The sequence below is a fragment of the Ipomoea nil genome, unplaced genomic scaffold, assembly GCF_001879475.1.
Source record: "Ipomoea nil cultivar Tokyo-kokei standard unplaced genomic scaffold, Asagao_1.1 scaffold0684, whole genome shotgun sequence".
In the NCBI taxonomy this organism is placed as follows: domain Eukaryota; kingdom Viridiplantae; phylum Streptophyta; class Magnoliopsida; order Solanales; family Convolvulaceae; genus Ipomoea; species Ipomoea nil.
In genome coordinates, this window is record NW_017617112.1 from 615,677 (window position 1) to 676,624 (window position 60,948).

The 60,948-nt window shown below is 38.1% G+C and overlaps 2 protein-coding genes across 2 annotated transcripts; one reads left to right on the forward strand and one right to left on the reverse strand.

Annotated features, from left to right (window-relative positions):
- Positions 1-4,009: 4,009 nt before the first annotated feature.
- LOC109175115 lies at positions 4,010-6,313 on the forward strand. The gene is made up of 3 exons (XM_019324365.1): positions 4,010-5,608; positions 5,675-5,783; positions 5,976-6,313. Exons 1-3 carry the CDS (start codon positions 4,010-4,012, stop codon positions 6,311-6,313), a joined length of 2,046 nt encoding a protein of 681 aa, XP_019179910.1.
- A 48,892-nt stretch (positions 6,314-55,205) lies between these two features.
- LOC109175102 (probable glucan endo-1,3-beta-glucosidase A6) lies at positions 55,206-59,363 on the reverse strand. The gene is made up of 3 exons (XM_019324351.1): positions 59,244-59,363; positions 56,071-57,387; positions 55,206-55,361 (listed from the first exon to the last, which is right to left on the reverse strand). Exons 1-3 carry the CDS (start codon positions 59,311-59,313, stop codon positions 55,324-55,326), a joined length of 1,425 nt encoding a protein of 474 aa, XP_019179896.1. The 5' UTR covers positions 59,314-59,363; the 3' UTR covers positions 55,206-55,323.
- Between the last annotated feature and the right edge of the window lie 1,585 nt (positions 59,364-60,948).

The following is a 60,948-nucleotide window of genomic DNA, read 5'->3' on the forward strand; positions in this document are numbered from 1 at the left end:
CACCCAAATAGGCAATTTCTAATGACAAATCCAAAAAGTATTTAAAAGTATAATAAGCTAATGAAAAATCCTTATTTAATTAGACTATCCACACTCGAGTTTATACCGTGATAAATAGGAACAAGTTTAAGATCTAATCATTCTATATATATATATATATATATATATATATATATATATATATATATATATATATATATATATATATATTTTAAATTATCATTATTTGTGTACTATTTTTTTGGGCACTCATGTCATGCGAATGTGACCGATTATAATAATCTGCCACGCTTTTCAACGTCGTCAGGAGAAGTCCATTATAATAATACAGCAATGCACGTTGTTATTGTACGAAATCTTAGCAAAATTGGTATGGTTTTCTTTTTTTATTGGCACAAATGTTAAATAGATCCATCTATTACTGCGAAGTGTTCAATTTTCACCACGAATTAAATTAAGTATTAAATAAGTTCATCTACGAGTTAAATTTGTTTAGTTGTCTTTTTTTAGAGGTTAATAACAGGTTACCGATTTAATTATTAAAATAAATAAATAAAATAAAAATAAAAATAAAAATAAAAAAAATACAGCCACCGGCTGTCCTCGCCCGACAGCCGGTCGCTGTATTTTTTTTTTTTAATAATAATTTTTAAATTATTTTTTTAATAATTGAATTGGTAACCTGCAAAAAAAAAAGCTAATTGAACAAATTTAGTAGGTAAGTGTTGTTAATTAGCATTTAATTTAGTTTATGGTGGGAATTGAGCACTTGACAATAGTATATGGGCCTATTTGACACGTCTCCCTTTTTTATTTGGGTTGAACTAAAGTGGATTCATGATTTTTTTTTTTTAATTTTTATAGTTAGATGAAGAAATTAATATATTGTATGTTTAAAATGGATAATGAGTGGATAAAAAAGTAAGTCTCAAAGCATATCAATTTGAGTTGAAAAAATGGAGATGAGAAAGCTTAGAATTGAAGAAGCTTTTGCCCTATATTGAAAAAGATGAGTGAGTTTGAATTAGTATAAATACAAATTGCTCTTTAATAGACACTATTGCAAAAATCGCGCCTAGGCGGCGATTAATCGGCGCCTAGGCGCTCTAGGCGCCCGCCTAGGCGCTCTAGGTGCCTAGGCGGTCCCCAAGCGCCTAGAGGGCGCCTAACAATTTTTTCAACATTGTTAATAGAGTTTGAATAGTATAATATAAAGGTTCTCTCTCACTTGCACAGATTGTGGTCAAATTGAGTTATTTTATGAGATTTTCAAAAAAAAAAAAAAAAGAGTTATTTTATGAGAATTAATTACGTAACCGCATGTGTTATTTCCTATTATTGCTGAAAAAATAAAGGCGTGTTTGGTTCATAGGATTAGATACAAGGAATGAGAATGAAAGTCATACACATTAATTGTTTGGTTGACAATTTTTTAAAACACAAACATATATAAGATTTTATTTTTGAAAACCAAACATGTATAACATTTGATTACCCTATAATTATAAAACTCATTACCTAATTTAAATCAGGTATCATTCTAGTAATTCAGCCTTATCCATGATTTCATCGCCTCCTCATTTCCTCCTCTCCTCACTCATCTCTCCTTACTTCATCGACTTCATCATTGCATTGCCTACTCATTTCATCGACACTCTTAAGATCTATTGCATTGATTATTTTTTTTTAGAACATTTATTCTGATGATATATAGAGTAATATATAATCAAACATCAATGTTAGTAATCATTCCGATTCCATCCTACTACCAAACATATAAAATATTATCACCAAAACTCATTCCAATTACCAGATATAAGGTTTAAGCTCAGTCCAATTGTGTCTGTGTATGGCTCAAAGAGCTACGAGCTACCAAGCCATGCATGAGTTCAATGTTAGTAATCCTTTGTTTTGAAAGACTAATTCAAAAAAACATCCTTTGTTTTTTAATCCTTTGTTTTCAAAAAAAATAAAAAATAAAAAACCCTTTGTTTTGAAAGACTAATTCAATGAATGTGACTGCAAATGATTTCGTTTCAGCTGGACAGACCATATCAATTAAAATAATCTTTATTTCATTTGTACTCTAGATTGATTGGGATTTGAATACCTGCAACAGATTGCAATATCATAATAAAATATTGCGCACGTTAAAATAGAATAATATTGGGATATGCTTTTTAGATTGTCTCTGCAAATTATTTTGTAGCATTGGAACAGTCTGTTGAATAAATAATGTATAAGTTAAATATTGACAAAGTATTCAAAGACTAAATAATTTAAATATATATTGATCACGTTTATGTATTCTCAGTTTCTCCCCATACTTTAACAAAAATAAATAAATAAATAAAATTGTACGTAATCCCTACATAATTTTCTTAGGATCCAATTAGAAATACGTACGGATATATTTTTTAAAAAATAATTCTTAGAAAAATGAATTATTTTTTAAAAAATATTTTTATTTTTCTGATTTTTTGACAAAAAAAAAATATTTTTATTTTTCTGATTTTTTGACAAAAAAAAAATAAAACAAAAAATAATCTTTTTCTATTTAGTTAAAAGTTAAAAATTTATATTTTCATTTAATGTTTGATTCATTTAAAAAACGGACTATAGTTGTTTTTAATCTATAGTTGTTTTTGTTAAGAAATAATCCTATGAAAGAGATTATTTCTGGAAAATAACAAGCACAAGAATATGAAAGGATTGAAAGGGTTAGGTTGTTAGCTTGAGTCGTGTGATACCCACACTATTCTTAAAACCTTATTTGCTACCTTCATTTAGTGCTAGGAGCGTTGTAGTCTAGGTTTTCCAAGATAAAACAAGCTACGGTTCTAAGTTTGAGAACTGTACTCAAACAATAGAACCTAGCGAACGAGAACAAGGGATGAACACAGTTGGTTGAGAAGGAGGAAGAGCAGAGTTTTGCAGGCTAAAAATGTAGGAGCAGATGTGTATAAAATCTGCTGACGACCATTATTTACGAAAAGGAGCAACTTAGCTGCAAGGCCAGCCATTTTTGCGTGCGAGAGAAAACCACTATACTATACAATCCAATATGCCTTAAAAAGCTACTTTAAAGCATTTTCACCGTTTCGTTATAGGTTTTGATTGTTGTTAGCGGGTTTGTTCCCATTTTTTGAAACATGGTTTGGTCCAGTCTCTTTTCCTTGTTCTTGCTTCTTTGGTTCAATAATACTCTTGGGTTTCGTTTAAAAAATAATAATAATAATAATAAAGCCTTTCCACCTTCATTTTCCAACTCAAATGAGTCTACTTTGAAAATTAATTTTCTCATTCACCAATTATTATCCGTTTTGAGCGTACAATATATCAATCTCCAACGAAGAACTCGAATCCACTTTGACTCGGCCTAAATTAGAAGTGGACCTACATATATTTATACCACAAAATAACCACTTATTATTATGCCATTTTCGTGCTATTTTTCCAACCGTTTTCAATCTATGTGCTTATTGATTCAACATATTTGGTTACAATTGGTATCAGCGCAATAATGTTTACATTGTGTGTAGTCAATTTGTTGGATATTATAATGGCAATAATGGATTGACTTGAGAAGATATTATGTTGCTTTATTTTCCCAAGATTCAAAACAACTTCATGAAATTATTTTATTATTCACCTATTGTCCACCATCTATTAATTATTAAAATCACTAAAAATAAAGAAAATTAGTTGAAAGGTTTTTCAAACTAGAACCAATGACCCTCAGGTAGAAAGAAGAATTTAAAACTCAGAATTCTTTGGTTTCTCTTCAAATAATTTGCTATTAAATATATATATGTAAGTAAATAATAGAGGATGACAAATCTTGAAGGGTATAATAGGCTTTGCACCTCTCCAATCTGTTATAACCGTCTACTGCTCTTCTTTCTTTTCTCTGTTCATATGTATAAATATGCTTTCTTTCCTTTCTGCTGTAAGTTGACTCACATAATAATACAATCCATCTTCTTTCACATGTACTGCTCCGTCCATCATGGTATCAGAGCCATTCCGGCGTAACACTTACGCTGCCGTCGTCACGGGTGAGATGAGACAATATCAGCGTGCAGCTTCGCCGATCACTCAATCGCCGGTGCAAGATCACGATCCGACCGTTCCACAGACAGGAACACCTCCAAGTCAGAGAACTCATTCGCTACAGAGAACTCCTCCACAACAGAGAGCTTCGATCAGACAGCTAAGGAGTCTCACCATGGAAGATCTAGATAATCCGCTGTTTCTCAACGCGAATGATAACCCCTGCGCCATTCTCGTTAATCCACCGCTGCAAGGCAGCGCGAACTATGGATCCTGGAGTATTTCAATGCAAATTGCATTGGAAGTAAAAAATAAGTGGTGCATCATTGATGGAAGTATCTCAGCACCTAGCAGGGAAGACAGCAAGTACACAGCGTGGAGACCATGCAATCTCATCATCTGTTCCTGGATATTCAAGTCAGTGCATGCCTCCATCGCTCAAAGCATAATGCACTTGGATAATGCCAGAGAGGTATGGGAAGATTTGAAGCGCAGGTTCTCACAATGTGATGCGCAGAAGATCTCGACGTTGCAGAGCGAGATCTACAATCTGAAGCAAGGAACTCTTACTGTGAACGATTATTACACGAGATGCAGAATCCTATGGGAAGAGATGAATGCGTTGAGACCGCTTCCCATCTGCAAGTGCGATCTGAAGTGTTCCTGTGGATTAGTCAATCCGAAGTGTTCCTGTGGATTAATCAATCAAATCAGGCAAGAACGAGATGTAGATCAGGTTATACACTTCCTTCAAGGCCTTAATGATGATTATAGCAGTTTGAAGTCTAACGTTCTTGTTCTTGATCCACTTCCTGAGGTTTACAAGGTGTTTGTTATGGCTGAAAAGCTAGAAAGACAAATTGCGTTGGCAAATTTGAACTTAGGCAACCTTGAGTTTAGTCAAGCTCATGCAGTACAGTCTGAACAAGGAAACATGAATGAAGTTGTTGCTGCTATGAACTCATATAGTAATCAATATAATGGGAGACGAAATGGAAATTCAAACAAGGGAGCAAAATGTACATACTGTGGAATGAGTGGACACACGGTTGATAAGTGTTTCAAGAAACACGGTTATCCTCCGGGGTGGATCCCGGGATATAAGTCCAAGGGAAAACAAGCAGCAGCTGTGAACTTACAATCTGGAAGTCTGGATTCTCTTCCTGCTGTGGCCACTGCAGATCAAATGGAGAAATTAATTTCTCTGCTTCAAACTCAGATAGGGCAATCCTCAAATACAAAAACTTCTGCTGCTGTCACTATGGTCCCAAATTTCAACCAAGGAGAAAATTCAAATGAAGGCAAGTCTTCTGTTAATCATATCAACTCCATTTTGTTATCCTCTTCTACTTGGATTATTGTTTCCGGGGCCTCTGATCATATAATCTGTGATTTAAATCTCTTTGATAATTATCATGTTGCTTGTGGCACTGAAGTGAACCTCCCTACTGGAAAGACCATTGCAGTTACTCACACGGGAAATGTTAGACTTAACAGAGATTTGTGGTTGAAAGATGCTCTCTATATTCCATCTTTCAAATTCAACTTAATATCTGTTAGCAAGCTCTTACAAAGTTCATGTTATAAACTGACTTTTACACTTTAACAATGCATGATTCAGGATCCCCTTGGGAAGATAGTTGGTTTGGCCAGACAAACAAATGGCTTATACCTGCTGACGAAGCCTCCAAGTACACAGAATATAGATCATAAAAGTGTTATTGCACAATGTAATAGCGTTGAGATTTGGCACCAAAGATTAGGGCATTTCCCTATGAATAAACTCAGTGTTTTGAATGAAATAAAAGGCTATGTTCCTAAAGATTTTCCTTGTGATGTTTGCCACTTTTCCAAACACAAACGGTCTCCCTTTCCCCTTAGTACTACTCTTTCAAATGCATGTTTTGATCTGATTCATGCAGATATTTGGGGGCCATTCCATGTTGCTGCGTTAAGAGGGGAGCGTTACTTCTTGACTCTAGTGGATGACTACTCTAGGTTCACTTGGTTGCACTTGATGAAGAACAAGTCTGAAGTCAGGGAACATCTGAAACGGTTCCATGCCATGGCATTCACACAGTTTGGGGCTCTAATCAAGACAATCTGGACTGATAATGGGACCGAATTTAACATGGCAGATTTTCTCGCAGACAAGGGAATTAACCATCAAAAATCCTGTGTGTATACTCCACAGCAAAACGCGGTTGTTGAAAGAAAACACCAACACATACTCAATGTTGCAAGGGCTCTCAAGTATTAAGCTTCTCTACCCCTTGAATTTTGGGGACAATGTGTCTTACATGCCACATTTCTTATCAATAGGCTGCCTTCACCAGTGTTAAAAATGGCAACTCCTTACAGCAGGCTATACGGGAAAGAACCGGATCTGAGCAGTTTGAAAGTATTGGGATGCTTATGTTATGCGTCGAACCTGTCACCTTCGAGACATAAAATGGCTCAGCGTAGCAAGAAGTGTATTTTCATAGGTATTCCTGCTCACATCAAGGGCTACATGCTATATGACTTGCATGATAAAAGCATATTTGTATCAAGGGATGTAAGTTTTTATGAGACTTATTTTCCTTTCTCTGAAGAAGAATACATCACGGACAAACCTCCACTGTAATCTACTGAACCTTGTCTTCCCTTGATTCCAATCTCTACTTTGATGCATCTTGAGCTCCATGAGGCTAATGCTGGGACTCCTCTGCCCAGTCCAGTGCGTCACGAACACCATGAAGCTGACGTCTCTGAAGATAGCCTTTTCCATGACAATATGAGCAGCCAATCAACTTCGCAAGAGGCAATGCAGCAGCAGCCACAACAACTTGATATATGCATCCCACAAAATGATGCCATTGTTGAGCAGCCGAGAAGATATGAAAGGCCCCGGCGTGCTCCAAACTGACTTCAAGACTATTACTGTGAAGCAGTGATCACTAAAGGCACTTCTCCTCATCACTTGTCGAGAGTCATGTCCTTTGATGCCTTAACCCCGGCACACAAAGCTTTCTCTTTGGCTGTCATAGCGGTTAATGAACCAAAGACATACAGCCAAGCCATAACAGATGACAATTGGAAGAAAGCAATGACTGCAGATATACAAGCTTTACAGGATAATCATACCTGGGAATTAACCGAGTTGCCTGCGGGAAAAACACCCATAGGGTGTAAGTGGGTGTACAAACTCAAGTTGAAGTCGGATGGCTCCATAGAAAGGTACAAAGCCCATCTTGTTGCAAAGGGATACACTCAACAATTGGGCATTGATTATTTAGAAACCTTCTCTCCAGTCGCGAGGATCACTACAATTCGGACGTTCCTAGCAGTTGCTGCTGCCCGAGCCTGGCATGTTCATCAGTTAGACGTGAATAACGCCTTCCTTCATGGTGATCTAACAGAGGAGGTATACATGACTTTGCCCCCTGGTTTTAACACGGATAAGCCAAACCAGGTTTGCCGATTACTTCGCTCCCTCTATGGCCTTAAACAGGCCAGTCGTCAATGGAATGAGAAGCTCTGTACTGCCTTGTTCAGCATTGGTTTTGTTCAATCAAAATCGAATCCTTCTCTGTTCACAAAAGGGAAAGATGACAATTTCATAGCTGCTCTCGTATATGTGGATGATATATTAATCACAAGTCCTAACATCTCCCGAATCACAGACATCAAAACATTCCTGGATACAACTTTCAGTGTAAAGGATTTGGGAAATCTCGGGTACTTCCTAGGCATTGAAGCAGTGATGAACAGCTCAGGCTTGCATCTTTGTCAAAGAAAGTATGCTCTAGATATCTTAGATGTGGAAGGCTTTCTTGAATGCAAGCCCGTTCATACTCCCATGGTACCTGGTCACCAACTGCAACACAATGATGGTGCTCCTCTAACAGATGCTAGTAAGTACAGAAGACTTGTTGGCCGATTGCTATACCTAACTGCTACCAGACCAGACATAGCCTATATAGTTCAACAATTAAGTCAGTTCATTGATGCTCCCACTAACAATCACTTAAATGCAGCTCATAGAGTTCTCATATATATTAAGAGCTCTCTTGGCCAAGGCTTGTTCTATCCTAAGGGTGTTGAATTGCAGCTAAATGTCTTCTCTGACTCTGATTGGGCTTCATGTGTGGATACAAGGAAATCCATTACTGGATATTGCATTTTTCTGGGGACTGCTCTCATCTCATGGAAATCTAAGAAGCAGGCAACCGTGTCAAGATCTTCATCCGAAGTGGAGTATAGAGCTCTTGCCACCACTGTTTGCGAAGTACAGTGGATTACATACAGTCTTGCAGATTTGCATGCTACTTTAAAGAGGCCTGCTGCCATGTTTTGTGACAATAAATCCGCCGTGGCGATAGTCGAGAATCATGTGTTTCACGAAAGAACCAAGCATATTGAAATAGATTGCCACTTGGTCCGGGAAAAGGTGTCACATGGGCTGATCAAACTGCTATCGGTTTCCTCTTTGAATCAAATCGCTGACGGTTTCACCAAGCCTCTCCCTGCTGCTCCTTTCAAGGTTTTCGTGTCTAAGCTAGGCATGCGAAACTTGCATGATCCAGCTTACGGGGGGGGTAATAGAGGATGACAAATCTTGAAGGGTATAATAGGCTTTGCACCTCCCCAATCTGTTATAACCGTCTACTGCTCTTCTTTCTTTTCTCTATTCATATGTATAAATATGCTTTCTTTCCTTTCTGCTATAAGTTGACTCACATAATAATACAATCCATCTTCTTTCACATGCACTGCTCTGTCCATCAGTAAAGATTTTTGTCTTATAAAATTTTCAAATGTGTAGTGCAAGTAAAACAAGAAAATCAGTCAATAAAATGAGGTGATTTTTCAGTGTTTCATCATCATAATGCGCTCCCTGCATGCATGAACTTATAAATACAAGACAACTGGTTTTCAAAAAAAAAATACAATGTTGGAGGTTGAAGATGGATGAAGTCACAAGGGCAACAAGGGCTTTCATGTCTTTACTCCTCAAGGGGCATTCTTGTCTTTACACAACAAAATCTGTTATAACCGTTTTTTGAACTCTTCCATCCTTTTATTCCTTTTGCTGTTGTAATGAGGGTTTCATACTGAAAATAATACAATGTTCTCTTTTCTTCCTTCCTTCTGTTTAGCTCCCATTCATCACTCTGTGCATCTTCCATAATCCAACATGGTATCAGAGCGTCGCCGTAGCTATGCCGTCGCCATCGTCATGGATCCCGGAGTGGGTGAAGGAACGTCAACAGAAGACGCCACAGCTCCTCCTCCAGTTAGCCAAACCGCTGCAAGTCGCAGTCATCTATATCGAGAAGAGGACTTCAATGACCCTCTGTATCTCTACATCACGAAGAATCCCAATCTAACACTAGTATCTCCTCCTCTTTCCGAAAGCAACTATGCATCCTGGAGCCGATCTATAAAAATTGCTTTAGGTGTGAAGAACAAGTTCGGATTCGTGGATGGAACTATTGCGTGTCCAGGTGAAGCTGATCCGAGGTATGCAATCTGGAAAAGATGTAATGACATCGTCTGCTCTTGGATTTTGAAGTCTCTCAATCCAACCATAACGGAAAGTGTGTTGTATTTTGAAATAGCAGAAGAGATCTGGACAACTCTGAGAAAAAGATACTCACAAGCTGATCCACACAGAATAGCAGAAGTTCAGAATGAGATCTATACGAATGTGCAAGGCAGTATGTCTATCAATGAATATTTCACAAAGTGCAATGCCCTATGAGAACAATTAAACGCAATGAGACCTATGTATGTATGTGAATGTGTGCCTAGGTGTTCTTGTACACTCATGAGCAAGATACGGAAAGATAGAGAGGATGATCAGGTGATAGGGTTTCTGGAAGGCTTAAGTGATGATTTTGAAACCATAAAGTCAGGAGTCTTAGTAATGGATCATGTGCCAAACATGGAAAATGTTTTGAATATGGAATTGAAGCTGGAAAGAAAGCTCAATAGCTCTGGTAGTCACAAGAGCAATGAAATTATCCAATCTAATGCAGTTCAATATCAGAATGTAGATGAACAAGGGCTTGTGGCAGTCTCAACATCATATGGAAAGAAAAAGTTCAACAACACTGGAGGAAAGTGATAAGTTTATTTTTGTCTATATTTTTACCCCTTCTTGAACCCATTTTATTTGTGAATTGCTTAAAAACTTGTGTGAATTGTGACTAAGTTATGTTGGTTTTATTTCAAGGTGCAATCATTCACAACAAGTGAGAAATTCAATGATTTTTGGAAAGTTCCTAACAATTCTTGGATCAAGAGATCAATCAAAGAGTTTGGAATGCATTTAGGAATTTTCAGGAGCCTCGTACCCCCTTGCGTATGCCCATCCCTCATCCCATCCTAGATCTGAAAAAGGAAGCAGGTGGCGTACGCCCTGCCGTACGCCCGTACGCCCATTCCAGTGAACACTACAATAAATGGTATTGCCTGCCGTACGCCCATCCCTGAGGGCGTCCCTCTGTGCTCTGTTCACTATTTAGGCGCGGATTCACTCATTTCTCTACGGTTTTGACCCATGGTTGAGCCCTAGCTTTTCTCTTTCACTTCCTTTCATATTGTAATGTTAGATTAGGTTTAGATTTAGGTTTCTTAACATATTTCAAGCTTGTAATCAAGGATTCAACACTTGGATTCCAAGATTTACCATCCATTTCTTAGTGAAGTTTTCTTCTCCCTTTTATCTCTTTATCTTGCAATGTTTATGCTTTACATTTATGTTTTTGTGTTCTTTATGTTATTGAATCATGAGTAGTTAGTTTATGGACTTGAGTTAGGGTTGTATTATCTATTTTGATGCTTGATTTGTGATTATTGCAAAAAGGGGAAGAACTCCAACCTAGGGTTCATGTGTTTGTGATGGTTTTGTATTTGTATCTTGTTAATGTTTGATGTACACATTCATTAGCTTGTTTTTGGAGGATTCATTGCCTCAACAAGAGTTGGGTGATGAATCCAATCCACCCCTTGCATAGACCTGATTTCTTCCTACGAAAATAGGGGAAATTGGGGGCTTTAGATGCTTTGTGTGCTTGATGGACTTGGAATTGATTCACCACGAAAGTGGGGCAATTCTTTGTTCTAATCCTTGTTTATTAATCACGAGAATGGTTCATAGACTAGGATACCTACGTGCATTCCCGCTTGTTTCATTGGTTACTTGTTCTCCCTAATCCCTTAGGTTGTTAAAGCATCTAGATGATAATACTCCCTAGCTTGAGTCTTATTTCTTTATTTTGTGTTTATCTTTGTGTATATGTGTTAGTCTTATCATATCCTTAAACTTGTAGTTTGCTTAGCTTCTTGTTGATTTCCTTATGCTAGTGCCTAGTTTATTGTGATTGCATATTGCGTGCCATATCCCCCAATCCCCTGAGGACGATATTTCACACCCGAGCTCACATCTTATTTTTGCTACATCAGAAAGAATGTTCCAAAATGCACATATTGCAACATGCTTGGTCACACTGTGGAAAAATGCTATAAAAAGCATGACTACCCCCATGGTTGGGTAGCTGGATGCAAATCCAAGAACAGACAAAACAATGACAATCAGCAGACTCAGAATGCTTCAGTAAATCAAGTTGGAGACATATGTCTATCTGCTGATCAATTCCAGAGATTAGTGTCATTATTGCAGAACCAAAATCAAGGTAGTCAAGCATCTACTAGTGCTGCAGTCACAGTGGCAAAACCTGGAATTAGAACAGACATCAAAAATAACTCAGAAGAACTTAAGGAAGGCAGGTTCATTCCTAACTTTCATGTTAATTCCATTTTGAATTGTCCTGCAATTTGGATTCTAGACTCAGGAGCCACAAACCATATTACATGCTCTTTAGAATACTTTGAGAACTGCCATAAGGTTCAGGACATATCTGTTAGATTACCTAATGGAGGGACAGTAGAAGTTGCCAATGTGGGGGATATCAGACTTTATCCAAATTTGGTATTGAAGAATGTGCTTCACATTCCAAGTTTTACTTTCAATATTATTTCTGCTAGTAAATTGGCAAAGCAGGGTAATTGCAAACTTATTATGAATGATATATCATGCAATATTCAGGATCCTTATGGGATAATACATGATTTTGCTGAAGAAAAAGGTGGATTGTACTTGATTAAGCATCCACCTGCTAAGAAGAAAGATGATCAGTCTGATAGAGCTGGTAGCAATCAGTGCAATGCTATGACATTACAATTGTGGCACAATAGATTAGGACACTATCCTATGGACAAGATCCAATGTTTTGTATGGAATAAAACCTGTTCAGTTTAATAAAACTCATGACACTGCTTGTGACATTTGCCATTTTGCAAAACAGAAAAAGTCCTCGTTCCCTGTGAGTACTTCTAGAGCTGAAAAGTGTTTTGATTTAGTTCATATGGATGTATGGGGACCATTTGCAGTTGCATCTCAGAAAGGGGAGCATTATTTCTTGACAATAGTAGATGATCATAGCAGATTCACCTGGATTCATCTAATGAGAAATAAATCAGAGGTTAGAGCTTTGTTTCAGGCTTTCTATCAATATGTTGATACACAGTTTTCAGCAAGAATAAAAATTGTGAGGACAGATAATGGAAGTGAGTTCTTTATGAATGCCTTTTTTAGTGAAAAAGGTATTGTGCATCAAAAGTCCTGTGTGAACACCCCCCAGCAAAATGGAGTGGCTGAAAGAAAACACCAACACTTACTGAATGTGGCAAGAGCCCTAAGGTTCCAGTTTGGCCTGCCAATGGAATTTTGGAGCCAGTGTATTCTGCATGCTTCTTATTTGATCAATAGGCTACCCACTCCCATAATTGATGGAAAGTCACCTTATGAATTTTTATTCAAGAGCAAGGTGGACTATAATCAGTTTAGAACCTTTGGTTGTCTATGTTATGCTGCTACTGCCTCACAAGGAAGGAATAAGCTGATGCCAAGAGCCAAGAAATGTATCTTCTTGGGATTTCCTACAAATGTAAAGGGGTACATAGTTCATGATCTCACAAACAATTGTGATTTTATTTCCAGGGATGTGCAGTTCTATGAAGACATCTATCCCTTGAAGGACAATGGTTCAAAAACTGACACTGAATCTCAATTGTTCAATCCTTCATTGCCTTTAATTCCTGTTTCAGCTGATGCATATATCATAAGAAGATACACTGCCTCACCACATTCTATTGAAATTGACCAGGCATCACCAGATATTGAGCCACATTCTGTTGAAATTGGCCAGGCACCACCAGATATTGAGCCACATTCTGTTGAAATTGGCCAGGCACCACCAGATACTGAGCCACATTCTGATGAAGCTGATCAACCACCAATAAATATTGAGCTTGACTTCACCACTGGAGTGTATGCTGAAACAGGCACTGATGAAAGTCCACAAGAAGATACTCTCAGTCAGACATAGCCTAGAAGGTCTGGGAGGATCAGAAACATTCCCACTAAATTGCAGGACTATTATTGTCAGCTCATGATAAAGGACAAAGCAATGTGATGACATCCCCACACTCACTAGATAAAGTTATATCTTATGATCAGCTTCCCCTTGATCATAAAATATGTGCTTTATCCATTTCCACCACTCATGAACCTCAGTCTTATAAGGAAGCTGTTCAACATGAACCATGGAGAAGGTCAATGCAGACTGAAATAGATGCATTGATTGCCAATAACACATGGACCCTAACAGATCTTCCAGTAGGGAAATCCCCTATTGGTTGTAAATGGGTATACAAAGTGAAGCATAGGGCAGATGGCTCTATAGAGAGATATAAGGCTAGGTTGGTTGAAAAAGGATATACTCAACAATTGGGGGTTGATTATACTGAAACATTTTCACCTGTGGCCAGAATGACTACCATAAGGACATTCTTGGCTGTAGCAGTTGCAAGAAATTGGGACATTCAACAGTTAGACATCAATAATGCCTTTCTACATGGAGATCTAAAGGATGAAGTTTACATGGGTCCACCTCCTGGTTTTCAGATTGATACTCCTAAGCAGGTTTGCAGACTTCTAAGATCCTTGTATGGATTGAAACAAGCTAGCAGGCAATGGAATGCTAAATTGACACAGGCTTTAATGATGATTGGTTTTCATCAATCCACAGCAGACCCTGCTTTATTCACTAAGACCTCAGGAAGGACTTTCACTTCTTTACTCATTTATGTGGATGACATATTGGTGGCTGGGAATGACTCATCACAGATCAATGACCTAAAAAGATTTCTGGATAAGGCCTTCAAAATAAAGGATCTTGGCCATCTGAATTACTTCTTGGGGATTGAAGCTTTAAGGACTTTTGATGGCATTAATCTCTGCCAAAGGAAGTACACCTTGGAAATTTTGAAAGACAATGGTTTTTTGGAGGCTAAACCTGCTAAAACTCCTGCAGTGACAGGACAAAAGTTGAATAGCCAAGAAGGAGTCCCACTCATTGATCCAGAGGTATACAGAAAGCTGGTTGGCAAGCTCCTATATCTAACCAACACAAAACCAGATATCTCACATTCTGTTCAGCAATTGAGTTAATTTGTTGACAAACCTACAAATGTTCACTTGACAGCTGCTCATAGGGTCCTTAGGTACCTAAAAGGATCTCCAGGAAAGGGCCTATTCTATCCCTCAAACACTAATATGAAGCTACAAGGCTTTTCTGATTCAGACTGAGCTACTTGTTCAGAAACCAGAAAATCTGTGATTGGCTACTGTGTCTACATTGGGAAAGCTTTAATCTCTTGGAGAACTAAAAAGCAAGCTACTGTTTCAAGATCGTCATCTGAAGCTGAATACAGGGCTTTGGCTTCTACTGTGTGTGAAATACAATGGTTGCACTATCTACTGGCAGATTTGGATGTGCTGTGTGATAGTCCAACTTCTCTCTTAAGGGGGGGGGGGGGGGGGGTGTTGGAGGTTGAAGATGGATGAAGTCACAAAGGCAACAAGGGCTTTCCTGTCTTTACTCCTCAAGGGGCATTCTTGTCTTTACACAACAAAATCTGTTATAACCGTTTTTTGAACTCTTTCTTCCTTTTATTCCTTTTGCTGCTGTAATGAGGGTTTCATACTGAAAATAATACAATGTTCTCTTTTCTTCCTTCCTTCTGTTTAGCTCCCATTCATCACTCTGTGCATCTTCCATAATCCAACATACAAGACAACTATATACAAGGTTGAATTGAAGTTTTATTTCCAACCTCCAACCGATAAAATATTTTAAATTACAAATTGAAAAGATAATTTTAGAAAATAATTTACCAAAAAAATTGAGCAGAAAAGTAATTGAATTCAGACTGAAAAAGTTCACAAGAATCTAACAAAGACATAACTATGGCGAGACCTATAATCCCAATTTGTTCTCATTAATATCATATGAAATTACATCAAGAAGGTAAGACAGAGGGACTGTAAGCTAAGCTCAATAAACAACATTTTTTAAAGGAAATAATGCTTGATCATATCATTAATATCATATGAAATTACATCAAGAAGGTAAGAGGAAGGTACTGTAGGATAAGCTCTCGAGACAACATTTTTTAAAAGGAAATTAGGTTTAATCATTAATCTCACCTGTGGCATTCATCTCACCAAAACCTAAGCATATATATATATATATATATATATATATATATATATATATATATATATATATATAACGAAAAGGGTTTTATAATTTTTAATATAAACCCAACAAACAAGAAAGGAGAAGAAGGAGAAATTCAAGTTGTATGTAACACACATTTTCCTTAAAACCAATCCGCAACCTCCCCAAAGTGTTAGAGGCATTGTACCGTCAGTCTTCCAGGATAAAATGGATTACAGCTTAAAGTTTGAGCACTCAAAACAAAAAGCTAGGCAAACAAGAATACCATGCCAACACTCCGTACAATTTACGGAATTGTTGGCAAAATTTTTGAAGAAAAAGGTTTTGAGAGAGAGCATGAGGAAAACAACAGATTTTTGATACTTAACCAACTAGCAAAAAGTTTTCAAAAAAAAAAAAACACAACTAGCAAAAAACCTGTCAACAACAAGGCTTTTTATAGCATTAGGCCATGGCATTAACACTGGTTTAAAACCAGTCTGTAACCTTCAACACATTAATCTGGAATTTAATTCTAAATTTTTTGATTTTTTACTTTTGGGCACGAGTATAAAAATATAGGAAAAATATAGAGAGAATAAATATTTTGTATTGATGAATATTGCCTGTGAATAGTAAAAATTGCTTTCCTACTCCTTGGGGGGGGGGGGGGGGGGGGGGGGTCTATTTATACGTATTTTGAGCCTGAAGCCCTACAAGGAATAAAAATCCTACACTGCCTCATCTTGGGTGTCATTGTTACATTAGGAATAATAAGCCCTAGTCCTACTGCATTAGAAATAATGAGCCCAATCCTTATTACATTATGAATACCAAGTTCAATCCTTGTTAAACTCCTAATTAGTTGCTCCGTACTGCGTATCCTTCTTGAGTTTCCTTGATCCAGTTACTTTCTTGGGCTGATCCATGTAGCCCAGGCCCAGTATACCATCAGAGCAATCGTTATGTTGTGCATCCGTATGCACCATGCCGCATACGGATGCAAAAACGACGTCGTTTTGATGTTTAACTTAAAAATAATAATAATTCAGAATTGCATAACTATACATCCAGAATTACATAACTACACATCCAGAATTGCATAACTACAAATCCATAACTTTATAACTATACATCCAAAATTGCATAACTACACATCCATAACTTCATAACTATAAATCCAGAATTGCATAACTACACATCCATAACTTCATAACTACACATCCAGAATTGCATAACCATAAATCCAGAATTGCATACCTATACATCCATAATTTCATAACTAAAAATCCAGAATGAATGAATAAAAAAAATGAACAACATATTGTTGTTACTGGAAATTGAAACTGATTTTTTTTTTAAAAGTAGGACGTGCGTTTTGATGCAAAACGACGTCGTTTTTGCATCCGTATGCACCATGCATGGTGCATACGGATGCACAGCATAATTTGCCACCATCAGAGCGCTTTAGCCAACCACATAGCCTGGCAATCGTTATGCCATGGAACCGTGTTCACCATCCATGGTGAACACGGTCCTAACGGTAACGATGCACCGTTATCTTTTTTTTTTTTTTTTTCTCTCTTAATTAACCGCGCGACTTTTCTTCTTCATTTTCACATTTCGCAGTTTACTTTCTCTTCTCGCAAGTTTCTTCAACATTCATAAATTATGAATGTGCAGGAATGGATTTATGAATTGCAGTTATGACATTATGAATTTTCTTTTATGAGATTATGAATTTTCTGTTATGAAATTATTAATTTTTTGTTATAAGATTATGAATTTTCTGGTATGCGATTATGAATTTTCTATTATGAAATTATGAATTTTCTGTTATGAGATTATGAATTTATAGAAAATTCATAATTACATAACTGTAAATTCATAATCTCATAACAGAAAATTCATAATTTAATAAATGTTTTTCTTTTATGCAATTATGAATTTACAGTACATTCATAATCTCATAACAGAAAATTCATAATCTGAAAAAACGCGCGCCGTTAACAGCACATTAACTAATTTTTTTTTCCCGTAAAAACGATGTTGTTTGGACCCGTGTTCACCATGAATGGTGAACACGTTTCCATGGCATAATTTGCGATAGCCTGGTCCCTAAGTCAAAGGTTGAGTATAGGGGGCCAAATTACGTTGGTTGCCTTGTTAAAAACCTTAGACTAAGAAAAACCACAAATTATGCCGTGCAACTGTGTGCACCAGTTGCAAAAACGACGTCGTTTTGACTAAAAACCCGCGTCCTATTTTAAAAAAAAAATAAGGTTCGATATCCGACAATAACATTTTTTTGTGCATAATTTGAATTATATATCCACAAATTCATAACTATATATCCACAAGTTCATAACTATATATCCACAAATTCATAACTATATATCCACAGTGAATGAATAACACATAATCCAGAATGAATGAACTAAATATCCACAATGAATTAATTAAATATCCACAATGAATGAACTAAATATCCATAAATTCATAACTATATATCCACAATAATGCTGTTGAGGAGAATCGAAACTGATTTTTTTTTTAAATGGGACGCGCGTTTTTAGTCAAAACGACGTGCACACGGTTGCACAACATAACTATTGTTGACACAGTAGGAAAAAACTTTGCTATTGGAAAAAAGAGTACAACCACAAGCGCAATATTCAGCACTTCCTTATGAGCTTTAATATTTGGAAACAATAGAAGTAGAATGTGAGTCCTCTGAGCGTGTTAGCCAACCACCTAGCATTTCAACATCTTACAAAATTTAGGACACCAATTAAGTGAAAAGCATCTTCATGAGATGCACCCCACTAAGTGGGTATGGTCCGGACTTAGGGATGACAAGGGGCGGGGGCGGGGAGCATACTCCCCGTCCCCGGCGGGGATTTGAAAAAATTCTCCATCCCCGTCCCCGCGGGAAATTTGGCGGGGACAGGGAATCCCCGTCCCCGGTCAACCCATAATCGAAGTGTAAAATTAATACAATTTTTAAAATTAAAAAAGGAAAAAATTGAAATCAATAAATCCTAATAGGTTTTTTTAAAAACTATAGTTCTTCAACAATTAACATTCAACTATTTTTAATAACATTCGAATTACCCAAGTTCAAATTTCAATCCAAAATAACAAATGCAAACTAAAAATAGTCTAAATGTTCAATGTTCAAAAGTAAATCCAAATATCTCATCAACACAATTAGAATTTACAACCAAAAAATACAAAATAGCAATACAATATGTATTAGGGACTAAGGGTTACAGGAATACATGTTACTATCTTTACTCTTTACACTATAGACTTTAGTCAATTTAGTGAGTTTACTGTCTTCACTCTTCAAAATTAAAATAATATAAATATATAATATTATATATTTTTATTATTTTTTTAATTAGTCGGGGACGGGGCGGGGCGGGGAGGGGTATCCCTGTCCCCTGTCCCCGTCCCCATCGCAGGGGACGGGGATCCCCGACGGAGACGGGACACATTGCCATCCCTTAGTTTGCCTATCCAAAGTTAGTTGATGACTCCTAGTAAAAGTAATAAAACTAGTTAAAAATCATCATCTTACTTCATATGCCCTAACATGCAAATATTCAAAGAAAAAGAGTAAAAATCAACCACCACTCTATACTCCGATTAACCATTCAATACTCATCTATGCCGATTTTTTTCCGAGAATGTTTGTAGTTCTCAAATTAACCATCCAATACTCATTTCTGTCAAAATTTTTTAAGAACGTTTTAGTTCTCAAATCATCCATTCAATACTTTGAAATATCCGTCCCGTGCTCCAATTTGGATAATAATAATAATAATAATAATAATAATAATAATAATAATCCTTCCAATACTCCAAATTATCGGTCCAGTACTCTAAATTATTCATCCAATACTCCTCTCCGATCACGAAAAATTTGAGAACGTTTAAATTCTTGAATTAACCATCCCATACTCCAAATCCATCCAATACTCCAAATCTATCCAATACTCCTCTGCAATCACCAAAAATTTTGAGAACGTTCAAGTTATCAAATTAACAATACTCCAATTATCCATTTGATATGCCTCTTATCGATTCCATCATTCCGATCGCCAAAATTCGAATTCAAATTTTTTTTTTGTCTTTTCTATTTTCTTTCCTGGTTTCTTCCTTTTTTTTTTTAAAGATAAATTTAGAAAGTGAATTAAACATTGGTAATATATATATATATATATATATATATATATATATATATATATATATATATATATACTGTTACCGGAGCGTCACCGTCTATAAAAATTTTGACATCAAATGCGCTGAGAATCTTTCCGAGTACATCAACGGTAACATTCACATTTCGGAGCCTCTAACGGCTAGTTGTTAAAAAGAAAAGTATTCCAATCCCATCACAGCCGCCCGATCAAACCCAATCCAACGGCTAACTTCCAGAGAGTGAAAAATATGACCGCTTAAGAAGAGCCGCTTCGCCGCAATTTAAATCCCAAACAGCGAATTCTCCAAACCCTCTCCTCCATAACCAGATTTCACTCCAATCCAATCCGCTCTGCAAATTTAAGATTCTAGAGAAGAAAGCGAATCGGAAGGAGAAGAAGAAGGAATCTTTAGAGAGGATATAAATTGTGGCGACTGAAAACAACGCAGAAGGAGCGACGCACAACAGTCGTCTCCATTCATTCATTTCGTGGATTTTTGGTCGGAATAGCGCAGAGGAAGAAGAAGAAGGTCCATCCATGGCTTCTAGAGCCGTTCTCCGTGACCAACCACCCAGAGGTAACCCAATATAGATTCAATTTTTTCTCATCAAATTCTGGGTATGGTATGGTGTTGAATATCTGTCCTGTTGGGTCTGTGTTTTAATTTCTTTCGGAATTTCTTCATGTCTTCATGGTTTCTGGGTTCTTCAATAAGATTTGGTGGTGTTTATGTTATCTTCTTGAATACATATAAAATGTTAGGCCACGCAAAAGTACAATTTTGTGTGATTGTGTGATATGGGAAGGAATGAAGCAGAAGAATGTTGCAGCAGATCGTAGAAACAGAAAGGTTCTCAGAGACATTGGGAATCTGAGAAATGCTCCACTTGATCAGATTGACCGCCTCATCACTAGAGGATTTTGTGCTCTAGAAACACGTGTGGCTTTCGACATTGCTCAGTGGCGGATCCAGAAAATTATATGAGTGAAGAATTATTAATGTCAAAATATCAAACACCTATAAATACGGTTCAAATATACATTATAAATTATAATAAAATATTTATGATAGACTATATGATAGCTAGAGACGGAGTCAAAACTATACTTGACTAGGGTGAAATTTTAAAACACTTTAAAATTTTATAAAAAAATATTTTTAGCAAAATATTGTGGACTACTTTAACTAAATGATTCACAAAAAGGGTGGGTAGAACTACAATAAAAATATTTATAGCAAAATATTGTGGACTACATTAACTAAATGATTCCCAGACTATGTGGTCTAATGGTACCCGGGTTGGACTTCCATTTGGAAGATTATGAAGATTATGAGTTCGAGCCTCAGTGGAGGCGTTATTGGTTCTTTGTGTTTCAGTAGGTTGAGAAAGTATATGAACAGATACTACAATGTAATAGAACCAGTAACTTTCAAAAAAAAAAAAAAAAAAAAACATTAACTAAATGATTCACAAAATATAGAAAAGAAGCTAAAATATAACAAAGTGAATATTTTCTCTCTCTATTTAAACTCTGTTTTTCCCCTATTTAAACTCTATAAATCTATCTAAATTCAATAAAATTATTTCCTTCTTCAATATCCTATATTTTCCTCATACCTAAACTCTACCAATTTTCTCTCTCCTAAACTTTAGAATTTTCATCTAAAAATTCAAAATAATATTATTTTTACTACATTATTACTTGTTTATATTGATTTTTATTTTTTTCTATGAATTTTTTATCCCTAACTTTCTCTAAATACATGAACAAAACAAATTTTTCATTGTCAAATTTTAGTAAATGTTTCATAATATTCATATATTTTTATTCTTTTTATATTTATATTCGTAAAATATATTTTTCCTTCTTTTTAACAGCAGATTATTACGAATAGCGAATTACTGTTCGCAACAACAATTTGAATATATCAAGTATAATTATATATATATTATTAATTATTAATATTGGATTTTTATTTTTTTATTTTATGCAACTTGTAATTATATTTTTAAATATTTTATTTTATCAAGTCTTTTATTATAAATTTTATTGTTTAATATTGTTATGAATTTTTAATGAAATATTTTTTTTGTTGATGTTTATTAATAATATATATAAGTAATTAGCATATAAACCTCAATATACTATGGATAAAAATATTATGGATAAAAATAATAATGTTAATAATGATGATGTGGGTGAAGAACTATATAATAAGAAGAATTTTATTACAACGGAGTATATATTATAAATGTTTTGTAAGAAAATTGTAAATGATAAGAATCAAAATCATTAAAAGTTTGTAAGGATGTATTCAATTTAGAATTCAATGACTTTTGTAGACTTTTTAAAATAAAAAGTTGATAAAAAAGTCTATGAATATTTTTTATATAGACTTTTATAGAGTCTTATAAAGTTTTAAAAAGTTTTGAACGACTCTATGAAAGTCAATTAAAGTTTATTAAAATCTATCATTTTAAAAGTCATTAAAACTCTACAAAAGTCATGATTGAATACACCCCCTTTAGTCATCCTAACATATAAATATATATTAAGGAATTGTGGACATCCTAACATATAAAACACTTTAAAATTTTATAAAAAATATTTTTAGCAAAATATTGTGGATTACTTTAACTAAATGATTCACAAAAAGGGTGGGTATAGAACTAAAATAAAAATATTTATAGCAAAATATTGTGGACTACATTAACTAAATGATTAACAAAATATAGAAAAGAAGCTAAAACATAACAAAGTGCTATAGGTGGGATTTGAACCCATGTCATTTCATATCATATCATAACCAAGGTTCAACCAACCAAACTACTAAATTACTTAGTCATCCTAACATATAAATATATATTAAGGAATTGGGGAGGGCTGAGTGGGGGTAACTGCCTCCATTGTGGCTCCGCCATTGCATGTGTCCCTCGCTTTCTTATAAAATATCGCAATAAATTCACCGCTGGCCTGTTTAGACCAGGTTGGGTTCGGTGGAGAGATTAGTTGTGAAATCTAGCCCGAGAAGGGGTGTTTTTTATCGTATCCAGCCGCTAGTGTGGAAACGACTATGGGTGCAAGCAGAAGGAAAAATGTTAGTAGACCATGCGTCCGATCCCCATCGTTAGAGGGGCGAGGTTGAAGGAGAACTCAAGCTAGGCTCCCAAGTGGAATTTTAGACCAAGTTCGACATGAATTCGACTGGTAGAAGTGGGTGCAAATGCCCCGTTAGTCTGAAGTTGGCACACCGTTGCAGACAACGTTGTTTACAGTAGAAATAATGCAATAGTCATGCCTGATGTGTACCCAGGAACAAAAATTATAGCAGCAAAACCGACCCCAAGTAGCACATCAACTCGTACTATGGCAACATATTGATGATGGGGTGTCCGATGCGGTCATTTTCTGAGTTTTTTCTCCACTTTATTCGAAATGGCGGCTGAGTGGTTTAAATCCCTGGAGTCGGGTCCGTAGGAAGCTTCTCCAAGTTGGCTCGATTGTTTGTTCAGAAATTTGCCCAATTTGCCATCTCGAAGACGGTCAGGCGGCATTTCACTCATTTAAATGGCATTCGACAAGGAGAGGACGAGTATTAACCACGTGCTTAGCTCAATGGAAATGGAGATCAGAGAGGTAGAACCAATGGATGATCTGACTGCAATTTCAGTCCGCACTCCGATCCAAAAGTTTATACGAGGATTTTATCTTGCGACTGCCCCAGATTTTATCCATTGACAGGGCAAACGCAATGGAGGCCAATATGGCCAAGCGTAGAGAAGAATGATGATCGGGTAGGAAAGACCGACGCCCCAACCAAAAACAAGGTGTCTCGGCGACGAGGGGGTGGGGGAAGGGGGAGACAAAATCGCTGCGTACAATTCGCTTTAAAAAAAATAATAAAATTGACCGGCCGTAAAGGTCCTTAATTATGCTAAAACATGCAATCTGGTTCAAATATAAAAATCGGCTCGGGACAGGGAAGACAAGTCTAAGTTTTGTGACTACCACAAGAACCGGGGACATGACATCGAGGAGTGTCATTCCTTGAGAAAGGTGATTGAAAAGCTATTACGCTCGGGCAAATTGACCCAATTTGTGAAAAAAGAAAAGGATAAGAAGTCTTGAAAAAATATCTTCATGCAATTTGACAAGGATGGGAAACAAAAGGACCATGAGCCCGATAGTGAGTCCCGACCTCAAGAGGGCCCTATGCCGGTCATCCACATAATCTTTCGGGGGCCGGAAGGGGGAGACATTTTGTAGACTGGCGACAGTTGTCATGGGAGCTACAAGTCGGGTTGATTGAATCTGAACCTAGAAAAAAAGAAGAAGAAAAGTTGAACCAATTATACCAATGACGATCTCCCGTCCAACCCCGACCATAACGTTGAAGCCCTGGTCTTCACCACAGACATTATGGGATACAATATGGAAAGGGAAGGTGGACACTAATAGCAGTGTGAACATCTTATTAACTCCTTGATCTCGATCAAGTGATGTTAACTCATGCTCGGTCCCCGCTATCTGGATACACCAGGGATCTGGTGAATAATTGATTGAGAGGATCACTTCTAACACGTCATATTGTTATAATGAAAGAAGTGACCCACCCAAGAAAGAGAAAATCGTCATATTGTTATAATGAAAGAAGTGACCCACCCAAGAAAGAGAAAATCGTCGGGATGTTTGAGGTTGAAGAAAAGATGGCAAGCTCAATTGGATTCAATCCAACACATGCTTAAAAATATGATAAGCTCCAAGGCAAAATGTGCAAGCGGTGACTCAAACTCCACCTCAAGTACCTTACATGTATACTCTTTATTTCTTGCCACAAGCTACTTACAATTCTTCCGGTTCTCAAAGTATGGGAATGGTAGCTTGTTGTGCAATATGTGGTGCAATAAGTGGTGGAGCTCATGCTACTCAAGCTTGTCAATTGTTGGACCTTAGTGGCCAAGGTTCTTCATTAAATATGGAGCAAGTGGTACGATTAGGTATTCTAGACCTCAAAATCACGGGCAAGGATATGGAAATTATGGTCAACAAGGAAGAAATCAATTTGACTTTTCTTGGAACAATTAAAGTATGCAAGGATGGAATCCACCCCTGGGTTTTCAAGGAAATCAAGCAAATAGAGATGGAAATCAATCTAATCAAAAATGGAGAGAAAATCAAGGACAAGGGCAACACAATCTTCCAATCTTTTCAAGGACATGGGAATAATCAAAATCAACAAGGATCTTTCCAATCTTCTCAAGATGTGGACATGAAGACACATTTATGAATATGATGATGTCTCAAATGAGCAAGTTGCAATCTCAAATGGAGAGTCTACAAGCACAAAATCAAGGGGGAGGGATCTACACAAGCCTGATCTTCTAGTGGTAGGCTTCCGGTTCGCACCGAGAATTCTAAAAATCATGTCAATGCCATCACCACTAGAAGTAAAAAATCGTTGAAGGATCCACATTTTCCTTCTAATGGTCTTACACTTAAAGAAGATGTTGAGAAAGACGAAGATGAACAAGGGCCAATTGAAGAGGAATTTGAGAAAATTCTTGAGAGTGAAATTGAAGGTGAGCCTCTAATCCAAAGAAACAACTCAAAAAGGAATGGGGCCGAACTTGGTGTATAAAAGAAACAAACTAGAAGTCTACTAAGGTAAAGTATTTATTAAACTAAAAAGCATGCTAAAAATTAAAAGTAAATAAAGGCTGAAAAATAGAGTCTGAAAATAAAAATAGCAAAAAATGAAGTCTTAAACTCAATCCCATAACCAAACAAAGAACCATCTCCAGAAAATCAACATCATATCCCATAGTAGCGCTGGTCATAGGGCATGTTAAGACCCCCGGGCGGGTGATAGTATGCATGAAGGTTGTTGACATAGTTATACAATGAATCCAAGCGGTTATCAAAATGCACCCGTTGTTCCGGCTGCTCAAGTTGCATAGTAGCATCCATACGGGCAAGCATTTGAGTTTTGAATGGTGTCATACTTGCTGAGGATGCTCCCTCTCTGGCTCCCACGGGTTCTCCTTCTGATTCACTCTCTTCCTCTTCCTCTTCCTCATCTTCAACTTCACTAAGTCGAGGCCTCTTCTCTTTCTTCTTGGATGGCGGGGATGGGAACACCTTCTTTAAAATGCCATCAGTGATAACGATAACTTCTCCAAAGACCGGTTCTATAATCTGAACCTTCTTTAAAATGCCATCAGTGATAACGATAACTTCTCCAAAGACCGGTTCTATAATCTGAACCTTGTTGAATTCTTGATGAGACGGGTGATGTACGAACCTAGAAAAATTGAGTCTCCTTTCTTGGGGTATTGATTTTGGAATAAACATCCTAGAATCGTACCCCATGTAGACACTCTTCTTTTGATAGTCCAAAATAAACACAGTAGGTCCGTGTTAGTTACCTTTCTACTGGATTTTTTTCTCCCACAGATAGAGCAAGTATATTGTAGAAATTTGTGCTCCCTCTTGGTGAACTCAGTGGAATTGCTCTTTGAGCCTGTGAATGATGTCTTTCCACTGGTTAATTCCCTCCAAAAGCTTGAGGATCCGGGACGTCCACCAATCTGTTTCTCTTATCTGCTTCGAAAAGGTCTTGTATTTCATCAAACCCCATGGCCTCACTCAAGTCATCCAAATTATAATGAAATGCCTTCTTGCCCACCGAGAAATGGATGCATTTTGTAGATGAATGAGCAAAACTTTCCGGTACTTGGAGAGTTGCCATCACTTCAAGGAGCAAATCTGCATGGATTTCTTCCCTAAAATGCACAAGTAAGAATCTCCATTCAGGTGCCTCCATTAATGCCTCAACCTCATCATGTATATCATACATAGCCCTTGAACACCTCCATGTCGAAGACATAAGGCTCGAAAATCTTTTTGATGGCAAAGCGTTCATAATGAGCCTTCGCATCTTTGGATTGAAAAGTTAAATTCTCATTCCCGTGACAGGACGAAATTTGTGGGGTGCTCTTTTTGGCCACTGTCTTCTTCTTTGGCATCTGGAAATACAGCAAACTTGTGCTCCAATTAATAAGATGCAACAGTTAAGATTGGAACCAAATTCTTATGCAACAAGGGAAGTACAAATAAGTTAGATGAGAGATTGAGAATTTATGCAACTACCTTCTTCTTTGGCATCTGGAAATACAGCAAACTTGTGCTCCAATTAATAAGATGCGCAATAGTTAAGATTGGAACCAAATTCTTATGCAACAAGGGAAGTACAAATAAGTGAGATGAGAGATTGAGGATTTATGCACAAAATGGTGTATTTTCAGATGCCAAAGAAGAAGACAATGGCAAAAAAGAGCACCCCACAAATTTCGTCCAGTCATGGGAGTGGGAATTTAACTTTTCAATCCAAAGATGCAAAGACTCGTTATGAATGCTACGCAATCAAAAAGATTTTCGAGCCTTATGTCATCGACATGGAGGTGCTGAAGGGCTATGGCACACATGATGAGGTTTAGGCATTAATGGAGGCACCTCCATTCTTACTTGTGGATTTTATGGATGAAATCCATGCAGATTTGCTCCTTGAAGTGATGACAACTTTCTAAGTACTGGAAAGTTTTGCACATTTATCTACAAAATGCATCCATTTCTTGGTGGGCAAGAAGGAATTTCATTATAGTTTGGATGACTTGAGTGAAGCCATGGGGTTTAATGAAATACAAGATCTTTTCGAAGCAGATAAGAGAAACACATTGGTGGACGTCCTGGATCCTCAAGCTTTTGGAGGGAATTGACCAGTGGAAAGACATTATTCACAAGCTCAATGAGCAATTCCACTGAGTTCACGGGAGTACAAATTTCTATAATACATCCTTGCTCGCTCTATCTGTGGGAGAAAAAATCTAGTGGAAAGGTAACTAACACGGACCTACTGTGTTTATTTGGGGATTATCAAGAGAGAGAGTGTCCACATGGGGTACGTTCAAGGATGTTTATTCCAAAATCAATACCCCATGAAAGGAGACTTAATTTTTCTAGGTTCGTACGTCACCCGCCTCATCAAGAAATCCAACAAGGTGCATATTGTAGAACCGATCTTTGGAGAAGTTACCGTTTTCAATGATGGCATTTTAAAGAAGGTGTTTCCATCCCCGCCATCCAAGAAGAAAGAGAAGAGGCCTCAACTTAGTGAAGTTGAGAAAGAGGAACAGAGTGAATCAGAAGGAGAACCCGTGGGAGCCGAAGAGGGAGCATCCTCCGCAAGTATGACACCATTCGAAACTCAAATGCTTGCAACTTGAGCAGCGGGAACAACAGATGCATTTTGACACCCATTTGGATGCATTGTATAACTTTGTCAACAACCATCATGCATAATATCACCAGTCCGGAGGTCCTGACATGCCCTATTACCCGCGCTACCATGGGATATAATTTTGATTTCTGAAGATGGTTCTTTGTTTGGTTATGTGATTGAGTTTAAGACTTCATTTTTTGCTACTTTTATTTTCAGACTTTATTTTTCAGCCTTTATTTACTTTTAATTTTGAGCATGCTTTTTAGTTTAAATACTTTGCCTTACTTCTAGTTTGTTTCTTTTATGCCCCCAAGTTTGGCCCCATTCCCTTTTGAGTTGTTTCTTTGGGTTAGAGGCTCATCTTCATTTTCACTATATTATCTCAACTTCCTCTCCAATTGGCCCTTGTTAATCTTCATCTTTCTCAACATCTTCTTCAAGTGTAAGATCATTATAAGGAAAATGTGGATCCTTCAAAGATTTTCCACTTCTAGTGGTGATGTCATTGACATGATTTTTAGGATTCTCGGTTCTAGCCGGAAGTCTACCACCAGAAGATGAGGCTTGTGTAGATCCTTGAGCGCCTCCCCCTTGATTTTGTGTTTTTAAACTCTCCATTTGAGATTGCAACTTGCTCATTTTAGACATCATCATATTCATAAATGTCTTCATGTCCACATCTTGAGAAGATCGGGAAGATCCTTGTTGATTTTGATTGTTCCCATGTCCTTGATTGTATTGCCCTTGCGCTTGATTTCCTCTCCATTTTTATTCCATTGATTTCCACCTCTATTTCCTTGATTTCCTTGAAAACCCGGAGGTGGATTCCTTCCTTGCATACTTTAATTGTTCCAAGAAGAGCCAAATTGATTTCTTCCTTGTTGACCATAATTTTCATATCCTTGCCCTTGATTTTGAGGTCTAGAATACCCAATCATACCACTTGCTCCATATTTAATGAAGAACCTTGGCCACTAGGGTCTAACAATTGACAATAGCATGAGCTCCACCACATATTGCACCACATATGGCACAACAAGCTACCATTGCCATACTTTGAGAACCGGGAGAATTGTAAGCAGCTTTTGGCAAGGAATAAGGAGTAGACATGTAAGGTACTTGAGGTGGAATTTGAGTTACCGCTTACACATTTTGCTTTGGAGCTTATCATATTTTTAAGCATGTGTTGGATTGAATCTAATTGAGCTTGCCGCCATCTTTTCTTTAACCTCAAACATCCTAGCGGTTTTCTCTTTACCAATATGCCGTGTTGGAAGTGATCCTCTCAGTCAATTGTTCATCATACTCCGAACCCATATCAATAAAAATGCCTCCAAATGAAGATGTGTCAAGAATGGGTTTTGAGCTATCACTCATAAAAGGATGAGATGAAATCCCCCGGAGTTTAGCAAATTTTTTGGACATTGTCTCCTCAACTCCTTATATCTTTTTCAAGCTTCATACAAATTCTCATTTCCAAATTGTTGGAAATTTTGAATTTGTTTCTTCAATTTGGCGGCATTAGAAGGAGGGCAATTCTCTTGCATGAAAGCCTTGTAAAGTTGTTCCCACGTTGTGAAGTGGTTGCCCGGAAAGGAATTGAGCCAACTCAATGCTTGGTCTCTCAATGAAAAAGGGAATAGCCTCAACTTGATTGCGTCACTAGGAATCCCAATCATCTTGATTGTTTGGCAAATCTGATCAAAGTGGACAACATGAGCCTTAGGATCCTCAACCCTAGAACCTCCAAATTGGTTGTCTTGAACCATTTGGATAAGAGAAGTCTTGAGTTCAAAATTATTGGCATCCACCCCCAGATAAACTATGCAATCCGCTTCTTCAAACTCCAGAGCTAGATGGGCCGCCATGGGTTGCCTTTGTTGAACACCTTGATACAAAATGGGAGGAACTCCTTGTGGAAAATTTTAAGGCATGTTGAACATTAGCAAAGTTTGGGGTTCATTTGGTGAAGAAGATTTTGTACCCTTGGCTTTATTGTTGTTGGGGGTTGTCTGTACCCTTGAGGAATGCTCATTTGATTCATGTTGGGATAGAAAGGGTATTGAGCTTGTGGATACCCCATTTCTCCTCTAAGATAATGATTGACATTAGGATTTGCCATGAAGTTTTGTGCCGGTATTTGAACGTGAGCAATGAGCACTTGAGAGACATTAGCATGATCTTCATTATTCCCCTTGTCTCGGGCTATGTTGGGTGTTTGTATCATTTGGAGAGATTGGACCGGGGTTGCTAGTGTTGCTAGTCTCCATGTTTATCTCCAATGATTCAAACTCCTACAACCAACTGAGCAAGTTTCTTCTTTGTCTCCTTAGCTCCCTTGAGAGTTCTTGGTTGAAAGGATGAAGGTCTTGGCTCTCTTTAGACCTAGTTTGCATGCACCTAGAGGATTATCTACAACCAAAACTCAAGTAAGACAACTTTGGAAGCACTTAGTCACAATTCAAAACAAATGAACAAAAGAAAATAAAAGTTTGATCTCCTCAGAGTTCACTAACTCTAATGCTAGAAAGAAAAAGCAATCACACAATACAACCAACTGAGCAAGTTTCTTCTTTGTCTCCTTAGCTCTCTTGAGAGTTCTTGGTTGAAAGGATGAAGGTCTTGGCTCTCTTTAGACCTAGTTTGCATGCACCTAGAGGATTATCTACAACCAAAACTCAAGTAAGACAACTTTGGAAGCACTTAGTCACAATTCAAAACAAATGAACAAAAGAAAATAAAAGTTTGATCTCCTCAGAGTTCACTAACTCTAATGCTAGAAAGAAAAAGCAATCACACAATACAACCAAATAAACCAATCCCCGGCAACGGCGCTAAAAAGTTGATATACGGGAGAGAGGTAGTGAGAATACGGGTGTAAAATTATCATTCCGGTAGGGATTGGGACTATGACACGTATTTGAGTGACAACTAAAGTTCTAGGCACTAAAGTGTTGGAACCCACAAGAGTCCAACCGAGTTCAAATTCATGGTTGAGTAATAATGTCAAACAATTAGAGGCTAAAAATCTAATTTAAGATAACACAATTTAAACACAAGTAAACACAATAATTAGAGATGAGCTCAAATTAGAGGATTGCATTCTAGATGCCTTAGGGGAGAACAACAACCAAGGGAACATAAAGGCAATGCACATAAAAATTCTAGCTTAAAGCCATTTTCATAAGCTGATGAACAAGGATTAGAGCAAGGATTGCCCACTTTTGTGGTGTATCAACTTCTAGCTCTTAAAGCACATAAGCATTTTAGGCCCCCAATTCATCCCTATTTTCATAGAAAGAAAATGGGGTTTGAGAAAGGAGAGGCTTAAGTTCTTCACCGAGCTCTCATTGTAGAGAAAAGCTATCCAAAAGCAAGTTAATAAGAGTTGCGTACCAAAAATTAACAAGATTCAACATAAATCATTCACAAACAAATGAACCCTAGGTTAGAGTTCTTCCCCCTTATGCAATAATCATACATTTAGCATCTAGGTTGGCAATATCACCCTAATCTGAGCCCAAAAATGAACTACTCACAGTTCATAAATGACGGAGTGTAGTTTTATGGTGGATGGAAAGAAGGTTAGGAATGAAGTTTATCGGGATGTCGTTCTCAAAGGATGGACACTTGGAATTGAATATTGCATTAGCGAACACAAGCACACAAGTGCACAAGGAAATAGGGGGAAGCATTCTACGTAAGGATGCAAGGGAAAGAACACAACAAAGGGAACAATAAAACAAGGAATTTAAAGTGGGGAGTTGGATTGAATCTAGACATTATGCATGCTTTGGACTACGGTGGATTTGGTGCAACGCAATTATGGCTCAGTTTTGGGAGTGTGACTAATGAATTTTATCAAATACCTAGCCTACGCCTCCTCCTGGGCCTTGCCCTCACGGATCGAAGGACGGGAATGCCATTATGTAGGACTCCGTAGAATTGCAATTTCTTGCCAATGATATTCTCCTAAACGCCTCACTCATCCCGGCCGGTAATGAGGAGAGGATCAACACAAGACAGTATTCACAACAAAAGCATTCAAGACATAATTTCATCATCAAATCTCTAACCAATTACGGATCAAGCACACACAAGATCTAGATCATCAAATCCAACACCTAGGTTACCTAGCCACACATCATATAATTGAAATCACACATGTAGAAAATCATATCTAGCAACTATAAGAGATGGAATGGAGAAATTAAAGCATGAATTAAAGAGATGAAAATCTACAAGTGCAAAATCTTCTTTGAAATTAGAAAGTGAGTGTGGCTATCTAACCCTATTCTAGAGAGAAGGTAGAGAGAATTATAAGCTAAATGACAGATGAAAAGATGATAATGAATTAGATTTGAAAATTTTGCCTAAAAATCTCGCCAACAGCTTTCTGGCTCCGATTTACGCTGCTCTCACGCGAGTGATGCGGGCGTAAATGGGTTCTACCTATTTACTCTGCTGTTACTCGCGTGACGCCAGCATAAATGGGGATCCTGATGCGTTTATCATAGGAAATGACTGGTTAGATGTCTGAATTTGCCTTTGTGGTCTTCATGAAAGTTGTAGCCCTTTGAATTTCCGTTCCAATACCACTTGAATCACCTTATTTGGACGTCGCTTGCTCCAGATATGCTCAAATTACCAAAATGTCGCCGAAATGTCCTAGAAATGCCAATATTTTGCTGTTTTCTACACATGTAACCACAATTAGTCCTTGTGTCTAAGCATATAATATGCTCAAAGGACTCCAATTAAAGCAAAATCTGACTCCTAAATACCTCATAAAAGTGACACATTTTAACACTTATCAAAAGTTTTCACACTTTAGCTTTGCTTGTCCTCAAGCAAGACATTAGTCCATTCAAAACATAAGTGTTAAAATGTTGCTCACAAGATTCATAACACTGGAATTGTAAATTAATGTGAGGGTATAAGAATTAAACTCATGGCATTCTTCATATTATAGAGCAAACAAATGTGTCAAACAAAATGTGACAAAGCCAATTTGAGAGATGTTTGAGAAAACAAAAGACCCCTAAGACGGTTTATAAATTAATCCACTCAAAACATAAGTGTTAAAATGTGGCTCACAAGATTCATAACACTTAAACTGTAAATTAATGTGAGGGTAGACAGAAGAATTAAACGCATGGCATTCTTCATATTATAGAGCAAATGTGACAAACAAAATGTGACAAAGCCAATTTGAGAGATGTTTGAGAAAACAAAAGACCTCTAAGACAGTTTAGAAAATAAACCCAAATGGGACATACCTCTCACACATATCAAGCATGCATTCCAAATTTGGATTCACCTTCGAGTTTGCAAAGACCTTAAGCCGAGCCCACTAGTGGGAACGATGTGCACAAACCAACCCCTTTTCCATTCTTATACGCCAAGACCCAACATAAAGTAAAGGTGAAGGTGTGACATGGACCTCTTTCCACCAATTCACTTAGGCTGGCACTCTTTTTTCTCATCCCCCTAGAATCCTTATCGGGCGACCTGACTTCACATGGAGCTCCATGCTTTTTCGAAGGTTGGTGTTATGGATGCCCAGTTTCTAGCGGGGTGGCTTCCATTCTCTCTCTCTTCTCGTCTCCTAAGACATCGCCGCTAGGACAACCGACTTCACGTAGAGCTCTACGCTTTTTTGAAGATAGTGCAATGGATTTGCCCCAAGCCCTAGCGAGACGGCTCACCTCGTTTCTTATCTCAAGGAGTGGCCATTATTTTTTGTCTTTGACTTTTTCTCTTTCTTCATTTCACTTCAATCCCTCATGCCTTTTTCTCTGGATTCGTGATGTACTCTCTATGCTCACCAAAGGCTCACCTTTTGCCCCATGCCATATCAAGATTTGTTCAATTCCGGTTTCGCTACCTTATATTTCTAGGTTGGGATGTACACACTCCCACTTCGAGAGATCTTTGACTAAGGTCCGAACAAAATAAAAGGTGAATATCACGCAAGCATGCAAAAGATAAACCTATTTGGTTTCTATTCACGCGTCATAAGGTGTAAAGAGGCAATTTTCAAAAACATCTCAAAGATTCAAAATGTCACATATCATTTGAGCACATTTTCAGATAATATGAACAATGACATACATCTTTTTTTTTAAAGCAACAATGACATAAATCTCATCATCAGTCACCATTCAAGAATTCAGACAAATAAAGCACGAAGTGCGTCCTTTCCACACTTTAAAACGAACATCGTCCTCGATGTTCACTTATGTGGACGCGGGGGTGAGTTATTCATAGTTCCCCTTTCCACACTTTAGAAGTGTGATGTGGGGTGTGGTGGGAATACGGGGTACAAAGAATACAGTTATCAAACATACATGCAATCGGCATAAAATAAATGATGAAACCAAGCCCTTTCCACACTTTAGAAGTGCGAATAGGGTGCTGTTTCCACACTTTAGAAATTAACAATACGGGAAACAATCAATAAATCAAGATTAGAGTGAAGGTAAAAGGAACTCCCCTTTTTGAAGCACAATTTCCCTCTTTTTGCTAATCGAGCACCTTTGCCCTCACTGATCACATCAACCCCTATTCAAGTATTTTCAACAAATGATACCCACAAAGCTTTCAAGATCTAAAAGAAACTAAAAAGATAAGGGCAATTCATAGATAACGACCATTAAGCACGCAATCAAAAGATAATAGAAGGTTGGCAAAATTCAAGATCTAAAAGAAACTAAAAATAAAAATAACGATGCAAAGTACAAAATGAAAAACCAAAATCGAAGCAAAAAGAAATGTAAAATACGTCTAGGATGATAGGTCAAGTCACCAGTAACCAAGTTGTCCATCAATGCCGCTGAACCAACTACTTCGGCGGTGGATGTGGGAAAAAGCTCACAACGTATTGCTGGAGTTCTTCTATCTGTCATCTTGGTGCCTCCGTTGCTTCCTCATGAAGTCTCTGTTGGTTGGCCAAAGCTCCCTGGTGAAGCTGATAGTGAAAAGTTTGCATAGTGTTCCAGTTGGTGACTATCGCATAATGCGGTGGCACTGGTGGTGGGAATACGGGCATAGGCAGTGGTGGCGGATCCATCTCAATCTCCTCGGGCAGGGGAGGAATCTCTAAAGCAATGACATCTTCCTTGGTCAAAGGTTTCATCTCGCACTCCCGCATACGGATCCCTCGGTTTAAAAGTGCATCGAGATGGAACCCATGGCATAGCCAGCTAACTAGTGGCCCGACAAAGATGTTTTTCACTTTAGCCTTACATTGCGACACTAGCTAATTCTTACAGAACATCCCCATATTGATGGGGTTCCTGGTATCCATGCTCCAAAGAGCCAAGAGATCGGTGCGGTAGACCTTGCTGAAATTGGTCCTCCTACCGCCCCAAGATTATCCCAATATGCGTTTTACCACCTTTAAGTCATTCATCGTCATATCATGCCCATGTACTCGGGATCCTTGCCATCGAATTCCAGGTCGCGAAATATTCGCCTAGTAAGTACTCACGATTTGCTCCCCTTCAAAGTCACATGACAAGTCCTTATACCAGTCATCTTCTTGCTCCTTCTAGGTGTAAAAGCCCAATAATCGCCCAAGCTTATTGACCGAGATGTGGTAGTCTTTGTTGAACAACCTGAACCTTATATCGGGACTTGTGAGATCATTATGTCCCTTTGTAACCTTAAGACTAGCTATGAACTCATACACTACTGGATATGGCTTGTAACTATCATCTCTCCATGTAAATATTGTCCTCCAGTAGGGTTGGTCCATGAGCCTTTCTACCTCATCCCGGCATCCAAATGAACCTAGGAGAGGTCATTCAAATTTCATGCTATCACCAGCTTTGTCTTGAAATGCTCAATCCTAGCTAGCATTTCCCCAAACATATCCATACACCTCAAAGCCACATCTTCTTGGGTCATGTCCATTTCTTCTTTAACATTTCTCTCTTCTCCTTGTCTACTTGACTCCCCTTCTTCCCTTCTTCTTTTAGATGTGAAGCTCCTCGTTCCTCTCATTTTCTATAGGATCAAGAATTTCAAGCATAATACAATGTAGCTGTAACACCCCAGATTTTCAAGACTTTTTAAAACTTATAATAAAGGTAGAATCTCATTAAATCCCAAGAAATAATTACAAGCGTACGGGGTGCTATGCCACACCTGGGCCAGAGAACCCAAGTGCACAGGCTAACTAACTAACATCCTCAAAGTGTAATTACGTAAATGTGGCACGCAGGCCAAAAAGGAAAACTATCTACTTCTATACTCCAAGTTCTAGCGCGCTCCAGTGACTTAATCTTCTGTGCCTGAAAGCCAAATATATCTGTTCAGCGAGAGATGCTGGTAACCCACTTCAACGCGTTGAAATACAATACATATAGAGATATATATAGATATACGAAAACCATTTTGAGCATGAAGATATATCCTACGAACTCTAGCTTTAAAACCGGGAATGACTCGACAGATAAGGCCAGACACTAGCACAATTATAACGAGCATATGCAGTTCACAATAGATAAGGCAGATAAGGCAAGGCATAAACAATAATCATAACCCATCATAAACAATCCCCAATATAAATCCCATAGTCACATCCCCCAAGACACTCATGATCACAACTCATCCATATCACAGCACATAACACACTTTGTTGGCGCCACAGGACCAATCGCATGCCCATACATGAGGGTCAGCGCATATAGCTCTGACACGGCCCCGCAGCACCCTACCCCGTATCGCAACACGGAGGGGTCGATCGCAACCGACCGATGAACCGCAGCTCATCATAATGTTTGATCGCAACCAAACTGTGGACCGCAGCCCAAGAGAGTGTGTCATCTGACTGTAGCCAGGAATTTCCATCTGACTACAGCCAGCCTCTGAACCGCAGCTCAGGGAAATGTCATCTGATCGTAGCCAGGAATTCCCATCTGACTACGACCAGCTTCTGGACCGCAGCCCAGGATGCCGTCACCCGACTACAGCCAGGAATTCCCATCTGACTGTAGCCGGCTTCTGAACCGCAGCTCAGGATAACCAATCCGATCGCAACCGAATTGGGGTAGCACACACACATAACACGTAGCAAGCACATGCAACCCACATTACACATTGGGAAGGGGATAAAGCGTATAACAAACCTATGCGTGATCCATCACATACTAAAAATAATCCTAAGGGGTTCATACTTCTTTCACCTAGGTCAACGGGATACCAATTCAACTAGCATGCGATATAATAGACTCATAACCCTACGAACGGTACCCGAAACATCAAACTAGACATAGGCACGACAAACGGGGTCCGTTGGGACACCACGGGGATCGGGGAAACATCAAACGGGGAAGCCGGGGTCCCGGGTTGGGGAAATTTCCAGCGGGTAGCCGGTGGGTGGGGGCCACCCGCCGGCTGCCCGCCGGATTCTACTGTTCCGGGCAGCGGGTCGCCGGCGGGCAGCTGCCCGCCCGCTGCCGGGAACACTGTTCCGGCAGTGGGTAGGTGGCGGGTCCCCTACCCCCCCACCTACCCCCCACTGACTCTTTTCATCACTTTTCGCCCCGGGAACCAAAGTGGAACCCGAAACCATGCTTAGACACTTTACAACGCAATTAATGATACACGTAGATAATTTACGGAACAAGTACGAGAAACGAACGGCACATAACTTATCATGCTTTTCTAAACATAATCAACACCCAAACATGCGATTTCCCCACCCGATAATCCAAGAATAATATCATACGATACAACCTAGGGTTCTAATCACTTTTATATCAACAATAATACGATTCGTCTTCTAATTGCAAGATTCGGTAAGAATAACACATAAGCATCAAGAACATCACGCAATTATCAAGGACAACACATAATCATCAAGAACTCCACATAATTATCAAGAACTCCATAATTATCAAGAATCTCCCAATATCAAGATTATCAAGATTCCTCATTATATCGACACCAATAATAATCACAATACTCGCCATTCACAATAATATGGGGAAACCCTAAGGGGAAAACCATAGCTATGAAAATAGGTTTTGTTGAGACATGGGTTACCTCTTAGCCTTAATTAATTCCTTGGCTATGAAGGATCTTTCTTTAAGCTTTCTTGATTTCTTGATTTCTTCTAAGGGAATTCTTGGAGCTCTCCTGGGGTGGTGGGGCGTGTAGACGTGTGGGGGGGTTCTAGGTGCTCCCTAAGTTCCCTATTTATATACTTAGGAGTCCTAATTAGGAACTAATATTATAGGCTCGCTAATTCTATTCCTTTTGGAACTAAGGATTGGGTTTCATGGTCCATAGTGGACCATATTAATTAATTAAAGAGAATCCTAATCATAATCTGAATAGTAAAAGACCTACTTCCTTTATTCCTAATAGATAACTAGGTCTAGGATTCCTAATCAGAATATGAATAGTAAAAGGTTTACTTTCTTTATTCCTAATGGGCTTAAGGCTCTAATTTAGGCAAGGGCCCATGGTTCATGGTGGGCCTTATTAATTAATTAAAGGGAAACCTAACCGAATTAAATCGTATTTAATTATTATTAACGGGATTAATTAAATAATTAATCCGGGATTGAAGGCCGTAACACGGGGTGTTACACTCTCCCCCCCTTTACGAGAAGCTTCGTCCCCGAAGCTTGGAAATCATTGCAGGGTTAACGAGTCAAGAGAAGAACCGTGGTCCTATAGGGAAGGCATTCCACGGGGAAATTGTATACTTGCACGCCTATGTGTGTTGGGTTTTTTTGGGAACGATTAGGTTTACAGGGCTAAGAGAGTGGGTTTCAAACTTGAGGACACGGTGAATTCAGGAATTAGGGTCGAGTTTTCGAGGTTGCAACTTAGGTTGTGAGGTTGCCACTTGTATGGAATCGTTAAAACATGGGATTGAGAATGGGGTCTGAAGGGTAGAAAGGGTTTTGAAATAAGGAAGGGGCCGATTTTCCGAGGGAGGGAAAGGAATTCGGCTAGGATGGGTTAAGGTTTCTCGATCCCGAGTGAATAATCTGGTTAGATGCTTTGATCACGATGCGCCGACGAGCTGATGATCCTCCTTCCTTGGTGTTGGTGCTTGCTTGACTTTAAGATCCTTGTTAGACCTTGCTTCCCAGGCTAAGGTTTCACCCTTCTATTCTTTCTTGAGGGAATTTCCCGTGGTGATTCAACACTTACGTCTTTAATGCGCCCAAGGTCTTGACCGAGTTGGGTCAACCAAGTCAATCTCTTAGGGCGCACTTCCCAAATTCTTCCCAAAGTCTCTTGGGAGTCGATGGACTTTGGGTTGAATTTCTCTTCTTATTGAATTCCATCTCCTCTTTAGTGGATGAAATTCTTAGTAAGACTTCATGTCTTACCCGAGGTTCGGCATTGTTGTGCCCTGTTTGTGTTATTTTTAATGATGAAGGTGTCCTTGCGTGCCCTTTTTCTTTTAAAGCGCGGTCGGTTACCAAATCTCGTTGTGGGATGACTCGGCGATTTTACGAGTCACCTCATTTCCTTGTGGGTCCTTAATGACCCTTGAAGTCTTGGCGCGAATGTGTCCTTCACCCATTTGCTTAGCACCATGGGCTACGTAGTTCTTGATTCCATACATCTTGTAAGGAGTCCTCTGATTTGCTCGAACGATGTCCATGGTTTGGAGAAGTTCCGGTCCCTTCTTAGCATTTTGACTCTTAAGGTTTTCGTGGGTTCTTAGTACGAGTTCCCAACTCGCCTCCTTGGTTTGCGCAATCCTTTACGCCAAACATCCCTAGTTGGCTGTATCGTAGGATCCGATTTCAATTACTCGTGCAATGTAATTGATTGTGATTTCCCGATGGTGTCTCGTGCGTCAAGGTCTTTTACGTAGGACACTATGTTTGGGTGGTCCATGGTTCCTTCCCCGAGACTCACATTCCTCAATCGAGGCACACAAGTGCGCCACAAATCAATAAAATGAGGGGTTAAGAAATCAGCACATTGTACCAGTGGGCGCGCGGTGGGCGGTCGTCCGCCTGCCAAGCTCCTGCCAAGGACCCGCCAAGGTCCCGTCAAGGACCCGTTGGGGACCCGCGGGAAGGTGACTAGGAATAGTCAATTCCTTCGGGAAAGACCCCAAAAATGCACAGATTCATGTCCTGACAAGTCCCATGCCCTTGTGCACACTAAAAGGGACTTGGATACATAGGATGGCCCATCGTACAATGTTCATTGATCCTTAAGCACGAGTTCTAGAGGTAGATATACATACACATATATATTTATGTTTTCTTGGTCTGGGTTTAAAGGGGTGTAAGAAGTGCAAGGGCTAGGTTTCAAAGTCGAGGGGCGGATAGGGTCGATGTCTCAAGGTCGTAATACAGGAAGGAAGGTTGCCACCTTGTACGGGTTTGTCTGTAATGAGGGATCAAGAGCGAGGTTTGGAGTGATAGGACGGATTCTTTAACAAAATGGTACTTGATTGGCAAGGGGAGGGAAAGGGGCTAAGGACTCTTGGCTTCGAGTGATTGTGCCTGTTTGGGGCTTGGTTGTGGCGTGCAGTCGAACTGGTGATCCCTTTTCCTTGGCTTTGTTTGATTCTAAGATTTTCGTTTGATCTTCTCTTCCCGTGTTGAAGTCCCCTTTGTCTCTATGGCTTCCAGGGAAATTCTCGTGATGGTTTCCGTGCACGTTCCCCTCGGATGTCCAGAAGTCTGGACCCAGTCGGTTTAGTGGGTCAAGCCCCTAGGTCTTGACTCTTAATCCTTGCCGAGGGTTCTTAAGGGTAAGGGGGGTTTCGGGTTAGTCTTTCTTGTTCTATTGGGTTTCATCCCTTCCTTGGTGGATGAAATTATTAGCAAGGCTTTATGTCCTCCTTGAGGTTCGGCCTGTTGCACCTATTTGACGATGTTTTCTGTAGCGAGGGCCCCTGACACATTGAACGTATTTGTTTGCCCGCTCTTGTCAACGCATGGCGTTCTTCGGTGGCGTACGTACAGGCTATGGTTTCTCGTGAAGCCTTCACGGTTTTCGTGCAAGAGTGGGGTGATACGTATTCGTAACCTCCACCTACTTCGCCGATTCCTATCTAACAACTTATCTTAATATTGGATCAATGAATGTCGGCTCTTCACGCCCCTGGGCAGGGTAAGGGCCTTATGCTGCTCTACGGTTTTTAACAAGGTTTCCAAACGGAGTGGGGATATGAACTTAGATTAAGGGCAATAACAATTTAGGGTTTCCGAGGGTTTGGGTTAAGCGCAACAAAGGGTGAGCAATGTCATGACGGTTGCGAATTTGCTCTTAAGGTAATTAAGGATTCGGGGTGGGAGTTTTCAACAAATAGGGGTGTCAAGATGCTGGGGTTTCAGGGCGGATGATATTTTAAATTGGGGTGGTGGGGTCGCAAGGTGTCGCGATATACTTACCTTGCACCCAAGGGTTCGACTAATGGTGTCGTTCCTTCGCTACTTTAATAGGTGTCCTAGTTCTCCTTCCTGTTTGTTGTAGCCGCAACCCGGGTTTGCCGATATAAGGCAACTTGTCGGAAGGTGCATGTCATTTTTCTGACTCGGGGGTTATCGTGGTTACCCTGGGTTGGTGCGTATTGCAGTCCGTCTCTTTTAGCAGTCCTGACTGTAACGCCTCTTCTTAGTAGTCATCCAAATCTTCCTTTTTCTTTGGTCAGGGTCCTTGTCAAGTCTTTTGACGGGAGTTAGGACGAGGCGATTTATCGGGTAAGTGTACGTGACCCAGTTGTCGAAGTAAACTTATCCATTCGCACCCTTACCTGGTGTGGTAAGCGTAGGGGAAGGTTCCTTAAATTAGTGAGGGATAAAGTGAGGGGAGGTTATGTGTAGGTTTCACAATCTCACCGCGCGTCCTAAGATTCCTGAGTCCTATGTTCCTAAATACCTAGAGTTCAAGCTTAATGTCTTAAAGTCCGGTCTTAAGAGTTTTATCCTAGGGACAAACGTAGGCTCTGATACCAACTGTAACACCCCAGATTTTCAAGACTTTTTAAAACTTATAATAAAGGTAGAATCTCATTAAATCCCAAGAAATAATTACAAGCGTACGGGGTGCTATGCCACACCTGGGCCAGAGAACCCAAGTGCACAGGCTAACTAACTAACATCCTCAAAGTGTAATTACGTAAATGTGGCACGCAGGCCAAAAAGGAAAACTATCTACTTCTATACTCCAAGTTCTAGCGCGCTCCAGTGACTTAATCTTCTGTGCCTGAAAGCCAAATATATCTGTTCAGCGAGAGATGCTGGTAACCCACTTCAACGCGTTGAAATACAATACATATAGAGATATATATAGATATACGAAAACCATTTTGAGCATGAAGATATATCCTACGAACTCTAGCTTTAAAACCGGGAATGACTCGACAGATAAGGCCAGACACTAGCACAATTATAACGAGCATATGCAGTTCACAATAGATAAGGCAGATAAGGCAAGGCATAAACAATAATCATAACCCATCATAAACAATCCCCAATATAAATCCCATAGTCACATCCCCCAAGACACTCATGATCACAACTCATCCATATCACAGCACATAACACACTTTGTTGGCGCCACAGGACCAATCGCATGCCCATACATGAGGGTCAGCGCATATAGCTCTGACACGGCCCCGCAGCACCCTACCCCGTATCGCAACACGGAGGGGTCGATCGCAACCGACCGATGAACCGCAGCTCATCATAATGTTTGATCGCAACCAAACTGTGGACCGCAGCCCAAGAGAGTGTGTCATCTGACTGTAGCCAGGAATTTCCATCTGACTACAGCCAGCCTCTGAACCGCAGCTCAGGGAAATGTCATCTGATCGTAGCCAGGAATTCCCATCTGACTACGACCAGCTTCTGGACCGCAGCCCAGGATGCCGTCACCCGACTACAGCCAGGAATTCCCATCTGACTGTAGCCGGCTTCTGAACCGCAGCTCAGGATAACCAATCCGATCGCAACCGAATTGGGGTAGCACACACACATAACACGTAGCAAGCACATGCAACCCACATTACACATTGGGAAGGGGATAAAGCGTATAACAAACCTATGCGTGATCCATCACATACTAAAAATAATCCTAAGGGGTTCATACTTCTTTCACCTAGGTCAACGGGATACCAATTCAACTAGCATGCGATATAATAGACTCATAACCCTACGAACGGTACCCGAAACATCAAACTAGACATAGGCACGACAAACGGGGTCCGTTGGGACACCACGGGGATCGGGGAAACATCAAACGGGGAAGCCGGGGTCCCGGGTTGGGGAAATTTCCAGCGGGTAGCCGGTGGGTGGGGGCCACCCGCCGGCTGCCCGCCGGATTCTACTGTTCCGGGCAGCGGGTCGCCGGCGGGCAGCTGCCCGCCCGCTGCCGGGAACACTGTTCCGGCAGTGGGTAGGTGGCGGGTCCCCTACCCCCCCACCTACCCCCCACTGACTCTTTTCATCACTTTTCGCCCCGGGAACCAAAGTGGAACCCGAAACCATGCTTAGACACTTTACAACGCAATTAATGATACACGTAGATAATTTACGGAACAAGTACGAGAAACGAACGGCACATAACTTATCATGCTTTTCTAAACATAATCAACACCCAAACATGCGATTTCCCCACCCGATAATCCAAGAATAATATCATACGATACAACCTAGGGTTCTAATCACTTTTATATCAACAATAATACGATTCGTCTTCTAATTGCAAGATTCGGTAAGAATAACACATAAGCATCAAGAACATCACGCAATTATCAAGGACAACACATAATCATCAAGAACTCCACATAATTATCAAGAACTCCATAATTATCAAGAATCTCCCAATATCAAGATTATCAAGATTCCTCATTATATCGACACCAATAATAATCACAATACTCGCCATTCACAATAATATGGGGAAACCCTAAGGGGAAAACCATAGCTATGAAAATAGGTTTTGTTGAGACATGGGTTACCTCTTAGCCTTAATTAATTCCTTGGCTATGAAGGATCTTTCTTTAAGCTTTCTTGATTTCTTGATTTCTTCTAAGGGAATTCTTGGAGCTCTCCTGGGGTGGTGGGGCGTGTAGACGTGTGGGGGGGTTCTAGGTGCTCCCTAAGTTCCCTATTTATATACTTAGGAGTCCTAATTAGGAACTAATATTATAGGCTCGCTAATTCTATTCCTTTTGGAACTAAGGATTGGGTTTCATGGTCCATAGTGGACCATATTAATTAATTAAAGAGAATCCTAATCATAATCTGAATAGTAAAAGACCTACTTCCTTTATTCCTAATAGATAACTAGGTCTAGGATTCCTAATCAGAATATGAATAGTAAAAGGTTTACTTTCTTTATTCCTAATGGGCTTAAGGCTCTAATTTAGGCAAGGGCCCATGGTTCATGGTGGGTCTTATTAATTAATTAAAGGGAAACCTAACCGAATTAAATCGTATTTAATTATTATTAACGGGATTAATTAAATAATTAATCCGGGATTGAAGGCCGTAACACGGGGTGTTACAGTAGCACTCAAGGATCCACACAAAAATTAGTCAAGGAATCAAGTAATTTGCATTTCATCACCAAGTAACAAGAGAGTATAGAGTAATGACATTTCAATTCAAGGACATGATTATCACTCCCTTCCAATACGAGAGGCAAGTAGCCACATATTCCAATTAATTCTACCAATATGGACACTAGCAAATATTCAATAAATTGCAATCAACTTCACAAAAATATTTCTTTCTCAAATTCAATATTCAAAGAATATGGCACTCAAGTTCAATTTTTTCAAAATAGTTATGAACAAAAGAGACAAAAGATTTTCATGCATGAACAAGTCCAAACTCAACAAATTCAATTTGCAAAAGGATATAGCAAACAATTCAATTTCAAAAATGATATGGTCAATAAATTCCAACATTTATTCGCACAGTCAAAATTCCCAAGTTGCATGCTTTTGAATTTCAAATTTGAGCAAAATAGACATGTTAAACTCAAATTGATTACACAGAATACTCACATTATCATGCAATTTCATTTTTCCTTTATCAATTTCATCATGTATTGCTACATTTACAAAACCCATATACAAAATCATCAAACAAAAATAGGGTTCTTACTCAAATTCTAAGATCAAAGCTACCACTCATTATAATCAAATCTCTTCCATAGAAGTGTTCTTTACACTCTACGTAAGCATTTCAAACCATTACAAGAGAGAAGTATCTAGCAAATATATTATACCATTGTAGATGTTGTAGAGAGATAAAGCTTTCATAGAAGGCAACAATGGAGGGTGAAAGATGGTTACCTTGTTGATATAGGAACCTTAGTGGGCATCCAAGCAAATAAACAAGCTTTGAAGAAAATGGAGTGGAGGGAATGAACCTTGCGTGAGAGAGAATTTCTTTGTGTGAATGGGACATAGAGGGGAGAAAGAAGACTTAGTCTTCTAAAGAGAAGAAGATTTCTGTGTGACTGGGCATTAGAATGCTTCGGCCTCCCATTTACGCCGACGTCACGCTGTGACAGTCGTGTAAATGGGTTGCTGAACCATTTACCACATTGTTACGTGCATGTCACGCGCGTAAATCGGACCCAATGAGGTCCCTTTCGCCTTTCTTCCTTTTTGTCCCGAACTCCTTCCAAACATTTCTTCCGTGAAATTATGCTCCCACTTTGATCAGTTTAGACTTCTCGGTGGCTCTCCCTACAATTGTTAGCTAAAGAAAGAAAAATAATGCAAACTAGCAAAACGAATGCATGAACGAAATAAAAACTAAACCTAATTTCCTTGGGTTGCCTCCCAAGCAGCGCTACGTTTTACGTCTGTAGCCCGACGCCTCATACCGTTATGCATCGAAGCATATGAGGATTGGGACCGCACCATGCATCCCATCTACCTTAGTTTTGAGAAATGCCCTTAAGTGTCGGGAATTCTCAAACTCTCTCAGAGCGAGATGATGCGCATACCCTTCTATGGGCTTATCCAATGTTGGCTCAAGAGATATGACATCTATTTTCTTTCTCCTCTCTTCAGTTGTGCATCTCCCTTCCTCTTTCTAAAATTTCTATCCTTATTCCTCCCTCATTGTCTATACTAGCTTTCTCAACTCCACCATTTTCACTATCAGTGCTACTCCCCACAACATAAGTGTTGTTGCCAAAAGTGACAACATCAAACATTCCTAATCCAATTTTATCAATACCACCCACCATTTCCGCATTACTATCAAGAGTAAAATTCCCACAAGACTCAAGGTAAAATCATTAAGAGATTGAGCATAAGTATTTTCGAATGTAAATGCATGAGGATCAAGAAGTTTACCATCCGTAGAGACAATTATACCATCATTTGGCTCTTCGTCCTCCCAAACTACTTCAACTTCTTCATCACTCTCCTCTACATTTTCTACCCCTTTTTGACTTTCTAATTCGTGAATCAGAATCTCTTCAAGCACGGGGGTTTCATCTAGCATGGCCTATTTGGTTTCGGAAGTGTATCGACACTCTTCAAAGCGCGTTAGCTTAGGCCCCCATCTCCATGTTCATGATGAGCTCCTTCATCAAGAGGCTAAGACTTTCCCCCAACTTTTTCAAGGGTTTCAAGGTTTCCTCCATTTCTTCTCTTATAGCTCCCTTGAGAGTGTTCGTGTCTTCTTTGGTCGTTTCTTTGGTGGAGGGTGTGTTCTGAGTGTAAGATTGTGGAGAGTAGGCTTGACTTGGATAAGAGGTATAGGTTAAGAGTAATTTTGGCCTCTTTGTGGGAAGTAGTCATTATTTGTTCATAATGGTTAGAAGAATGGGAATGAAAATGGTAGGCTTCATGAGAATTGTACCCTCTATCTTCCAGGTACATATTAGAATAGCCTCCTTGATCTTGATATTTCTCCTCACAATCATCCCGGTAATACCTTGATGTTTGGTATCCACCCAAATAATCATGAGCGATTTCTCTTTGTAGTGGTTGGGCCCAATTGCATGAATGCTCAAAATAAAAATCATAGGATGGCTCTTTGTAGATTTTCGAGAGATCATTGTAGGGGTGTCTTTGTTGAGGTGGTGGTGGAGTGTAATGGTAGAGTGTATTTTTTATGGGAATAATAAGGTCGGACAAGGATAGGTTCATCATACCAATCAAAGGATGGAGAATACATCTTTCAAAGATCACTTATAAAGCACAAGAGGAAAACAAGGTCCTTGCAACTTAGGGCATTTTTTGAGGATGATATATACTCCAATCTTTCAACAAAAAAAAAAAGTAGTTGCTTGTGAGCAAATAGGATATACAACATGTTGATGCTCACTTACGAATCAATTACGAGTATATGATGTGTATAAAAATGAAATCACAAGATAACACAATGGAATATTCACAAGGAAATTTAAAAAAAAAAAAAAAAAAAAAAAAAAAAAAAAAAAAAAAACAAGCAAAAGAAAGAAAACTAGACTTCCTAAGAAAATATGCAACTCATGCTAACAACACAACATCCAATACCGTTGCCTTCCCCGACAACGGTGCCATTTTGACGGAGTGTAGTTTTAGCGGTGGATGGAAAGAAGGTTGGGAATGAAGATTCCCGGAATGTCGTTTTCAAAGGATGGACACTTGAAATTGAATATTACATTAGCGAACACAAGCACACAAGCGCACAATGAAGCTAGGGGGAAGCATTGTACATAAGGATCCAAGGGAAAGAACATAACAAAGGGAACAACAAAACAAGGAAAATAAAGTTGGGAGTTGGATTGAATCACTAGACATTAAGCATGCTTTGGACTACAGTGGATTTGGTGCAATGCAATTATGGCTCACTTTTGGGAGTGTGACTAAGGCATTTTATCAAACACCTAGCCTACGCCTCCTCCGGGGCTTTTCCCTCTCGAATCGAAGGACGGGGAACGCCATTATGTAGGACTCCGTAGAATTGCAATCTCTTACCAATTCTACTCTCCTAAACGCATTACTCATCCCGGCCGGTATGAGGAGAGGATCAACACAAGACAATATTCGCAACAAAAGCATTCAAGGCATAATTTCATCATCAAATCTCTAACCAATTACGGATCAAGCACACACAAGATCTAGATCATCAAATCCAACACCTAGGTTACCTAGCCACACATCATATAATTGAAATCACACATGTAGAAAATCATATCTAGCAACTATAAGAGATGGAATGGAGAAATTAAAGTATGAATTAAAGAGATGAAGGAAGATAGTTACCAAATTGAATCTACAAGTGCAAAGTCATCTTTGAAATTACAGAGAGAGTGTGGCTATCCAACCCTATTCTAGAGATAAGGTAGAGAGAATTCTAAGCTAAATGAAAGATGAAAAGATGATAATGAATTAGATCTGAAAATTTCGCCAACAGCTTTCTAGCCACGATTTGCACCACTCTCACGCGAGTGACGCAGGCGTAAATGGGTTCGACATATTTACTCTGTTGTTACTCGCATGACGACAGCGTAAACAGGGATCCTGACGAGTTCATTGCCAGAAATGACTGCCTAGATTTTCGAATCAGCCTTTGTGGTTTTCATGAAAGTTGTAGCCCATTGAATTTCCGTTCCAATGCCACTTGAATAACTTCATTTGGACATCCCCAACTCCAGATATGCTCAAATTACCAAAATATTGCGGAAATGTCCTAGAAATGCCAATATTTTGTTATTTTCTACAAATGTAACCACAATTAGTCATTGCTTTAATCAAAATAAGCTATTCTAAGCATATAATAAGCTGAAAGGACTCCGATTAAAGTAAAATCTGACTCCTAAATACTCCATAAAAGTGACACATTTTAACACTTATCACTTGTGTGTGTGAAGTGAATCAACCTAGGAGTGCAACTAGTGGTGCATAGCCTATGTGAGATGATTTCTAATACCGTTCACCTCTCGATTTACTAGGCATTTTCTTTGAATGGAGCACCTTTAAGTGACCATGGTCCTAAGGAGCATTTCATCAAACAGCTTGTCTACATCTCATTCCCAACTTAAGCCTCTCGGATCTTAAAGAAGGGAAATGCAAGGAGGAGCTTAGGATTAATCCTCATCAAACCTACATTTATGTGGTGCACTCACATACAATGAGTCCATACAAGGTCCTCTTACAGCAAGGCATTCAACATATAAGCAAAAATCTATAGATCAATACACATTCAACACAAGATAATAGGATCCAGTTCACAAGAGATTCTAGCCAAGCATAGCTAAGTAATTCAACATTGCAATATGAAATCAATCAACAATTAAAGAATGAAAGCTATAAGAAAATACCAAATTAGATTGCAATAGTTGATTACTTCTACAATTGCTTCTTGAATTGATAGTTCTCAATCTTCTTCTCCAAGAATCTTCAACAATGAGAGAGGCTAGAGATGACCTAGAATCTAGAGAGAGAAAGTCTAATATATAAAACTCAAAAATGGAAGAATTAAATGAAAGATAGATGATGGAATATATGATGGACAATCCCCCCCACATGCCCTTGCTTAAATCCTGAAATTTCCTTTAAGTGCACCATCCACTAAGTCCCAATTTAGTGCGAAATTCGCATGGAACTTTCTGTTCCCGATCCATGCACGTGGGACCTTGAGTGGGACAGAACAATCTTCATGAAAGTTGTATCCCTTGAAAATGTCATTCCAATTCTACTGGAATCACCTCATTTGGACACTTCTAGCTCAAGATATGCTCAAATTATCGAACTGTCGCCGAAATGCCTTTCTTTAACCTTAAAACCTTCAAAACACTAAAGTGTGCATACTTATTTTGCATTTGCAATTCATTAGAACATTTTCTATCATTTGCATCATAAATCATCCACAAAGTACTTAAATTAAGCACAACACAACCCTTAATGACCCCTAAAGGGTGGTGTCTTTAGCACTTATCACAATTTCCACACGTTATTCTTGCTCATCCTCAAGCAAGTTATCAATTCGATTCAAACATGATAAGTGATAAAGATACTTTCAATATAGCTCAATGATAGCTCAATCAATCCAATGGTCAATCAAGGTTGAGTATATAGCCAAGGACCCCCTAGCGTAAAGATCAACCCGATCTAGATGAGCCTTGGTGAGAAATTGCAACCGATGGTTTGAGTAATAAGAAGGGATCGGGAGGAGGAGGAGGAGTCATAACCAGTCCAGAGGGCTTCAAGCTCTAATAGCGCTCATCTTTGGTTTTTCAGCAACCAACAATGAAGCTAGCCGAGTACGAAATGTTCACATCCAGTTTAGGTTTTGCAAAAAAAACTAGGAGAAAGATGCGTGAAAGTGCAAACTGATTTAGCCCTTATGGTATCGCATATTCCCCGGTTGGAGAATGTTGATGCTGATCCATGCTCGTCCATGAGGCCCCCGAGCACATCTCAAGGATTCACAAAGTAGTGGACATTCCGACCGCCAGCATAGACCTGCTACTACTCGTACCGATGGGGGTAGATGATGAGAATGGGATAATAGATCTACTCGAGTATCTTGAGAGCGGAAGGCTGCCAAATGATGAAGAATATGCTTGGAAGGTGAAGCCCCGGGCTCTAAAATTCCAAGTCGTGGATGGTAAGTTGTATCGCCGATCTTAAGGTGAACCCTTTATGAGGTGTCTATCGAATTTTGAAGCTAACCTAGTTGTATTCGGGGATTTGCTCATCACACCAAGGTGGAAGATCGTTGGCAAGATAAATTATGCTGATCGGGTATTACTGGCCTTCTATTCAATTATATTGTACAGAACTAGCCCAAACATGTGAAACATGCTAGCTTTTTGCCAAGATGCCCGACCGACCTTCAACATTTTTCCAATCGGTAAGCATAGCAATACCTTTTTCTGGGTGGGGGTTGGACATCATAGGGCCTTTTCCCAAGTTGTTCGGTCGGAGAAAATTTATAAGGAAAAAGTGTCAAATTGGCCCCCTAAGTCGACCGGATAGTGCAATTGGGTCTCCTAAAAAAAACAAAAATAAACAAAAAAAAAAACAAAAAAAAAACTCCATTTAAATCCCCTAAACCTGTAAAATTGTTCAATTAAGTCCAAAGTGACTTGTTTAACAGGATAAGTCTTTAAATGGTCGACGTGTGTCTTTTTAAAATATTTTTTATTTTTGATGTTTTATAAATTTTATTTATTAAAATATATATTATATATATAAACTATTTAAAAAAAAAAAAAAAAAAAAAAAAAAAAAAAAAAAAACACTGCCACAGGTTGTGGCTACCTAGCACCGGAGTCTACGTCGTCGCCCGTAGGGAGGAGGAGCTCCTGTGCACCGTCAATCCAACAGATCGAGCTAGCTGCGTAGTCACTCCACCGCCTGAAGTGCTTGCTGCCTTGCCGTCGGAAGCTCAAAACTCAGTTGTTGGCTTCGTCGCAGATCCAGACAAGAGTGAGAGACCGGCAGTCTTCCCCTCTTAAAGCAAAGGCGCCATTTATGCATCTGAAGCAATAGTAATTTAAAGAAAAGGCAAATCGGAGGCATGGGCGATGATGCGAAGAAGGCAAGCAAGGTTCTTCAATTCTCGCTGTTTCAGAGCTTGGTAGATGTGGGTTTCTGGCATAGATTCTCTTCTGACAAAATTCTGGTTTTTTTTTTTTTGTTTATGCTTTTTAATTGTAAAATTTAATGGACAATAATTTAGAGTTGAATGGAAATTTTCTAGTTATTGGGAGGTGAAATTATGCCCCTTCTGTATAATTCATAGCATTTATTCCTAAAGAACAACTACGGAACTAAAATTGAGTTTACCCATTTTTTGAGAGCTAAAGGTTAGGCTCACTTTGTCTGATTTAGTCTTCATGATCTGTTGGATTTACGGCGCAAAGGAGCTTCTCTTCCCTGCGGGCGACGACGCAGACTCCGGTGCTAGGCAGCCACCGGTGGCTGTGTTTTTTTTTATATATATATATATATAATAATATATATTTTAATAAATAAATAAATAAAATTTAAAAAAAAAACAAAAAATATTTTAAAAACACACGTGCCAACCATTTAAAGACTTTAACCTATTAAACAAGTCACTTTGGACATAATTGAACAATTTTACAGGTTTACGGGGTCTAAATGGAGCTTTTTTAGTTAGGGGACCCAATTGCACTATCCGGTCGACTTAGGGGGCCAATTTGACACTTTTTCCAATTTATAATTGTGGCCATTGATTATTTCTCAAAGTGGATCAACGTCGAACCTTAGCCACTATCACCTCTCAACAGTGCGAAAGGTTCATCTGGAAAAATGTGGTTTCCCGATTTGGTGTCATCGATAATGACCGACAGTTTGAAAGCTGATCGTTTCAAAATTTCTTGGCTACCATCTGAACGAAGTTTGTCCAAGCATCAATAGCTTATCCTCAAGCAAACGGCCAGGTTGAGAATGCGATCAAAACGATCTTAGAAGGTTTAAAGAAGAAGCTATATAATGTGAATTTTGGTTTTGAATAAAGGCAATATAGATATCTAGTTATAAATTAATTAAATGCATATGTATTATTTTTTGTTGTAGCTGCTAATTTATTTAATTTAATAAGAGTAATAATTAATAAAGTAGGGTATTTGTTGCTACAAGTGTAGAGAATAATACTAAATGATTTAAAATATATGGTTACAATAGATATTGCTATAATGATATATAGTAAAAATTAACATGCAAATTTCTTCATAAGTTTTCACTTTTCATGCATTGAAAAAATTTTGAGAATGATGTGTAAAATTGTTGAATTAGAGCCAGTAAGATGTCAATATTGTCAATTCTTTGAAAAATGGTCATACCGTTTTAGAGTGCATGTATAGTTGTATTTCTGATCAACAACTTTGTAGTTAGGTCGCGCAAGTATGACAATGATGGAAGAACAATTTTGTACAATAAAAAAAATATAATAGTACAATATTTGTAAAGTAATGTACAATTGTACCATTATAGAAGTACATACAAAAAATACTAATACCATAATGACATAAATCATTCCAACAATGCAAAAACATAATTGGAATATTGAGTCTTATTCAAAATATAATCAAAAGAAGATTAATTAATTGAAAAAAAAAAAACTTAACCTAAATTTGTTTTTTTTTTTTAAATGATTGCAAGGTTCCTGATTTATAATCTTTGATTCTCAACTTTGAATGTTATGTATTTAGTTGGGCTAATTGTTTGACCAAAGTTTATGTTATATTTTATATTGTATTTTTAACATATGCGTAGTATATGTTTTAGAATTATGCCAACTCTGATTGAGGTGAGGTTCGAATCTAATACCATTCTTATAAAAATTAATGAGTAATTTAATAATAATAATAATAAATAGTTAACGGAATATTCCATTACTAAAGTTTATTCTAATGGAGTTTAGGGTTATTTAAGGAAATAAAATAATATAATAGAGGGTAAATAAGAAAAATCATTAAAAATATACTAAAATCAAAATAATATGAACCATTCATTTTAAGAAACAATACCACCAACATTTTTTTTTTGTTCCAATTAAGAGCCTAACATTATTGGCTCTTATTAGATTTGTAGATGTAGATAATTACAATTAAAATATTTCCCTTTTTTCATATTTACTTTAGTAATTATATAGTCAAGCACCTTGTGCTCAGATGGCATGTAGTGACATCTCCTATGTGGGAGGTCATGAGATCAAGCCTCAATGGAAGTGTTGTTAACTCTTCTCTTTGTGCTTCATTAAGTTGAGAAAGTATGTTTGGTGCTTCATTAAATTCCTTTAATTTTATTATATATATATATATATATATATATATATATATATATATATATATATATATATATATATATATATAATTAAAAAAAATTATTCGTGCATCGCATGATGACTAATTTACTAGTTTTAATTAATAAGAGAAGAGAATTTTACATCTTTGAGCTAAGTAAGCATAATTGTTTATATTTAAGATCAATCAGACTGAGCCCAAAATCAATGGATCATGCCATATTTTTATACCTTTGCCATCTGTACCCTACAACAACCATTTTTATCATAGATTGTGCTTCCAAAAATGCTACTCCAACATAACATTTCAACTTTTTTTTTTTTAAAAAAAAAACATTTATTTTATAAACAACTAAACAAGGCTAACATGTTGAATACTTCATATAAGTTTCACAATATTTGGGTCAAATATATTTTCATTTTGTTGAGGTATACATTCCATGACAAATAAGTTGTGTTGGAATATACTCATGGCCCAATTAGGTCAAAGAACGAGGAATGTCTAAATGATACAAGGATGACCTGTTTAATTTCATGAAATTGACTAAGTTAAACTAGCAAATGATATGATGAAAAACACTTGCCAATTACATTAAATTAGCCATTGAAGATCACTATTATTGTCAAATTAAAGTTGTCAGTATATCATAATAACGGTTATTATTATTCGACAATTTCCACTAAGAATGATATGATCTTGAATACTTCGTTATTATAAACGTTCCTTTGCTTTCCACTATAATTAAAAAGCGCCAAGACAATATATATAACTTCCACCGAATACCATTACCTATACATGCAAGCTCTCATTGCTCTCCACTATAGATTGAACTCCAATATTTTCGGTGAAACTCTATCATTATATATATATATATATATATATATATATATATATATATATATATATATATATATAGGTGGAGTTTAATTTTGCACTATTCTTTTTATATATTCTGAAATAGTGGAGTTTAATTTTGCACTATTCAAAAAGATTCATAATTTTCAACTATTTTTCACCTAAAATTACTTATATTCATTTACTTTTCATTATATGTTCATAGTTTATCCTCATTTTATTTTGAATTTATGCTTTATCAATCCGTGTAAAACCAATTAACTAAGCAATGAGCGAAGAGAACAAAAGAAAAATAAAAATTGAAAAAAGGGAAAAACCTTGTAATTAAATGATATCTTTATTATTTTATAATAATAAATTCTAAAATGAGCTTAAAATATAATATACTCCTAATTAAATAAAATGTATTTTCAGCTGCACAATTTTCGTGCAATTACTTTATTCACACTTTCCTTATTAATCTAATAAGAATAACTATTTAGATACCATAAAACGAAATTAAATGAACAAAATGATTATTCCACCAAATAAATGATAAACATTTCCTTGTCGAAACCATCTTTTAACTCCGTCTCTAGACAAAAACACTTGGAACTTTGCATGCTCCATGACCTGTTCAATCAACAACCCAATTTCACCATTAGTTTATAAAAAATAAAATTATTATTTATATCAAACTCTATACTAATTATTAAAATAATTTTTATAATTACTAATAAAGTAATGCTAGAGATCCATAATATTTTCCCCCTCTAGTCCATCTTTTATGGCCTCATAGCATCTAATTAGTAACTAAATTATATTTGACTAAATCCAACTATGCTGAATTAATCCTAAATCCATAGGATCCCTCCCCAATGTTTCCCATGCAGTGGGACTTGAACCTTTACATTGCTATCTTCTGTCGTGACATAAAGTTAAGCAACAAATGACTACCCTAAACCCCAAGGTGTGACCAACCAATTCATGGCATGCATCCAATGACTGAAAGCCACGTCAACAAGGAAATATTGGAGGTGAAGTTCAGGATGGGAGAGGAAGAAAGCGTTTTCCTTATTAATATTCATATAAATAATATAAAATTTGAATATATTTTTTTGTCCAACCACAAGGTGTCTTGAGTCCGACCCTAATTGTATGAGGCACATTTAAGTCTGTATCATATTCTGTTGGCATCGGGCCGGTCCAGGATAAAGTGCTGGCCAGATTGATTTTTCTATACCAGAGTTGAATATTTGATATGTGTAACACTGTGGCTAAGAAATAGGAAAGATATAATTATATATACAACATATATAGGAATTGAAAGGAGAATGCTTACTTGGATCCACAGTGGTCATGGTGGCAAGACCATTGAAGTAGCAACTAGCTCCGGTGCTCCGGTATTTGGCCCAGAATGAGCTAAACGCATAGTTTGCATGAGCCAGAATGGAAACCGGCTCATAGCAGTCGCCGCCGGGAGCCAAGTCATCGCAGGTTCCGTTTCCGGCAGCACAGGCGAAATCCAAAGCCGGCCCCAAATCCAATATCCGAATACCCGTCGCCACCACGCACCACAAGTTCCCTTCGTACGGCCTGTTGTTATCCGGCTCAGGCAGCGGTGGGTACTCCGTTTCCGGCACCGCCGTTGTCAGGTTGAGCTCGTAAACGGGCATCCCAGTCGGCCGGAGAATTCCCCAGTGCCGCTCCGTCCCCGGCCCAACTTTCCGGTTCTCATCGTACAGAGAGAATATGAACGTCGGAATGGCAACTCCGGGACGAGCCGGAGTTCCCAGCGGCGGGTCTTGCATCATTTTGCTCACAAGATTCCGGTTATACGCGGCGGCGTTGTGGACACTGGCTCCGGGTTGATCGAGATCGCCGGTGTTAGGCCACCCGGTTTCCGATATCGCAATCCTCACGTCGTTAAACCCTAAATATTGCATGGCGAACACAACAGAATCAAGCATTTGATCCAATAGGTTAGTGTAAACCAGCCCGGTCTCCGAGTCCACGACCACCGTGTCGTTTCCTCCCCGGAACAGCGCGAAATCCAGGCTAACGTTGTACGGATTCTCCGACCAGGAAAAGTAAGGATACACGTCTAGGAAGAAATACGACCTCGTCCTATTCAGAAAGTTCAACAAAGGTAACAAAACTTGGTCCCGGGGAATATCCGCCCGGAACCGCCCACTCGACGGCGGAAAACTCGTCTCCAAGATGTCCATCGCCACCGGAGTCCCGACTTTAATGTTATGAATGTTGTGAAGATTCAAAGCTTTCTTGATATTTTTCATGGCGGGGACCATCTGGAGCCACAAACTCTGGGCACTGCTGTCGCTCAGGACCTCGTTTCCGACCAGCACACCTCGTATCATCGTCCCCGGCAAGAACTCCAGAACGTTGTCGTGAACCCAACGCTTCGCCGCCGCGGATTGGTTGTTGTTGGAGGCGAGAGCGGGGATATCTTCGTTGCGGACCATGATTGTGACGCGGATGTAAGTCCCCGATAAGAGCTTCAGAATCTCGTGATCGGAGTCGTAGATCTTCACTTGGCTAACGCGCATGGCCTTTAGTGTTTCTATGGTTTCATAGGCAGATGGCAGATCGTTTCCTACCCGCCCATAGTTTATCCCAATGTTGCTTGACGGTAGCCCATCTGCATAAACAAAATTAACACAATCAAAAAGTAAATATTGTTAGGATTAGAGGCAACTTTATTACTTTAGTCATCACATTTTTTAGAAAGTCAGGGTGTTGGGGTTTGGCCTTTTATCAGGGACTCGAACCCACATGACTCTAATACAGTTGTTATATTATAGATCGCGGTGCATAATCGATTATACACCGCGGCCCATATACGGCGCCGTTTCTTTAAGTAAAGAAACGGCCCGCCGTTAGAGTTAACGGAGTCCGTTTGTTTGGTGTATTAAACACCAACTGACACTACAGTATATTCAAACCGACACTGCAGTTATATCAAAATGATACTATAGTTATAGTGAAATGAAACTGCAGTGTATATAAACTGAAACTGAATAACATTTCACATATTTGAGTGTATATTGTACAATGAAGCTGTAATTATATCAAAATGATCATGTAATTGTGTTTTAATAAAACTATAGTGTATATAAAATAAAATTAAATAACATTTTCACATATTTGAGTCTATAAAATATCAAATGAAACTATAGTTATATCAAAATGAAACTGTAGTTGTGTTCAACTGAAACTGCAGTGTATACAAAATGACACTGAATAACAGAGTTACTTTTTGTAAAAGGGTGCGAAACGGCGGAAATAAACACTGTTAATTTTCATTTAAAAAAAAAGATGCGCGGTGCATAATCGATTATGCACCGCGGTGCATAATATAATTTGCCACTCTAATACTACTTGTTAGATAATTAAAGGCTTATCATTCTGTCAAAAGTTATACTACATTCGGTCTATTTTATGTGTCTGGTTCGGAACTAGACTTGAATGAAGTTATTTTTAATCTAATTTTTCATAATATTAAGTTCAGTATTAGTATATACACGGTTGGAAATTATGAAATTTCCGACCACCTGAAATTGATCTTAAATTAAGTCGAAAGTCTTGTTCCGACCACTTTTGGTATCCGGAAAAACTTTTATTGCTATTTCCGACCACTTTTTGCTCTCGACTTGATTTAAAAATCACTTTCAGGTGGTCGGAAATTCCATAATTTCCAGTAGTGATACAAAACTTATATATTTAAAAACTACACTAAAAATACTATTAAACACCAAAACAAAAACAAAAATAAAAACAAAAACAAAAAAAAAAACAAAAAAACAAAAAAACGAGTAAAAAAATAATAAAAAAAAATAAACAAAGAATAAAGAGACGGTTTGACCCATGAATACTAAGTAGGATAAATAAAATGGTACAGATGGAGTAGCCAGTAGTAAGAAGGCGCAACTTTATTTTCTTAGAGACGACTATCACATTTTCGATAGTCAGGGTGCTAGACTTGATCATGTATCGGCCTCCCCGAACAATCCCCTAGTCACATGGTGCTAGACTTTGACCCTTAGGCCATCTTTATTCCTACAATACTCTCTCAATCTCAAAAGTAGGTCCTACTTCTACATCACTAAATTTGTAATTCATTTACTATTCACACTGCATCCCTCAAATCTAATCCATTTTTAAAAGCGGACCCCAATATCACATCACTTTAAAACATTAACTCAAAAAAAATAAAAAAAATAAAATAAAATAAAATAAAAAAAATAAAAAAAAAAAATAAAAAAAAAAAAAAAAACTAGAAAAGCACTACATGGCAGTCATTAATAAGCTTGCTAGCCACGGTGACATTAAAGAAAAAGGAAAAGTTATTTTTTTTTCACCTCATTTAGCAACTGAGAGATTGGCTGGGATGAGCACAGCCTTATAGGCCTCCACCCAACAAACATAAGCCAACTTTCATGCACTAATTTAATCCATAAACGAAAACCTCTTTATTTTAATATTCCAGTGACTTACTTGATGAAGCTAGAAGAGTGAAGAAAATGAGAGCAAAAATGGGTTTCTGCATTTCTTTGGCTTTGAACATTGATGACAGTTTTGGATCGGAGCTTCTTACAACACTAGAATTGATCGAAGGATGTTTTCTGGGGAGATGAGATCAGAGGGTTATATAACGATTGGAAAAGGATTTATGCATGAAGCAGTTCAACTACCAGGCTTTAAGCCAAATTCATTGAGGCCAAGATTGTGAGAACTCTTTTTTTTATTTTTAGTTTTGTTTACAGTGTGGGAGAAGAAGAAGATGAAGAAGACGAAGCTCTGTAGTTGAACATATAGGAGAAACGCAAAGCTTATGCATGAACTGATGAGGATGTAGAGAACCCAATACTATTTGAGGTCCAATAAATAATAGTGTTTCAAAAAAATAAATTGAGGGAAGATTTCAAGCCCAACAATAATTAGAGATGCATTTCGACATTCAATTATCCAATTTGATGTGACAAATTAATGGCAATTGGCAAATGGGGAAAAATTATCGCAAATTATGCCGTGCAACCGAATGCACCTTGCAAGGTGCATATGGTTGCAAAACGGTGCCGTTTTGGTTAAAAAAACGCGCGTCCCACTTAAAGAAGAAATCAGGTTCGATTCCCGGCAATAGCATTTTTATATATCCAGAAATTCATAACTATATAACCACAATTTCATAACTATATATCCACAATTTCATAACTATATATCCACAGTGAATGAATGAAGTAAAAATCCACAATGAATGAATGAATGAAGTAAAAATCCACAATGAATGAACTAAATATCCACAATATATGATTGAACTAAATATCCACAATGAATGAACTAAATATCCATAAATTCATAACTATATAACCACAATTTCATAACTATATATCCACAATTTCATAACTATATATCCACAATAATGCTATTGCTGAGAGTCGAACCTGATTTTTTTTTTTTTTAAGTGGGACGCGCGTTTTTAATCAAAACGACGTCGTTTTGAACCGTATGCACCATGCGCATGATACATTCGGTTGCACAGCATAACTATTGAAAAATTATACTATGGATCATGATCTAATTTGTAATGTGGATCATAGATAAATATTTATTTTTAATAGGAAAAATGGCACTTTTCCTCCTGAGTTATTTATGTAAGCACATTAGTCTCTTCAATTATTCTAAAAGTGGCGATTTTTCCTCCTGATATATTAAATTGACATTCCTACCCTTAAAGTAAACATTTTATTTATTTTTCTTCTCCAACAAATTATTGTTTATACGTAGGGATGACCACGGTTCGGTTCGAACTGAACCGGACAATATAGCAATCGAATTGAATGTTTCCGATTATGATTCAGATCCAGAACCCAATATTTAGATTTCAGTTTATTAAAATTATGAATCAAAAAAATTTGTTTCTGAACCGTGAACCAGCGGTTCCGGATCCAGATCGCGATTTTGAATCTTTTTTATTTTAACATTTTATTTTTATTTTTAAAATAGTCTAAATTCAGCAATAAATGTATTTTATTTTTTCAGTTCGGAACATGAACCGCCCGTTCCGGTTCGCAATTTTAATAAACTCTAAAGTCTAAATATCAAGTTTCGATTCTAAATTGTAATTGGAATATTTCAGTTTAGTTGCTATAGTGTCTGTTCGGTTTGAACAAAATCGTGGTCATAATTTGTTGGAGAAGAA

What these genes read in the sequence shown, in the direction of transcription:
- LOC109175115 (XM_019324365.1), top strand. Translation starts at nt 4,010, where the DNA reads ATGGTATCAGAGCCATTCCGGCGTAACACTTACGCTGCCGTCGTCACG. An exon ending in TCAAATTCAACTTAATATCT is followed by an intron (nt 5,609 to 5,674) that starts GTTAGCAAGCTC and finishes TGCATGATTCAG; the next exon opens with GATCCCCTTGGGAAGATAGT. An exon ending in TAAAAGTGTTATTGCACAAT is followed by an intron (nt 5,784 to 5,975) that starts GTAATAGCGTTG and finishes TGATTCATGCAG; the next exon opens with ATATTTGGGGGCCATTCCAT.
- LOC109175102 (XM_019324351.1), bottom strand. Translation starts at nt 59,313, where the DNA reads ATGTTCAAAGCCAAAGAAATGCAGAAACCCATTTTTGCTCTCATTTTC. An exon ending in CACTCTTCTAGCTTCATCAA is followed by an intron (nt 57,388 to 59,243) that starts GTAAGTCACTGG and finishes TTGTTTATGCAG; the next exon opens with ATGGGCTACCGTCAAGCAAC. An exon ending in CATGACCACTGTGGATCCAA is followed by an intron (nt 55,362 to 56,070) that starts GTAAGCATTCTC and finishes TTGATTGAACAG; the next exon opens with GTCATGGAGCATGCAAAGTT.